Genomic DNA, 72,089 nt, shown 5'->3' on the forward strand with positions numbered 1-72,089 from the left:
GGAACTAAACTTCAGGGGAGATGCCCTCTTTAATTGCCATCAATGCTTGGTACACCACTGCCTTATACTGAATGTGCTCTCGTTTGCCAGACACAAAAGACACAACCCAGGAGGACCACTGCTCCCCAGGCCAAAATTCCCGCCCACTCCTTAAACTATGAGAAGGCATTGGTGATCCAGGAGGTGAAGTCCCCCAAGGTGACAGGGTCAAGTCGAGTGCTGTTGAGTTTGGCAATCTGGAGGAGCAGCTTTCTGGACAACTGCTCCGCTTTAGCCGACCAATTTCCTACTCAGATAAGAGGTGAATCTGTTCAAGAGACTGAGAGAAATTAGCTTATACAACTTTATACAAGGGGCACCTAATGGGCATAGGTGGCAAACATTTCAAAATCTACTATAGGCACAAAGGTGAGAAAATTCACAACCACAGCAGTATACCCTGCCAACATTCTGCTAACAAACATGTCCTTCCGGAACTATTACAATCTATATCTCTGTCGGGGGGAGTAATTTTCGCGTCAGCCTCTCTGGTACTCAAATCGGGTGTTCTTGACTTTGTGGAAAAACACAAACAGCTCCCCTGGATCTCGAAATAACGGGATCTGGGCCATACCATTTTCCAGTTAGGACATCTTTCCATTTGACATCCTGTTTAAGGATAGGTGAGGTTATGGCATGCCTATCTGCAGCCGAACGACCATGTTCGTCCAGAATTAAAATATTTAAAGTAAAGAGAGCTAAAGATAATTGTTCTTTGGGTGGCTGGCCATGGGCGATTCCCCCTTTTTGTTTTTGTAAGAGTTCTTTTAAGGTTTGATGTGCTCTTTCCACAATGCCTTGGCCCTGTGGATTGTAGGGAAGGCCAGTAGAGTGACTAACCTGCATTATTTTTCAAAAGGTTTGGAATTATTTTGATGTATATGCGGGGCCATTATCAGTTTTTAAACTATCTGGCCTTCCCCAAGCTGCCCAGGCTTCTAGGCAATGGCCAACCACATTGCGGGATTTCTCACCGGACATGGGGGCGGCGAAAATGACACCTGAACAGGTGTCAATTGAAACATGAACATATTTTAATCTTCCAAATGCTGAGACATGAGTAACATCCATTTGCCACAGTTTTAGAGGAAGCAATCCTCGAGGGTTAATACCAACATGAGGAGGGTGGTGAAATTGTACACACTGTGGACATTGTAACACCACATCTCGTGCTGAGGCTCGAGAGATATCAAATTTCTGCTTAAGTGTAGCAGCAGGAACATGATACAATCGATGAAAATCTTTTGCAAGCTCCAGTGGGGTGGCATGAAAAATAAATTCCATGTGAGTGCTAGCATCCACTAAGGCATTTCTTTCTGCCATAGGGCCTGGTAAGGTAGAGTGAGCTTGTATATGTTGAATAAAGAATTTATGTGTTCTTTTCCAAATCAATTTTTGTAACTCTAATAAGATGGTGCACACAGGGCTGGTAGGTCTAATGGGTCCTGCAATTTCTAATGCATGCACTGCATTTACTACATAAGCCGAATCAGAGACTAGATTAAAAGATTCCTTAAAAGCTTTGAATACTTCCAACACAATTTTACATTCAGTAAGTTGTGGGGTGCCAGGATTGTATTGAAAAAGAACGGGTTTTTGAGAATTAACTACATAGGCACCAACACCTGTTTTAGAACCATCTGTATAAATATCCAATGCACCTGATATGGGTTTAGATGCTGTGACTTTGGGGAAAAAAATCACTGGATGTTCACTAAAAAATTGTAGCAAAGGATCTTTGGGATAATGATTACCTAATTCCCCATCAAAACCTCAGCGTAATAGAGCCCAATCATCTATCAAAGAACTTAGAATCTGTATTTGATTGGCATTATAAGGTGTAATGATTTTCTGAGGGGGTGCTCCAAAATGTTGAATACATGATTTAATGCCCAAAATCGCTAATTGAGCTACAGCAATGGGATAATATTCAAGGGTTTTATTGGGAGATACATGAGGATAAATCCACAATAGAGGACCTGACTGCCACAACACTCCTGTTGGTTGACAGAATGTCTTCAAAATGCATAAGAGGATGTCCTCTCCCTCTTTCCATCTATACAGTTTGGCCTTTTCTAAACACCTTTCTACCTTTTCTAATGCTACTCGGGCCTCAGGGGTGAGAGCACGAGGTGACGAAAGCTGTGGATCGCCCTTCAATATATCAAAAAGAGGGATTAATTCAAAATTTGATAGCCTCATATATGGACGAATCCAATTTATATCACCTAGCAATTTCTGGAAATCATTTAATGTTTTTAAATGATCTTTACGTAATTCTATCTTTTGAGGTGTAATAAAATGTGGAGTAATTCGAGCACCCAAGAACTCTCCTAAATTTCCCTTTTGAACTTTATCAGGAGCTATAAATAATTGTTTCATTTCTAATTCTTTTACTAGCTTAATATAGGCTTCATCTAAACTTTCTTTATTCTTTGAGGCAAGAAGGACATCATCTACATAATGTACTATCCTTAACTTTGGGAATGCATCACGGACAGGTTGTAGGGCTTCTCCTACAAAAAGTTGACACATAGTAGGACTGTTTGCCATCCCTTGAGGTAAAACTATCCATTGATACCGTTTATCAGGCTCTTCATTATTTACAGAAGGAAGAGTAAAGGCAAAGCGCTCACTATCACACAATGCAAGGGGAATAGAGAAAAAACAATCTTTAATATCAATGATTATAATAGGCCACTCTTTGGGCAAACTAGAAAGTAGGGGCAGACCCCTCTGTATGGGGCCCATAATCTGCATTTGATTATTAATGGCTCGAAGATCCTGCAGGAGCCTCCATTTGCCTGATTTTTTTCTTAATCACGAATATGGGTGTATTCCAAGGTGACTGGGAAGGTTGAATATGTCCTAATTTCAATTGTTCCTCTACTAATTCTCTGGCAGCTACTAATTTTTCAGAGGAAAGAGGCCATTGAGGAACCCATACAGGCTCCTCTGTTTTCCAAATAATGGGTATACCACCCTCAACGGCCCCTAGGAAAAACCCAATCCCTTTCTATCTTGTTTGAACTTTGTGGGCACTAACCTAGTCCTGCCTTGTAATGACTTTCCTAACCCTTTTCCTGGGATGTAGCCCATATTAGACATAATTTCTCTGGCCTGTGGGGAATACTCATTAGTTAATATAAGATCCATTTGGGCTAAGACATCTCTACCCCATAGGGTCACAGGAATATCCACAATATAAGGAAAAAATTTCCCTGACTTACCTTCCTCATGTTTCCAAGTTAATTCCTTAGCACTTATAAGGGGAGCAGTCTTATAACCTAGACCGTGGAGGCTTTGAGATGATGTTTGCGAAGGCCATTTTGGCGGCCAATCATGAGCGGAGATAATATTGCGATCTGCACCTGTGTCTAGCAACCCCAGAAAGGATCGTTCTTCAACCTCCAAAGTTAACATGGGGCGATCTCCTAATTCCATTGATAAGAAAGTGAACCGAGAACCTGTAGAACCTAGTCCACTCTCTCCTCTTATTTTATTATTTGCTGGAAAATGTTTATGCAAACTTGGCAATAGTAATAATTGAGCAATTCTATCTCCTGGAGAGATAGCTGAAATACCACTGGGGGAGGCCACTAAGATTTTCACAACCCCCGTATAATCTGGATCAATCACTCCAGGGGTAATTTGTAATCCTTTTAAAGCAGAAGATGAACGGCCAAGCAATAGTCCTACAGTATCTTTGGGAAGGGGGCCTTTAAAATCTGTATCTATGGGTTGTACCCCCATCTGTGGGGTTAATACGAGTCTGGTGGTGGAATGGAGGTCCAATCCTGCGGAGCCAGTAGTGGCTCTCCGTGGTCTCTCAGATGACGGAGAGACGGCCAAAGTCTCGTCTGGTCTTTCTGAAGAGCCCCATATATTTGAGGGCCCTGGGGACGTGGGCCCCGCTGTCCGTTTTTTTGGCCTAGTGCCATTATATCTTGCTTGTAATGGTCGGCCTTCTATGTCCTTAGTATATCCTGCTTGTAATGGTCGGCCTTCTATGTCCTTTATTGATCTGCACTCATTAGCCCAATGTTTTCCTTTTCTACATTTATGGCATATTCCTGGCTGTCTAGGTTTATATAATGGAGTCCTTTTCTCATTTTCGGGGCATTGTCTTCTAAAATGTCCTCTCTGGCCACATTTATAACAAGTATCATTATTAGATCTACTCAATTGTACCACAGCTGCCGTCAGGCCTGCATTGGTTAACGGGCCCCCTAGTTCTCTGCAAACCTTCATCCAAACTTCTAAACCTTTATGTTTATAGGGTGTAATAGCTGCTCTACACTCCTTAGTGCATTGCTCATACACTAGCTGTTTTACTAAAGGCATAGCTATATCAGGATCTCCAAAAATTCTAGCGGCTGCTTCAATGAGGCGTGCTGCAAAGTCTGAAAATGATTCTGTGGGACCCTGCAAGATTTTCGTAAGATTGCCTGAGACTGCGCCTTTGTTCGGCAATGCCTTCCATGCTTTGGTAGCTACCTCATTTATTTGAGCATAGACTGCTTCAGGATAATTTGTTTGATCTAAAGCAAAACGTCCTAAACCTAGAAGCATGTCTGCATCCCAATGTCTCTGAGGATCTTGTCATGTGGCTAAATTTGCTGCTGCCTGACTGTTTGCATATTCATAGGACAAGGACTTCCAATCTAAACACTGTCTGGACGACAAACAAGCCGGAGCAATATTATTCCAGTCCCCCGGGGTGAGGCAATATCTAGCAAGCGCCTCGACCTGTGCAACTACAAAAGCTGCACTCACCCCATAGGTACGGACTGACTCAGCCAGCTGCTTAATAGTTTTAAAATCTATTGGCTCATGATATCGTTGTCCCTGGCCATCTAAGAATACAGGGAAAGTCAGTTCAGCTTTCTTCCAAACCTCTGGGCACAATGAGGTACCTTGTTTACCAGCTTTTGTGGATTCCTTTTTTACTGTATACTCAGGGTTAAGAGGTGGAGCGGTTGGCACTTTACTCCTTTGCCAGCCAACCCCCATTTTTTCGTACCTATCCCTCTCATACCGAGCTGCCTCTTCTTCTAGGTCAGCTTCCTCATCTTTATCAAGCTCTGAGTCACTGGAGTCAGAACTTGCTGAACTTATTGTTAAGTCTTTTAATGAGGGATATCCTTTTGCTATTTCCTTTCCTTTCTCATTATTTCCTTTTCCCTTTGAATTTTCCTTTCCTCCCTTTTCCTTTTCTCTCTCTTTTTTGCCCCTTTTCTTTCTTTTACTTATATGTTTCCTATCTTCCTCTGACATACTTTCTTGTTCCATAAAAATTTTCTGACCTGCCTTAACTGCTCCTATCACCCAAAAGCAGAGGCCAGAAATTACAAAAAACAAAACAAAAACACTAAGAGCTACCCACACTGGGTCTACGGGCAAGAGAATCATATCCCTCCTTTTAACCAGGGATCAATTTTGGGAGACTTACCGGTACTGCCATTCCTCAGCTGAAGAGTTCTGAATCCTGCAATCCTCTGTTCCCCGTATGGGCCACCACTTGTTGCGCTCACCTTGTACAGCAAGAAAAGACGCAACACGGTCGGATTCTTCTCAACAGCTCTCTTTATTTCTGGAACACCTCCATGCTACTCAGGAACTCCGGCAACCCCTGGGAGGACCGCCCATCTCCACCCCAGCACTGGGGAAAGCTACGTGTCCTCCTGGGATTTGTCAGTCTGTCGGCCCCTTTGATATGTAACACCCGCTTGGGAGGGGTTGGCGCCAGATTCGGGCTGGCGCCTGCGCAATGATGTTGTTTACGGCACCGGTGTACCGGAGGTCGGTGCCATCTTTTGGGCATGCGGCTGCCTACATCTGGGCAGCACCTGAGCTTGCCTGCCCATTGTGTGATATGCCAGGAACTATGCACCTCATCAGTAAGGATAACCCCAAGATATAACCATTGTGACAAGACTAATCACTGTTTTTAATCTTGAGATCTGCACAACTAAAAATCATGTGACCAATGATCATGGTCACATCTGCATACCTGGCCACTGACTTCACACATGGGAAGGCACCCACCCATCCTGTCTCCAGTCACCTGTTTCTAGAATATAATTGGCTTCCTGGAAGCTTTGATCTCTCATTGGCCATTTTGTGACCAGCTAGATATCAAGTAATACAATCCTTTGTCAGGCACCATCTTGTCCCTTGCCTGGTTGACTCTGTCTAGCTCTAGGCAGAATGTGTCACAGTGTGTTGTAGTGCACCTGTCATCAGAGAAAAACTTGAAGGAATCATTTCTCTTCTACTTCATGGGTCCTAGGGCTCAAAAATGCAAAATACCCACAAATGCACACAGAGCATCTGGCTTTATATTAAATGGCATCCTCAGTGGGACTTTTTTGCACAGTGTTAAGGCAGCTCAATAAATTTGATTGGCTTTTATTCACTTTTACAACTCTGCTTTTGACTCTGGGCCCAGCCAACAGAACTGTAGTGTAGTGGATATTCCTGGTTGTCAACTTGACTATATCTGGAATAAACTACAATCCAGAATTGGAAGGCTCACCAGTGATCCTAATCTGGAGGCTGGGAGATAGAAGTTTCTGACCTGGATCTTGGTATGGAGATCTTGAGGCTATGAATTCCAGAAGGTTAAGACAGGGAGATCTCCCAGTTCAAGGTCATCTGGGATTAAAGGTGTGGTGGCACACACCTTTAATCTGGGCTACACCTTCTGATGGAGACCTACATAAGGACATTGGAAGGAGGCCTCTCCTCCCTCTCCTTTTCCCTCTCCCCCTCCCCCTGCCCTCCCCCTCTCCCTCTCCGCCTCTCCTCCTCTCTGCCTCTCCCCTTTGCCTGCTTTCTGTGTGGAACTGAGCAACTGCTAGATCCTTGGACTTCCATTCATAGCTGCTGCTGACCATTGTTGGGAGTTGGACTGCAGCCTATAAGCCATCAACAAATTCCTTTACTATATAGAGACTACCCATAAGTTCTGTGACTCTAGAGAACCCTAATACAGAAGTTGGTACTGGGAGTGGTTCTAGTGGAGCAGAAGTATAAGGATGAATCTTTTAAACTGAAAGACCCCCGGAGGGAGACCCTCACTCAAGCCTTGGGACAGCCGCGAACCCAAGAAGACACTGAGACCGAGCTCAAAATATAGAAAGGAAGATTTAATAAAGCCACAACGAGTAAGCACATGAACCAGAGCTCTGGGGTCGAAACTCATACACCAAGCATAGTGTAGAGGAGGTTCGACCCCGGCTCAAAAATTTTTACAGGCTTATATAGGAAAAGACCAAGGGGGAAGCAGGGCAGGGAAAGTACAAGTTTGTGTAACTGAGGGTTTTTGCCAAGGGAGTTTTATGTAACCATGGGGTCGTGTCCTATATTTGGCAATGTACCCGATCTATTGGAACATTCTGAGATTTGTTCTGGGAAACCCTTATCTCAAAAATGTTCTTGGCATAGTCCTCAACTGGGAGGGGTTGGGCTCTGGGGTGAAAAGTTCTGCTCTGGGGTGAAAAGTTCAGGTGGCCAGTAATTTTCCACCTTCAAAACAATGAAAGTTGGCTTGTTGATTCACCAGCACCTTCAACTACTGAACCCTCTCCAGATTTTCTCCCTCCTGGGAGCTCAGAGAATTTTAAAGACCTGTAGTTGAAACTATATTTTGGTATTCTGCACAGGCCCCAGACATCCGGCCACTTTCCCGGCCAGAGGAAAGGGGTCTGCCCTGCACGGGAGCGCTTTGCCTGATCATCGGCAGCAGACATCTTGGTTCTGTGACCCTGCCGAGTGTATTCTGCACAGGTGAGAGTACGGAATACAGAAGCTAAAAGCTTCTAGGTCAGGCAGGAGCCACAGAGCTTCTAAGGCAGCCCCCTTTTGAGGCCCCAGACAACTGGCCACTTTCCCGGCCAGAGGATAGGGGTCTGCCTGGGCTGGGAGCGCTTGGCCTGAGCATCAGCTGCAGACATCTTGGTTCCAGGACTTCTCCGAGAGTATTCTGCACAGGTGAGAGTGTAGAATACAGAAGCTAACAGCTTCTGGGACAGACCAACACAACTCAGCTTCGGGACAGGTCCTGTTTTGGGCCTTCATCTTTGGCCAGGAGGGAGGTCCTAAGACCAGATATCTGTGCACCTCTTCTGTAAGAGGAGAGCTTGCCTGCAGAGAGTGCTCTGACCACTGAAACTCAGAGGAGAGAGCTAGTCTCCCAGGTCTGCTGATAGAGGCTAACAGAATCACCAGAAGAACAAGCTCTAACCAGAGACAACTATAACAACTAGCTCCAGAGATTACCAGATGGCGAAAGGCAAATGTAAGAATCCTACTAACAGAAATCAAGACCACTCACCATCATCAGAACGCAGCACTCCCACCCCACCTAGTCCTGGGCACCCCAACATAACCGAAAAGCTAGACCCGGATTTAAAAGCATATCTCATGATGAAGGTAGAGGACATCAAGAAGGACTTTAATAACTCACTTAAAGAAATACAGGAGAACACTGCTAAAGAGTTACAAGTCCTTAAAGAAAAACAGGAAAACACAACCAAACAGGTAGAAGTCCTTAAAGAAAAACAGGAAAACACATCCAAACAGGTGATGGAGATGAACAAAACCATACTAGACCTAAAAAGGGAAGTACACACAATAAAGAAAACACAAAGTGAGGCAACACTGGAGATAGAAACACTAGGAAAGAAATCTGGAACCATAGATGCAAGCATCAGCAACAGAATACAAGAGATGGAAGAGAAAATCTCAGGTGCAGAAGATTCCATAGAGAACATCGGCACAACAATCAAAGAAAATACAAAACGCAAAAGGATCCTAACTCAAAACATCCAGGAAATACAGGACACAATGAGAAGACCAAACCTACGGATAATAGGAGTTGATGAGAATGAAGATTTTCAACTTAAAGGGCCAGCAAATATCTTCAACAAAATTATAGAAGAAAACTTCCCAAACCTAAAGAAAGACATGCCCATGATCATACAAGAAGCCTACAGAACTCCAAATAGACTGGACCAGAAAAGAAATTCCTCCCCACACATAATAATCAGAACAACAAATTCACTAAATAAAGATAAAATATTAAAAGCAGTAAGGGAGAAAGGTCAAGTAACATATAAAGGCAGGCCTATTAGAATTACACTTTTCACCAGAGACTATGAAAGCCAGAAGAGCCTGGACAGATGTTATACAGACACTAAGAGAACACAAATGCCAGCCCAGGCTACTATACCCAGCCAAACTCTCAATTACCATGGATGGAGAAACCAAAGTATTCCACGACAAAAGCAAATTCACACATTATCTTTCCACGAATCCAGCCCTTCAAAGGATAATAACAGAAAAAAACCAATACAAGGACAGGAACCACACCCTAGAAAAAACAAGAAGGTAGTCCCTCAACAAACCTAAAAGAAGACACCCACAAGAACAGAATGCCAACTCTAACAACAAAAATAAAAGGAAGCAACAATTTCTTTTCCTTAATATCTCTTAATATCAATGGACTCAATTCTCCAATAAAAAGACATAGACTAACAGACTGGCTACACAAACAGGACCCAACATTCTGCTGCTTACAGGAAACCCATCTCAGGGAAAAAGACAGAGACTACCTCAGAGTGAAAGGCTGGAAAACAATTTTCCAAGCAAATGGTCTGAAGAAACAAGCTGGAGTAGCCATTCTAATATCACATAAAATCGACTTCCAACCCAAAGTTATCAAGAAGACAAGGAGGGACCCTTCATACTCATCAAAGGTAAAATCCTCCAAGAGGAACTCTCAATTCTGAATATCTATGCTCCAAATGCAAGGGCAGCCACATTCATTAAAGACACTTTAGTAAAGCTCAAAGCACACATTGCACCTCACACAATAATAGTGGGAGACTTCAACACACCACTTTCACCAATGGACAGATCATGGAAACAGAAACTAAACATGGACACAGTGTAACTAACAGAAGTTATGAAACAAATGGACTTAACAGATTTCTACAGAACATTTTATCCTAAAACAAAAGGCTATACCTTCTTCTCAGCACCTCACGGACCTTCTCCAAAATTGACCATATAATTGGTCACAAAACAGGCCTCAACAGATACAAAAATATTGAAATTGTCCCATGCATCCTATCAGACCACCATGGACTAAGGCTGATCTTCAATAACAACATAAATAATGGAAAGCCAACATTCACGTGGAAACTGAACAACACTCTTCTCAATGATACCTTGGTCAAGGAAGGAATAAAGAAAGAAATTAAAGAGTTTTTAGAGTTTAATGAAAATGAAGCCACAACATACCCAAACCTATGGGACACAATGAAAGCATTTCTAAGAGGGAAACTCATAGCTCTGAGTGCCTCCAAAAAGAAACTGGAGAGAGCACATACTAGCAGCTTGACAACATATCTAAAAGCTCTAGAAAAAAAGGAAGAAAATTCACCCAAGAGGAGTAGACGGCAGGAAATAATCAAACTCAGGGGCGAAATCAACCGAGTAGAAACAAGAAGAACTATTCAAAGAATTAACCAAACGCGGAGTTGGTTCTTTGAGAAAATCAACAAGATAGACAAACCCTTAGCTAGACTCACTAGAGGGCACAGGGACAACATCCTAATTAACAGAAATGAAAAGGGAGACATAACAACAGATCCTGAAGAAATCCAAAACACCATCAGATCCTTCTACAAAAGGCTATACTCAACAAAACTGGAAAACCTGGACGAAATGGACAAATTTCTAGACAGATACCAGGTACCAAAGTTAAATCAGGATCAAGTCAACGATATAAACAGTCCCATATCCCCTAAAAAAATAGAAGCAGTCATTAATAGTCTCCCAGCCAAAAAAGCCCAGGACCAGATGGGTTTAGTGCAGAGTTCTACCAGACCGTCAAAGAAGATCTAATTCCAGTTCTGCACAAACTATTCCACAAAATAGAAGTAGAAGGAACTCTACCCAACTCATTCTATGAAGCCACAATTACTCTGATACCTAAACCACAAAAAGATCCAACAAAGATAGAGAACTTCATACCAATTTCCCTTATGAACATAGATGCCAAAATCCTCAATAAAATTCTCGATAACCGAATCCAAGAACACATTAAAGCAATCATCCATCCTGACCAATTCGGTTGTATTCCAGGGATGCAGGGATGGTTTAATATACAGAAATCCATCAACGTAATCCATTATATAAACAAACTCAAAGACAAAAACCACATGATCATCTCGTTAGATGCGGAAAAAGCATTTGGCAAGGTCCAACACCCATTCATGATAAAAGACTTGGAAAGATCAGGAATTCAAGGCCCATACCTAAACATGATAAAAGCAATCTAGAGCAAACCAGTAGCCAACAGCAAAGTAAATGGTGAGAATCTTGAAGCAATCCCACTAAAATCAGGGACTCGACAAGGCTGTCCAGTCTCTCCATACCTATTCAACATTGTACTTGAAGTCCTAGCCAGAGCAATTCGACAATAAAAGGAGATCAAGGGGATACAAATTGGAAAAGATGAAGTCCAAATATCACTTTTTGCAGATGATATGATAGCATATATAAGTGACCCTAAAAATTCCACCAGAGAACTCCTAAACTGATAAACAGCTTCAGAGAAGTAGCTGGATATAAAATTAACTCAAACAAGTCAATGGCCTTTCTCTACACAAAGAATAAACAGGCTGAGAAAGAAATTAGGAAAACAACACCCTTTTTTTTTGGGTAGGTTATTGTCTTTATTTCTCCACTGGTGTTCCTGCTAGCTATAGAAGGCAGCCGCTTCAGCTTCCATATCCCCACTGCTATGAGTCTTAGCTATGGTCTCCACCATTGATTCCTGGGAGCCTCCCTCATCCCTCATCTCTAGTACATTCTAGAGATGCCCCCTAGCCCTTACTCTTATTAGCTTTCCATTCATGTTCCTGGCACTCTGGCCCGCTCTCCTCTGTCTTCCCACACCTGATCCTGAAACAACACCTATTCACCTCTGCATTCCCCTCCCAATCAGGTCTCTCTCTAAATCTGCCTCCTATGACTATTTTATTTTTTTATTTTATTTTTTTTAATTTTTAATATTTTTTTATTACATATTTTTCTCAATTACATTTCCAATGCAATCCCAAAAGTCCCCCATACCCCCCCTACTTCCCTACCCACCCATTCCCATTCTTTTGGCCCTGGCATTCCCCTATATTGGGGCATATAAAGTTTGTAAGTCCAATGGGCCTCTCTTTCCAGTGATGGCCGACTAGGTCATCTTTCGATACAAATGCATCTAGAGACAAGAGATCCGGGGTGCTGGTTAGTTCATCATGTTGTTCCAAGTATAGGGTTGCAGATCCCTTTAGCTCCTTGGGTACTTTCTCTAGCTTCTCCATTGGGAGCCCTGTGATCCATCCAATAGCTGACTGTGAACATCCACTTCTGTGTTTGCTAGGCCCTCGCATAGTCTCACAAGAGACAGCTATATCTGGGTCCTTTCAGCAAAATCTTGCTAGTGTATGCAATGGTGTCAGCGTTTGGAAGCTGATTATGGGATGGATCCCTGGATATGGCAGTCTCTAGATGGTCCATCCTTTCATCACATCTTCAAACTTTGTCTCTGTAACTCCTTCCATGGGTGTTTTGTTCCCAATTCTAAGAAGGGGCACAGTGTCCACACTTTGGTCTTGATTCTTCTTGAGTTTCATGCGTTTAGCAAATTGTATCTTGTATCTTGGGTATCCTAAGTTTTGGGCTAATATCCACTTATCAATGAATACATATTGTGTGAGTTCCTTTGTGATTGTGTTACCTCACTCAAGATGATGCCCTCCAGGTCCATCCATTTGGCTAGGAATTTCATAAATTCATTCTTTTTAATAGCTGAGTAGTACTCCATTGTGTAAATGTACCATAATTTCTGTATCCATTCCTCTGTTGAGGGGCATCTGGGTTCTTTCCAGCTTCTGGCTATTATAAATAAGGCTGCTATGAACATAGTGGAACATGTGTCCTTTTTACCGGTTGGGACATCTTCTGGATATATGCCCAGGAGAGGTATTGCTGGATCCTCCGGTAGTACTATGTCCAATTTTCTGAGGAACCGCCAGACTGATTTCCAGAGTGGATGTACAAGCTTGCAATCCCACCAACAATGGAGGAGTGTTCCTCTTTCTCCACATCCTCGCCAGCATCTGCTGTCACCTGAATTTTTGATCTTAGCCATTCTGACTGGTGTGAGGTGGAATCTCAGGGTTGTTTTGATTTGCATTTCCCTGATGATTAAGGATGTTGAACATTTTTTCAGGTGCTTCTCTGCCATTCGGTATTCCTCAGGTGAGAATTCTTTGTTCAGTTATGAGCCCCATTTTTTCATGGGGTTATTTGATTTGCTGGAGTCCACCTTCTTGAGTTCTTTATATATATTGGATATTATTCCCTTATCTGATTTAGGATGGGTAAAGATCCTTTCCCAATCTGTTGGTGGTCTTTTTGTCTTATTGACGGTGTCTTTTGCCTTGCAGAAGCTTTGCAGTTTCATGAGGTCCCATTTGTTAATTCTCCATCTTACAGCACAAGCCTATTCAGGAATTTTCCCCCTGTGCCCATATCTTCAAAGCTTTCCCCCACTTTCTCCTCTATAAGTTTCAGTGTCTCTGGTTTTATGTGAAGTTCCTTGATCCACTTAGATTTGACCTCAGTACAAGGAGATAGGAATGGATCAATTCGCATTCTTCTACATGATAACAACCAGTTGTGCCAGCACCATTTGTTGAAAATGCTGTCTTTCTTCCACTGGACGGTTTTAGCTCCCTTGTCGAAGATCAAGTGACCGTAGGTTTGTGGGTTTATTTCTGGGTCTTCAATTCTATTCCATTGGTCTACTTGTCTGTCACTATACCAGTACCATGCAGTTTTTATCACAATTGCTCTGTAGTAAAGCTTGAGGTCAGGAATGGTGATTCCACCAGAGGTTCTTTTATCCTTGAGAAGAGTTTTTGCTATCCTAGGTTTTTTGTTATTTCAGATGAATTTGTAGATTGCTCTTTCTAATTCGTTGAAGAATTGATTTGGAATTTTGATGGGGATTGCATTGAATCTGTAGATTGCTTTTGGCAAGATAGCCATTTTTACAATGTTGATCCTGCCAATCCATGAGCATGGGAGATTTTTCCATCTTCTGAGATCTTTAATTTCTTTCTTCAGAGACTTGAAGTTTTTATCATACAGATCTTTCACTTCCTTAGTTAGAGTCACGCCAAGATATTTTATATTATTTGTGACTATAGAAGGGTGTTGTTGAGGAGAAGGGAGCGCCATCTTGGTTCCGGGACTCCGCCGAACTTAGGAACTTAGTCTGCACAGGTGAGAGTGTACCACAGAAGCTGACAGCTTCTGTGACCTGCCAAAGCAACACAGCATCTGGGAAAGGTCCCGTTTTGGGCCTTCTTCTTCTGCCAGGAGGAGGTCCAAACACCAGATATCTGTGCACCTTCCCTGTAAGAGGAGAACTTGTCAGCAGAGAGTGCTCTAACCACTGAAACTCAGAGGAGAGAGCCTGTCTCCCAGGTCTGCTGATAGACGGTAATCAGAATCACCAGAAGAACAATCTCTAAACAGAGACAACTATAACAACTCCAGAGATTACCAGATGGCGAAAGGTAAACGTAAGAATCTTACTAACAGAAACCAAGACCACTCACCATCATCAGAACCCAGCACTCCCACTTCGCCCAGTCCAGGGCACCCCAACACACCTGAAAAGCTAGACCTGGATTTAAAAGCATATGTCAGGATAAGTGCTTAATATTATCCACAAGGAAGTAAAACTAAGTATTAGTGTGTACATTTCTGAATGAGAAACTAGTTGTTCCATTGATTTCAATTATGTAGTGGAAAAATCTATTACAGGGCCCTACAATGGCTAAGTACATTCTACTTAAATTCAAGGTACTATTTCACTTTACATACTAAAAGAACACATGCCTTTAAGTGTTACCACCTGAGTATAAATTAACTTCTCACTGTATTCTTTAGACATACTAAAACCAAAGCATTAGTTGAGCTATATTCCATTATACACTGCAGAATTCAAATATAAGCATTGTTAAAATAATTACCCATGCTGGTTGGTGAATATGGTGATAAAATTAGGCTGTATTTCACTTACTAGACAGGTTTAAAAACAAAATTAACACTTCAAAATGTGATATTACCAGCATTAAGCTAGTTATTGCATGAGTAATAAAAATATCACACAATCTAGGAAATGAGAGTGGTTAAGCTACTCTGGCTGCCGATCACCGCAACAGAGACACCTCAGACAGAAGTCCACGAGCCTACCAGGCAGCAGGGTAACTTTGACCACATAACCACACCCTATGCAAACCATAACAGTCCTTTGTGTTTATTAATTCTTTTCCAGGAAAAAAAAAAAAAGAATCCCCATCATGTTTGATGCTTACAAAAACTAAAGAAAAAAATTACAACATAGACCTATTAAGGCATTTTAGAAACTGACTTCCACAATGGAAAATCTTCAAGCTCTCAAACTGCTGTTATGTTCACAGGGCAATCCTTAGATCTGTCAAAGTATGTACTGTATTGAGAAGAGTGTCTTACAAGCTGCTCTGTGGCAAAACAATAGCTTATTTCTAAGGTTGTCTTAGATCTGATCAGGACCAATAGGTCTAAACTTCAAGTGACAGAGTTCTATTCTGTCCTACAGTGACAGGCTTCCATGATGAAGAGTAAACAATAACTGAGAACTTCAAACATTCAGTTTATTAAACTAAGGCTAGAGAAGCCATAGCATGAAAAAGAACTGCAGTCATTCAGGACAAAGTTGAGGATTTTATAAAGCCAAATCAAAAGACTTAAGACATGGGAAGATTCTTTTTTTTTTTTTTTTTTTTGATTTATTGTCATTTATTGGTCAGGAGGGATGCTTCCTTGAGAAAAGATACAGTCAGTTACTCAGGTGCAGCGACATGGGAAGATTCTTAAGTATAAGGAAGTAATAAAACACAGAAAGTGACCACAAGAATTACAAATGTATTTAAATCTCAGACTTGGGAAATGGACTATACACAGCCTTCTAGGGGAAGAGAGATGCCTTAGATGTTCTGACAGCACTGCATCTTTGGCTTGTTTTCATTGGTGGGTGGAACATGAATAGGAACCACATTGTTGCTTGGAGAGATGTCATTTTCACGTCTGTCTGACATTTGCTTCTGAGAAACAAGGCGGTATATCTCTGTTAGAATTGTCTGAAAAGCAGCTTCAACATTTGTAGAATCTAGAGCAGATGTCTCAATGAATGACAAACCATTCTCTGCAAAAGCTCTTGTTTCATCTGTAGGAACTGCCCTGAGATGACATAAATCACTCTTATAGCCCACAAGCATGATAACAATGTTACTATCAGCATGATCTCTCAGTTCTTTCAGCCATCGCTCTATATTTTCATATGTGAGATGCTTAGCAATGTCATAAACCAATAAGGCACCTACTGCTCCACGATAGTATGCAGACGTTATAGCCCTTTACCGCTCCTGCCCTGCTGTGCCTTTATTGTTTTCCCATCAACCTGGATGCTTCTTGTTGCAAACTCTACTCCAATGGTACTCTTGCTTTCCAGATTAAACTCATTTTGAGTAAATCGAGACAGGAGGTTACTCTTTCCAACACCAGAATCTCCAATAAGGACAACTTTAAAGAGGTAGTCGTACTCGTCGTCGCGGGTGCCCATGGTGCTGCTGAGGGGCGGGAGCGGTGGTGGCAACGGCGGCGGGACCAGGGGGCGTTGCTGCAGGGGTAACCCAAGCAAGCGAGGAGCTTCAGCTGCCGGACCCGGTGACGAGCTCCGCCCTCCAGCATTAATTTCTTACTAGTAATAAGTTGAATCAAGTACACATCAGAGGAACCAAAGCCACCTTGTCCTCTCTTACTCTTAACAAATTTAGGAGGGAGTGGATGCAAGGAAACTAAAGCAAGATGAGCAATTCTGTTAGCAGATCTGTTAAACACCTTCTAGGGGCTAGTCAGGATGACAAAGACAAAAGGAATGCCACATAAGCCTCCTCTAAGCCCACTATAAGCTTTGCCTTAACTCAAATATAAATGTTTTTTAATTTGGGCCTATTTTCTGAGGCCTGGCCCAATGATTACCCTTCCTGCTTGGAGGACAGATTCCAGGGGAGTGATTCTACTGCTGGTCTATGATTCTATTTTTTTTGGACTGTCTTTCCTGAAATGACCTTTAGTTCATTTCCTATAATGCCCCCATAGTTAAAACATTCCTTATCCCCTCAGCTCTGTGAAAGCATTGCTTGTACTGTAGTTCCCTGCAAGGCAGCACCCATAGTCAGACCCTGATTGTATCCAGATAAGTTTGTCTCTTCTTTGTATGGCCAGATGGCTGTGTGGCAGGCTGCATTGCCATTCTCATAAGCCAATCATGTAACAAAAGGAACTCCTGCCTGAGTGAGGGTCTCCAAAAATTCAGCAAGCTGCTTTTTGCAGTCTCTTCACAAATTCCTGGAATCGTTCGTTGGGACCTTATTTGGTCCCAGATAAACTCCCACTGAGATCTCCTATCATGAGGAATCAAATTTGCTTCTACCACTGTATCTGATAAAGCTTGTGTAAAAGGGGCGGCAGGCCGGTGCTGTGCTACAGCTCTTTAACTCTTTATTACTCTTGAAGGCATCTCCACTTGCTTGATTTTTTTCTTCCTTACAAACATGGGTGAGTTAAAAATCCTGAGAATGTGATCGAAGTGCAAAACGAAGCCAATGGAACACTGGCAGTTTAACTAGAATTTTTAAGTTCCTTTATTATTATTATTTTTATTTTTTAAAAAATTTAAGTTTCTTTTGCAACATTAGAACATAACTGTAGTTTTGGAAAACAAAACCCAATTTTTAACAGTATGAACAATCCATTCTCTTTAAAATCAGTACCAAGAGCATTACTTTCATGTTATAAAGTTTGGCTGCCAGTTCTTATGTATGAATGCATGACAGTGTAACTTTTAATACCTCATTAAAGAGACATTGTTTTAAATCCTATCCTTTATTAGTCTATTTTCTAGGATAGGAATTACATAAAATGTTATTCCAATTTAGAAGTGTATTTAGAGACCTGTTTTCCTGGGTTGGCTCATGCCACCTGTTGTTGTTTAAAATGACTGCAACCCTGAGTTACCAGGTTTAAGCTAAGTTACTGCTACCAATGTTACAAATTTCTAACCATACCCAATAACTTATAAGCTAATACTCTATAACCAAGGCAAGCAGAACATATTTATATCTTTAAAACCAGTCAGAAACAAAAAATGAAGTGGCTACACATATCTTATATATTTAGACCAAACAAAATTTTCTTATCCTTTCTAGCTGTAATTTCAAGAGAAAATGCACCCTGTCTCCAGCTGTGCTTGACTCCCAGCTACAGTGCAGTGTAACTTATCAGTTTCTGCTGTACAAATTGAGACTGTGTTCTAAAAAGTTGTACTAAGTTGAGGGGTGGAGAGCCAGCAGATAAAGTTTAATCGATTTTTCTTTTCAACATGAAACACAGAACAACAATCAGTTAAACAATGAAAGGGAAATAGACCTAAGTTGACACACATAGACAAATTGGTGTACCAAGGACAGACAATAGAGAGGGAAAAGAACTTCATGTCCCAAAGGGACCTAGATTTAACCTGGACTAAGGATGACTTCAGTAGGAGGCAGAGAGGAAGCAAGACATCTCCCAATTTCCAACTGTCCCTAGGAGAGCTCCGAAATAGCTTATGTCCATTTTTTGATAACGTGTCCTGGACAGGGGGCAACTGATTTTCTGAAACCTATTCTCTTTCTCTCTTTCTTCCTACTTCTGGGAACCACGTACAGCATAAATCTACTTGAGCTAAGATTTTCCCCTAACATCTATTTTTTAAACCCTGCTCCTCTTGCCCAATGCAGCTCTTGACTGCAGATATATCTCTATATAGAATTCCCCTGTCCAATGCGCTGTCTCCCCTGGATGAAATCAGCCTCTGGTCAACACCATTTCAGCCTAGTTGTATCCTGCTTAAATGCACCTCCTGCAACAGCAGCCTCCAAAATATAAACTTTACATCCAGCATTAGTATTAATTGTATTTGTTGCTTAGTGTGCAGAATATTGTTACTTTCCCTCTGTTTTCTGTGGAGCTCTACCCAAGACAGCATTTCTCAGTGGGTCACCCCATTTTCAGACCCCTCGTTTGGGTATCACCTGTAGCTGTCCAGCGCCCACAGAAAACTGGGTTTATCTGAAAGGGGAGCCGGAAATGAAAAATGATAGGGTATGAGAGAAGGATAGATCCAAGACAAGGTTCTGATCAAAGCTCAAAATTTAATTCTGCAGCTCCAGCTTATCAAGGGAAGACCACAAGTCCCATCCTTTGTTTTAGCTGGATTATGTTGCAAAGCAAGTTTAGCTGGGCAGTCTATTCCCTCCAAGTTCCTGTAGGAAAACGCAGATGTAGTGAGGCAGACAATTCCACCTATGTCATAAAACCCATGTGGCAAGCACCCACAGTATGTTTATCCTGCTCACAAAACACTGAATTTCATTATGAAATTCCTTAAAGTTCTCAGAAGACATTGTCTGTGTTTTGCCTCCCTTTTTCAGTTGGTAATATTTATAGTCCCCAACTCAGAAAATGCTCTTTTTATCCACATAGCCTTTTTTACTTACATGAGAAAGGGTTTTGTCACATAGTCTAAGCTACCTCAAACTCCCTGTGATCAGGCTCAGCCTCCTGAGTGCTGGGACTCCAGTCATACGCTTCCCTTATCTAGAGAGTCAGACAGTCAGGGAGCTTGATTTGCATGTATGTATGTATGTATGTATGTATGCATGTATGTATGTATGTATGTATGTAAGTGTTTTGGCTGAATCTGTTCCAGAAGCATGTAGTTTCCTCAGAGGCCAGTAGAGGGCGTTGTATCCCTGGAACTGGATTGTGAATCGTGACCTGCCCTGTATATACTGGGAATTGAACCTGGGTCCTCTAGAAGAGCAGCTGTGGTTTTAACTAGCAAGCCTTGTATCTAGTCCTTTGGTTTTCTTGTGAGATCTGGTGTCATGTAACCAAATTAGCCTTGAGCTCACCATGTGGTTCAGGATTCTTTTGCTTTTGCCTTTCATGTGACTTACCTATGGGGTTTCATTCTTTGTATGTTTCTGTGTGGTATGCATGTGTGTGCACTTTTGGTAATCTGAATGAGAATGTCTCTCATGAAATTGGTGTCTTAGTCAGGGTTTCTATTCCTGCACAAACATCATGACCAAGAAGCAGGGTGGGGAGGAAAGGGTTTATTCTGCTTACACTTCCACACTGCTGTTCATCACCAAAGGAAGTCAGGACTGGAACTCAAGCAGGCCAGGAAGCAGGAGCTGATGCAGAGGCCATGGAGGGATGTTACTTACTGGTTGGCTTCCCCTGGCTTACTCAGTCTGCTCTCTTATATAACCCAAGCCTACCAGCCCAGGGATGGCACCGCCCACAAGGGGCCCTCTCCACTAATTGAGAAAATGCCCCCACAGCTGGATTTCATGGAGGCACTTCCCCAACTGAAACTTTCTCTGTGCTAACTCTAGCCTGTGCCAAGTTGATACACAAAACCAGCCAGAACAGTTGGTTTCTATGTTGGAAGGATTAGGAGGTGTGGCTCTGCTGGAGTTGTGTCACTGTGGATAGGTTTTTAGATGTAAAAAGACTTGTCATTCCCATGGTGTCTCTTTGCTTCCTATGTGCAGATCAAGATGTGTACTCTCCACTGTTCTTGCCTCCCATGTCTTTGCTCCACCCTTTGATTCTAATCCTTTTAAACCATAGGTTCAATTAAACTTTAATTTTCAGTTTTAAGGGTTTTCAAGACAGTGTTTTTCTGTGTACATATATGTATATAGCTCTGACAGTCCTGGAACTCACTCTGTAAGCCAGGCTGGCTTGAATTCGGTCCTGGCTGACTCCCAAGTGGTAGGATTAAAAGGTGTGCTCTGCCACCACCTGGCTTTTAATAATTATTTTTGCTTTTCTTCTTTTCATTTTTTAAAAAAAGATTTTTATGTGTATTGCTGTTTTGCCTATATGTATATCTGTGTGATGGGTACCCGCCCCCCCTGGAATTGGAGTTACAGACAGTTGTTAGCTGCTGTCTGTGTGCTAGCAATTGAACCCAGGCTCTCTGGAACAGCAGCTAGTGGGCTGCACTGCTGAGCCATCTCTCCAGCCCATATGCCCTTGACTTCAAAACTTGTTTGAGAAAAAAAGAGATCAAGAATTCAAAAGAGAACAGTGAGGAGAGGTACATGGGAAAGTTTAAAGGAGGAAGGAGGACAGGGGAAAATTATAGTCTCAGAAAAGCTGCCCACATGGCCTGCTCATCTGAGTCAACCTTATAGCAATGAAACGACAGATGTCACAGCCAAGTGGCTTGTATGGCTAGACATGGGTTTTGTTTCAGAGATAGGTTCTCATGACATAGCCCTGGTTGGCCTGGAACTAGCTCTGTAGACCACACTGGCCTCAGAATTCAGATCTTCCACCTGCCTGTGCCTCCCCAGTGTCAGGATGAAAGGTGTGCACTGCCACATTTGGCCTCTTCACTTCTTAGCAACACTGAAATCACCAGCCTATCTTTGCAAAAAGATGTTTATTATCATTGAGGAAGAGGACACATAACTCACTCAGTTTTCAAGAGCAGATGTCAAGGAATATGCCATAAGAGAGCAGGGGGCGGGACTATTTTTCATCACTCCAATTATGCTCACATCGTCACATAGGATTTTGAAAATGAAGCTGCCAAAGGAAAGAAACCCAAGATGTCAGTACTCACATGGGAGGGAGGTTTATCAACTGGTAATTAAAGGGCTGTCTTTTCATCACAGTCCTGAATCTGTTTAAAAATTTTAAATACTTTTTTTGTTTGGGGCTAGAGAGATGGCTCAGTGGTTTATAGCACCGACTGCTCTTCCAGAGGTCCTGAGTTCAATTCTCAGCAACCACATGTTGCCTCTGAACCAGGTATAATGAGATCCGATGCCCTTTTCTGGTGCGTCTGAAGATATCTACAATGTACTCATATACATAATATAAACAAATAAAAATATACTTATTTGTCACATGTTTATGTGTATGTGTCCACTCCTGTGTGTGAGTTATGTGTGTCTGTGTGTGTCTGTGTGTTGTGCCTGTGCATACCTGAGTGGGTATGTGTCTGTGTGTGCATGCCTGTGTGTGTGTGTATGTGTGAATGCTTACATGTGTGCCTGTATACGTGGGTATGTATGGCTATGTGTGCTTGTACATGTGTGTATGTGTGTGTGTTCCTGCAAGAACCGGGACTCATTTTTTTCCTTTACTTTTTTTTTTTTTTGGAGACGGGATCAGGTTGTCTTGCTAACAGGCAATCAGCATTTGCTTCAGCAGCCTGGGGGCAGGGTTTGGGGCCTGTGCTACCATAGCAAGATCACTGAAAATATCTTGGATGAAGGCAAGTAAAACTCAAGGAAAATTAGTCAAATGGAGATAATGACAGCTCAATGATGAAGCAATCCTAGTGGGGGCTGCTCTCAGGAGAACCCATCCTGACATTAAAGACAAGATATGAGGATGCGTTCTCCCCACTTCTTCTGTGGGCCCGAGACTGTTGACATAACTGAATGTGCTGATATTCCAAGAACCAGCAATTCTTTTTTTCCCTTCCCTCACTTCATTCCTAATACACAATCTCTCTCTCTCTCTAGTCTTGGCTGTCCTGGGAGTCACTATGTAGACCAGGAACTGACAAAATAGCCACTTGTTTGCTTCCTGAGTGCTGAGATTAAAGGCTTGTGTTATACATAGCCAGTTCCTATTTTTGTTTGTTTGTGATGGTTTTGCAATAAACCCAATTTGGCTGCCAAACTTGCGAAATAACAGAAGGTGACCTAGAACTTCTGGATCCTCCTGCTTCTGCTTCTTAAATATTACACATACACAGCCAATGTCTGTTCTGTGTGATGCTGGAGATCATACACTTAATGATGTCTTTTATAGAAAGTTCTTTTTTCTTTTTAAAATGCATTTTTGCACAGACCTTTTCAATATGTTAAACTTTACTTTCAATGCATTGATGTGAAGGTGTCTGTCAGATGCCCTGGAACTGGAGTTACAGACAGGCGTGAGCTGCCATGTGGATGCTGGGGATTGAACCCAAGTCCTCTGGAAGAGCAGCCAGTGCTCTTAACAGCTGAGCCAACTCTCCAGCTCCAGAAATGTTTTAAAAATCAATGTCCAGTTTAAGTCAAGAAGCAGAGATTACTTTCTCCGTGACAGCTGTCTCCTGCTTTGCAGCCGATAACACTTCCTGAGCAGCAGGCTTCTCTCCTCCCATGCGTACACATCCATAGAGCCATTGTTACAGGTGATGATGACATGAAGGGGGTCCTTCAAAGAACACAAATGTGAGTTGGCTGGAGTCAATGATAGATCAAAAAGACAGGGAGAGAGCCTTAGAGAAGGCTGATCAGGTAAAGGCACTTGCTGAGCAAGCCTGGTGCTTTGAGCCCATGTAAAGGTGGAAAGAGAGAGGCTAACACCAGGAAGTCGGCCTCTGGCCTCTGCAAGTGCTCACACACAGACAAATGCACATGCGCACACCCCAACAGTATGAAGTTTATAAAATGTAAATATATATACATTTAAAGCTCCACTGGAGGGGAAACATTCTTAACTTACCACCCATAGTGTCAATATCTCTTCTGGGCAGTAGTGAAATGTCTGCAGACGGAGACCATGTATGTTGAAGAGCAAGAGCGAGGATCCAGTTGAACAAACAATCACGTCCTTATCACTGACTCCCATCCATTCTGGACTTGCCTCATAATCTTGCAAAGAGAAGCTTGCGACCAAATATTCTGTTCCAACCAAACAAAAAATACAGAGGCAACTCTTTCATTCATTTAAGTAGGAACAAAATCCTTAATGATCACTGAAAAGCATATCCCTCCTTCTATGGCATGCTTGTCTGAAAGAGACAATGAAAACAGTCCATTGGTCTGACAATTCCATGTCCTGACAAGTCCATGTCCTTGGCCAGGGAAAGGCAGGCTATGACACAGTGAAAGTGTGGACAGTCAGTAGCTCAAACACTGGAAAGACAAGTGTACTGGGAAAGGACAGTAGTACCCAGTCCATAGTGCATGACAGCAATGGAAACATCTGCCCTAGAAAACCACAGTTCAGTAGAGTAGTGGCCACCAAGCAGGCACAAGTTCACATCTGGCCAAGGAGCTTCCTGCTCCCTTTACAAAAACATCATATGGAGCATCATCATACGGTGATCCACAATCCAGCACAGTCCAGTGGTTCTCCAAGTTCATGGCCTGCCTGGTCTACAGAGCAAGGTCCAGGTTAGCCATGGCTACCCAAACAACCCCTGTCTTCAAAGTCTAAAAATACAAAACAACATCAAGCATTTATAGCTTACTATGAGCACGTGCAGGAAACACAGGAGAAATAGGGATTTCTTTTAAAAATTGATTTTACATTATTATCCTTGTGTATGTATTCATGCCACAAGCACACATGTGGGGGTCAGGGGACAACTTGAGGGATTTGGATCTCTCCTCCATCGTGTGGTACCCCAGGAAATGAACTAGGTTATCATGCTTGGTAGGTAAGTGTATCTATCCTCTAAGCCAGCGCTTTTCAACCTTACCAATGCTTCCTACTGAAGTTTCATACAGTTCTCATGTGGTGATGGGTTGTTACCCCTGCCATAAAGTTACTTTCTTTGCTACTTCATAATGGTAATATTGCTATAGTTATCAATTGTGATTTATGTATTTTTGAAGATAGAAGTTTTGCCATAGTGGTCATGACCCCATAGGTAGTGAACCACTGCCCTAAGAAATTTTCCTCCCCATAATATATATTTCTTTATTGTCATTTAGGATTTTTGTTTTTGTTTTTGAGACAAGGTCTCACTATGTGTCCATGGACAGACAATCTGGTACTCAGGCTGGCCTAGAAACCAGAGAGATCTGCTTGTCTCTCCTCCTGAATGCTGGGATTAAATGTGTGTACTACCATGCTTGGCCTTTTACTTTTATTTTTTTAACTTTATCAGTGTGTGTGTGTGTGTGTGTGTGTATGTACATGTCTGTGTGGGTTTACGTATGCATGTGTACAAGCTAAACCATCTTGACAGTTCCATATTTCTTATTTGGGAGTCCGAACCCTCTATGAACCTTTCCTGACTCAGTCGCCTGATTTAGGGCGTGTGCCATCATGTCAGGCTTGAGAACTTTCTAAGGTTTACCTTGAACAGTAACTTTGTTCCCGATCTCTTCCAGCTTCATATCAAATATGCCAAATTTTGTGGGGTTTGGGGGTACATTTCCGGACATCAAGGTTATCCTGTCTTCCCTTCTTGGGGTCCAGAAGGCTCTTTTGTATAAGGAAAATTCGAGAATGGTAGACACTGGGTCAGAGAATTCTGATGTCCTCAGTAGGCTGCTCATGTAAAACACCTGCAGAGAGTATTGCCCAGGGGAGTCAATGAAGAGAAAATCTCTGTAGCCTGGCACAGGCACACTCAAGACAAGGAGCTTTCAAAATAAACCCAGGAGTGGCTGTCTCGTCTTCACCCAGGACAGGGCAGAACAATCATTGCTTCCACTTAAGGTCAGAATAACTCACCATCTTCCTGCCCCTCCCATCACATTCAGAGATGGAATGGAGTCTCTGACCCAGGTCAAGAGACTTTTCGGTCATCCTACCACAATGGATGCACTAGGCAGAGCTTGGTTAAATACATTTTCCCTGTGCAGAGGAGTAGTCCAGGGATGTTCTGGACTTTTTTTTTTTTTTTAAATGAGGCATTGAGATTGTCATAGTGTAACCCAGGCTGCTTTAATAATATATCGATGTATAAAACCAAATAAATATGCTTGGGCCCTGAAGAGTACTTGGCCTCTGAGAAGACCATTGCTCTCATAGTACCTAGGAACCAGGCACCAGAGAGCTGGCAGTTAAGAGAGAAGGCAGTATATAAAGCATTGGGTATGGTAGCACTTATCTGAAATGCATCAGTCACTGGTGGGCATGCCAGCCAGTGATCTAAAATTGCTTTGAGTTCAGGGCCAACAAAGTTGTCTGGGGACTGTTACTTCACCTGCCTTCATCCTTTGGCTGAGCCACATTTCAAGGACATTTCACTAATAGACATTTGCCATTGTGACTGGTCACATGACTGCTTCCAAGCACATTATTCTTTCCTGACTGTAGGATGGCTTTTCTTATGATAGGGCTTAGGAGAGGGGGAGTGGTCTGCTGAGATATCCCTGAGGGCTCAACCTTCCCACTGTCTCCCACCTTCACCCTGGAGATGCTAGAACACACCTACCTTTGTCAAGACATGTGGGTATTTCCCTATCAGAAAGACCCATTTATTCTGAGGAGAGCAGTGGAGTTCATCAATACTGTATGGGGATACATTCACCTTGGAAATGAGGTGTAAGTCAGGAATCCTAAGGATGTAGAGGTTCCCCGAGATGTCACCTACCTGAAATCAGAGCAGCAGCACCTGGTCAGTGGGGAAAGGTTAAGCATGGAAGAAGCAGTGTCATCTGCTCTGAGATTCACCACTGTGTCTCCAAGTCCAGTAATGAGACCCAGAGCTGTGACCAGCCTGCCTCTCAGAGTGTCTGTGCTGATCCCATGGAATAAGGCTCTCTAGACCTGGGAGAGAGGACTCAGTAGTTAACTGTGGAGAGAGAGAGAGAGAGAGAGAGAGAGAGAGAGAGAGAGAGAGAGAGAATGCATAGACACACATACAGGGAAAATGTTCACACACAAAATATTTTTCCTTTTCTGTTTTTTGAAACCGGATTTCTCTGTGTAGCCCTGGCTATCCTGGAACTTACTCTGTAAACCAGGCTGTTTTCAAACTCAAGAGATTCTCCTGCCCTTGTGACATGCACCACCATGCCTTGCAAGATTTATTTTTAAAGAAACTTTTGTAGGGCATGGTAGTATATATCTTTAATTCCAACACTCAGCAGGCAGAGGCAGTCTGATCTCTCTGAGTTAGATAACCCTAGTCTACACAGTGAGTTCTAGGCCAGCCAGGACTACATCAGGAGTCTTGTCTCAAACACATAAGGTAAGGCATGTCTAAAGATTTTCTACCCTAAAACACTCTTCCCTAGGACTCACTGGGACATCCACATCACTGGGACATCCACATTATCCTTTTTTCTCTATATCTAATAAAATTCACATTTTTCTCTATTGTCCCTACCCAAACTCATGGATTCAGCAGTAATAAACATTTCAAAGACAAGAAGATATAAAATCACTTAGAACAATTATGTGTGTGTACTTGTGCATGCTGTATGTATACTTATATATGTGAATATAGATTGCATATCTGGACATACATGGAGACCAGAAAAGTAGGCCAGGTATCCTGTTAGATCACTCTTCTACTGACTTCCTGTCAGAGTGTCTTATTGAATCTTGGAGCTAGGCTGGCTTGGCTAGCAGCCTCTTAGTCCCAGTGACCCTCGTATTTCCCTTCCCAACAACGCTGGAGTTACAGGCACATTTAGTTACATCCCACTTTTTATGTGAGTGTCAGGGATTTGAACTCAAGTCTCCATGCTTGCACAGTAAACACTGCTACCCACCGAGCCATCTCTCTATATCTCAGGAAAGAATTTTAAAATGACATTTTTAAGAGCTTTAGGAAATGTGCATGAAGTAGGTCAAAGACTAAGGGTTGGCCAGGTTTATAGTATACTGTGATTGACTCTCAGGGTTTGCATAGTCTCTGAGAAATCAAGTTGATATTTGACATTAATGAGACCTAAATATGACAGGTGTTTTCTAATGTGTGACTATCCCAGATCCGGGGGTCACTTACCAAGACAATTGGGCCATCCTTTGAAAACACAGCTTTCAGTAATTGACAGGAGGAGGACAGGCTGTTAGTCGCCAGAGCATCACTGCTGTTACAGTCCCACAGTTTGATAGTTGAGTGTGCATCTACAGTGACCGCAATGTGCATCTCAGGGAGAGTAGTCAACAGCTGGATAGAGGCTGGCTGTTCTGTGCTTACCCAGGTCATAACTCCCTGGGGAACAAGAGCATCATCATGTCTGAGCACCTCTAGTTCAACTGCTTTCACTCACCAGCTTTATTTGGAAGCCTTGTCCAGTCTGGAACCCCTTCTTACTTACAAGAAAAGAATATGAAAGTTCTAAGCATCCCTCACTGGACATGGTAGCACAGGCCTAGAATCCCAGCCCAGGGAGGCAGAGGCAGAAAGGTTATTAGCAGCTTGAGGCCAGTCTGGTCTACAGTGTCAAGTTGCAGGCCAGTTGGGACTATAATACAAGACTATCTCAAAAAGAAAAAGAAACCCAGGGCTGGAGAGATGGCTCTGCAGTTAAGACGACCAGATATTCTTAACCAAAGGACCTGGGTTCAGTTCCCAGCACACACATGGTAGCTCACAGTTGCCTTAACTCCCACTCCAGGGGACCTGGGATCTGACTCCATCACTTGGACATACATGCAGACACAATACCTATGTACATAAAAATAAAAAGAAACACAAAGAAGAAAACAAACATCTAGATTATTTGGGACAGGAGTGGACAGGAAAACAGGACACCTGCATTATGCTCAGAGGCGAGCACACACTCACTGTACAGACCAGAGAGATGAACATTGCTGTCAAGATGGCTCAGCAGGGAAGGGTACCTGCCACTAAACCTGATGACAGGAGTTCAATCCCCAGGAACCACATGGAAGGGGAGAACCAATTCCAACAAACATGTGTGAAAAACAATCAGCAGCTCTGTGCTCAAAGCCATTTCACCTTTTACTAACAGTGCCATCGGAGTATGGGTCTATCGTCACTTTTAGTGGGGCTAGATTCTTTTTTTTTTTTTTTTTTTTTGGCGTTTGAGACAGGGACACTCTATACCCCTGGCTCTCCTAGAACTCTATGTAAACCAGGCTGACTTCAATCTCACTTGCCTCTGCCTCTTGAGTGCTGGAGTTAAAGGCCTAGGCCACCACTTATGGCAGTACTAGGTTTTATAACACATGAAAAGAACATATTCACAATGAATCAATTCCAAAACTGGTTATTTTCATTTTCAGTTTGCTGTAGGAGACAATGTTTATAAGCATTGAGACCCTAACAAAATAAAAACCCCTTTGCTGTGTGTTGGGCCACCATGTTAGTCCTAGCACTCAGGAGGGAAAGACAGGCTGATCTGTTGAGGTAGAGGCTAGCCTTGTCTACATAGTTTCAGGCCAGGTAAGACTAAAGGATAAGACCTTTGCCCAGACAAACCGAACCAAGCAATCTCAAGAATGGATTAATGTTCACTCCATTAGGCTCTGTTACCTTTTAAAATAAAAAATAGTTGAGTGAACGAAGGATAATCAAGAAACACACATTGAAGTTTCCAGCATTCACCTGGTTCCCTCCTACAATGGCTCAGCAGCTGGCCATCTCACGAGTCAGAGTACACAAGAGAAAAAAAAAAAAACTCTTGCATAAAACAGCAGGAACTGCACAGTGCGAAGCCAGGAGTAATGTCCTCAAGAACCACAGGCATGGCCAATCCTGTGTTCTTTCCCACTGGTATTAGGGTCCACACCATGCCTCTCCCAGGGTATCATATGGGCCCCTAGCACTCACAAAACCACAGAGAACAGAGATTCTACCTACACAGCTGTGCTGCAGTCAGGTCAAGCAATGCTGCCACAGCTGTAGCCATGATTCCTACACTAAGACACACAGCCCAGGAAGGTGCTAGGAGAAGTACACTCAGTGCAACTGCCTGGTATTGTAACAGTGTCAGGTAGGTAGATCAATGGAATAGAATTGAAGACCCAGAAATGAACCCACACACATATGGTCACTTGATCTTTGACAAAGGAGCTAAAACCATCCAGTGGAAAAAAGAAAGTATTTTCAACAAATGGTGCTGGTCGAACTGGTGGTCAACATGTAGAAGAGTACATATTGATCCATTCTTATCTCCCTGTACAAAACTCCAGTCTAAGTGGATCAAGGACCTCCATATAAAACCAGATACACTAAATCTAATAGAAGAGAAAGTGAGGAAAAGCCTGGCACACATGGGCACAGGGGAAAAGTTCCTGAACAGAACACCAATGGCTTATGCTCCAAGATCAAGAATCAACAAATGGGACCTGATAAAAATGCAAAGCAATTGTAAGGCAAACGACACTTTAATAGCACAAACCGGCAACCAACAGATTGGGAAAAGATTTTTACCAATCCTACATTCAATAGAGGGCTAATACATAATATATACAAAGAACTCAAGACGTTAGACTCCAGAGAACCAAATAACCCTGTTAAAAAATCAGAAGCTGAGATAAACCAAGAATTCTCAACTGAGGAAATTTGAAGTTCTCAGAAACACCTAAAGAACTGTTCCACATCCTTAGTCATCAAGGAAATGCAAATCAAAATGACCTTGAGATTCCACCCAACACCAGTCAGAATGGCTAAGATCAAAAACTCAGGTGACAGCAGATGCTGGTGAGGATGTGGAGAAAGAGGAACACTCCTCCATTGCTGGTAGGATTGCAAGCTTGTACAACCACTCTGGAAATTAGTCTGGTGGTTTCTCAGAAAATTGCACATAGTAGTACCTGAGGACCCAGCTATACTATTCCTGGGCATATACTCAAAAGATGCTCCAACATGTAATAAGGACACATGTTCCACTATGTTCATAGCAGCATTATTTATGCGAGTCAGGACCTGGAAACAACCCAGATTATCTCTCAACAGAGGAATGGATATAGAAAATGTGGTACATTTACACAGCGGAGTACTATTCTTTATCACTCTTAACTATAGATTTAAGGTGTTTCTCATACTAAACCACATAATCAACTATCATATTCACATGGTCAAATCTTCAAGTTTCCTTTAATTTTTCTTTCAAATATAAAGTTAAAATGTTTCTCACTATGCTAAATTTATATATATGGGGTCTCCCAGATAGAAGGAAAAAATCCCTTCTTGGTTCTTCTGTTGCATGAAAGGTTTCTGTCTTCCCTAAACTCATCTTAAAGACTGTTCATGCTGTTAACAGATTTATCTCTTTTGTAAACTTATAAGCTCCAGGAAACCCACTCAGTTCCACCTCTCATGGACAACACCTAGATAAGCACACCTGCCAATCAATAGCCTAAGTTCCTACCTGTTAACTATTCCAGAGGGTGGGATTCCGGTCTTGTTCTCTGGGTTGGGAACTTCTCTCGCCCCAACCACTAAGACCTAAGGGTTTCAAGTGTACGCCTGAGAGCAGTTTTTTTTCCTCCAAAAAGTATTTAACTTTATTCTCTTCTTCAAATATACATAAGTGTTCCAGCACCTTGCTATGTCCAGGTGTTTACTCAAAATCTACCTCCAGGACAGCTCCAGAGAAGCAACCCACAGATGCATCAGCGCCTGCTCTCACAGACACGGATGCTTCTACTGGACCTGCTCCTTCCTACCCACAGATGGTACCACAGATCCTGCACAGCAAGGAAACAAGAGACTCTCCTAAGACTAGTCCAAGACCCCATCCCCATTTTCTTAGGTTTCCCAGACATGTGGCCCCAAAGTCAGCAGGAAGCAACCTAAGCTCACAATGACACTATTCCTGATTCACCATTGCCTCTTTCTAGTTTCTCCTTTTTAAAATTAAACCAAAATGGAAGAACGTTAGCATTCTTTCTGGGCTCCACCCAACAGTTACCTGGCAATAGCAGGTAGGCCTGGCTTGCTATAAAAGGGGTTGTTTGTCTCCTCCTTGTTCTCTCTGACCTTTCTGTCTGACTTTTATCTCTCCCTAACCCCTTTCTCACTCTTTCCCCTCCCCCGCCCTGTCCACGTTTTCTGACCTGCCTCTCTTCTCCTCTCTCTTTCCTTTTATCACCCCTCCCACCTCACCATACTTTGCTCTACAAAACATATCCTGGTATTTTTAAAAACACAACACAGTCTACTTCTTTCTCTGTCTGCTTTTGACTCTTCTAGATGCCTCTGGCTGTTCTCTCATATCTACAATAAAAAACCTTTATCATGTCATTGAACAGTAATGTTGGCAGTTTCTTTAGTGTACCTCCTCTAATATCATAAATAGCCTAAAGCATTTCCAGCAAAATCAGGGACAAGACAAGTATATCCACACTTTCTACTCTCATTCCATATGATATTGTTTTAGCTAGAACAATAAAACGGGAGAAGGGGAAAAAAGGGAGGCCAATAGGAAAGAGAAGCCAGAATTTCTTCATTTGCAGACACTATGAGCCTATACTTTGAGACCCTATGACTCCTCTGGGAAACTTTGAGAACTGATAAACTCCCAGGAAATTGGCAGGCTATAGAAATAACATGGAAAAAAAGTCAGTGCCCTTCCCATGCAGCACTAAACAAAGTGAAGAAGGATCAGGGAAGCCTTCCCATTCACAGCAGCCTGGAACACCACCCTGAAGGGGCCTGCTGGACATGGTATGAACTTCTGATCCCAGCAGGCAGAAGTTGGCAGATCTCAGAGTTCAAGACCAGCCTGGTCTACAGAGCAAGTTTTCCCCAAGTCTCTTTCAAAGTGAAACCCTGTTTCAAATGATAAAAACAACAAACCAACCCTGGAGTGAGGGGCCAGAGTGATGGTTCGGAGGAACTAATGCTCTTCCAGAAGACCAGTTGGGATCCCAAAGCCTAGTCCACATCTCACAGTCTCTGGCCTCTGCCGGCTGGCACCAACAAACTAACAGAGGCACACACATATATATAATGTCAAAAACATATCTTAAAAAGGAATACTTAGGAGTAAACCTGACCTTGTATGAGAACAATCTCTATGATGAAAACTTTGAAACACTGACAGTCCCTGCAGAGATGGCTTAGAGATGGACCTGAGGTCAGTGCCTACACCCCCAGTCCCCACAGCTTACAATCATCTGCAACTACAGTTTTTAAGGGACCTGACACCGTCTTGTGACTTCCACAGACAGCAGATACAGATGGATTGCATATACACATATGCACAGAAAACATACATATACAATAACCCTAAAAAAATAAAGTAACATGAGGGACAATCAGGTGTGGTGCAAACCTTGGAAAGCATGTGGGAAGCCAAGGTAAGTGGGTCTGTATGGGGACCTACATGACTGCCAGGTCTGTATAGGGGGAATCCTGTCTCATCATCACCAAAAACATAAACATGAAATCAGAATTCACATCCAGAATTCACAACTTTTGCTACTCATCGGCCAGACTTACCTCACGAATATCCCAGGTGGACAACTTGGTCATGGAACTCACCATACAGATGACCGACCTGCCTTGTACGTTTCTTGTTAAGCCACACCCTGAGATATAATATGCATTTGCCCGAAATCCTGCAAGGAAATCCCAACACTATGTGGACAGCAGACAGTTGAGGGATGACTCTAACTGAAGGAGGTGGGTTTCCCTTCTCTCTACTATGAAGAAGGCTTGGATAAAAGCTGTGGAAAGGATGAAGACAGAGGCAGCCACGCACACTGAAGGTTGGGCACTGGTTCAGGTACATTTACTCTTTAATCTGTTTCTATAGATACAAAGTAAGTACCAGGGGCTGGGGCTGTAACCCCTCAGCAGAGTGCACTGTTCTGTTCCTAGAGGCCTATGAACTATAACCCAGTACTCATTTGGAGGCAGAAGGATCTGAAATTCAAGGTCATTGGTGTTTGCTACATGAAGGTTTTGAGGTCAGCCTGTAATACATGAGATCCTGTCTTTAGAAAGAAAGAAACAAAGTAATGAAGAAAGAATGAAAGGAAGGAAGGAAGGAAGGAAGGAAGAAAGAGCGAGAGAAAGAAAAAGAAAAAGAAACAAAGGGAAAGAAAAAGCCAGGTGTAAAGATGTACTAGTCCCAGTGAAGGCAAGCAGCAGACCTTGAGTTTGAGGCCAGCCTAGTCTACAGATCAAGTTCAAGGCTAAACAAAGCTATATATTGAGACCTTATCTAAAACCAACAGAAAAGGTAAGATTCTTCCCATCAGTAAATGGGATTAACACAAAGTTGTCTTCACACACACACACACACACACACACAAACTGTGTCATGTACACACATCATATACAGACATACTGAAAATAAAAAAAATATGTAAAAAAAGAAACTTAAAAGCACCTCTCCATCAGAAAACTGTTCTAAGGAAGTTCGTTGAAAAAGATAAACACTAAAGCCTATTTGGTGATTTCCCCAGCAAATTCTCTCTACACTCTGGGAAGGGTTCAAAGCCTTAGGGGAAAGGGAACGATAGGGCTGGTGTTAAGATGTTGAGCAACCACTCAGCAGATCACAGATTAGCTCCATGGCTAGGCTAGCACAGCAGGCCCATCCTGTTAAACTACAATTCCCTTCCTCTTATTAAATGAGTACGTAGGACCACACGGAATGGGAAGAGCCCAGTGTGCATCTCTTCTAGGTACCCAAGCCCATACCATAACCCGCAGGAATTTCCTTGTAAGTGAAATCTTCTGGCTTTGCCCGGGATTTGGCGTGTTCTTGCCATGTTCGGAAAACGAAGAACTGCTTCCATGTCTCTGTGCCCAGGAGCTGTAGGGTATCCGAGTCACAGTAGTGCCATCTCTTCTGACACAACTTCCTGCAATGCACAGTTGCATTCCCATCAGGCTGACCCCAGTCACCTCACCTTAGAGCCATGGTTACAGTGAGCAAACTTTTATTCACTAACCATCCTCATGCAGCAGAGGTCCAGGCCCAGAATCAGAAGGCCTCTTCTTCCCTCTCAGCCCCATCTTGTCCCCTCTTCCCACCCCACCCTGCCCCTCTCCTTACCTCCACAGGACATCACTGCTGGCAAGTTCATTCCAGTTCTATGGGAGAGAAAAGAATCCTTAAACCAACAACTGCCTCCCTCTCCTGCTCTCAATTTGTTCTGGGCTGGGCCTATATAGGTTAACCAAACACAGTCCTAGCTCTCCAGGCCCAGCCAGCCTGGAGCAAACACAAGTCACCTTATGAGGGCTCAGAGGAAAGAGGGCCAGGCTCAAAGGTCTGACATGGAGTCTCAAGGATGCTTTGTATCAGTAGCATGTCTTTGCATGGCAGCTTGATCTTTTCATTTAGCAGAATTTTGGTATCACTGTTAGTGTTCTGAGATAGGTTGTCTAGTAGCCTGGGCTGGTTTTAAATTCATGTGATTGAGTCTGAAACTAACTCCTGATCACCTTGCTTCCACCTCACAAGTGCTTCAAATACAGTCCCGCACCACCACTCCTGCCTCATTTAACTGGATTTGAGGTCTTCACAGTGGATAATGCTAACCCATGAGCCCTAGATGTATCTGTTTGCTATTCTGTAGGATGGAGCTCCTGTTGGTCAAAAGAAGCAGCTGAGTCTCCAAGACACTAATGTGTCAGAGCTGAGTAGACAGATCTGAATAAGGTAAGTTTAAGGAGGGAGGGAAGGAAGGAAGGATGCCAGGCTGTGTGAGTATGGTGCTGGGGTAGCCGAGACTCCACGACTGAGTGAGTGGGAAAGGCCAAACGGGTCTCATGTAGGGTGCACCGAATGGAGGAGTTCAGCCAAGGAGCTTTTACCTTGTTCACTTGGGCAACCTGTAGCAAACTGTAGGCATCCAGATAGGAGAGGATTTTCATCAACGGCAAACTAGGCAAATGGACCTCCATCTTCTGTGGCCTAAGTCCACACTGACTCTTCTTTCTCCTCCCAAGCTTGTTCCTTTTTACTGGCTTGGCCAAAGATTTAGCAGGATTGACAACCACAGGTCATGAGGCTTTGACTGGAGCAAGCTGCAGCTGTGTAGACTCTCAGCCTGTCCCCCTGCCCCCTCTCACTGGTTCCAGATGCACTCAGCTGAGAGTGCTCACACCTTAACTCACTCCACAGTGATTTTCACTGCATAGATGAGCTCAACAACCCCTTCCTGGCACTCTGGAGACCAAAAGCACATGATCTGGGGCAGCCCTGATTGATGATGTACTTGTCAGAACTTTCTAGAAAATCCGGAGTCATTCACTAATTTTCAACAGGTTCAATTGCTTATGTGAAGTCCATTAGGTTTTTCCAAATTCCTGGTGTAGGGAATCTGGTTTCCATGTTCATGTCTACCTTGAGACCTGAGTTAGATCAGCAGGACCCACCTCTCTGTGCCTGCACAGCCTCTGAGATCATGTGCTTGTGTACTTAGCTTTCTAGTAGAAAGTGGCAGTCAAAGAGGACACCTAATGTTTACTGCTGGTCTCTGTGTGGGGGGCAGTGGGCTGTGCACAGTCATCCTGGTCTCCAGTGGAACAAAGATCTGGAACCCAGGGGATCCAAGGGTGGTGATTTCCACATACATGGGACAGAAGATGTTAGATCATGTCTCCTGGACCCCTGACTCCTGTCAAAGTTACAGCCCCCACAGCCCCTGCAGGAGAGGTGTGTGACTATCAGTCATGCGGATAAAGCCCCAAGCTTCTGGCATTCAGGCTAGACTCCCCCTCCCCCCCCCCCCCCCCCAGTTACCTGACTATAGCCAGGTATGCTCCCCACAGCTACTCTGCAACTACAAGATAGCCCAGTCTACTATAAAAGGGGCTGCTTGGCCCTCTTTCTCTCTCTCCCTTCCCCCTCTCTCCATGTGGCCATGGCTGGCCTCTCCTTCTTTCTACCTTCTCTCTTTCTCCTTGCCTTTCTACAATAAAGTTCTAAAATCATAAACTGTCTCTGCTCATCAAGACCCACCATGCTTGAACGGTGGGATAGACTTTCCCCTAAAGAGCAGCATCTAACCTCCTGCCAGAAGGTCTTCCTGTGCTCCAGCCAAGGACTGGACCAAGGACTCTCATCCGCATGGGAATCACCCAGTGCCTCCTCTCTTCCTGCTCTCTCCTCCCTTTGGTCCCTGAGCTGACTGAGCTGTTCCTGGGGCCCCCATTTTGTTCTTATGTCTTCCTCGGTGTCCAGCTGTGTCTGGGATGTCCAAGACTGTGAACCTGTTATCTCTGGCCTCTTTGAGGCCCAGAGACTTAAGACTGCCCCTTGCCCACCCCCAGTCGGTAGCTTCCCACCCGGGGCCTCATGGAAAGCGTGCAGCAGTCTTCTGTGTCTGCCCACCCAGGGCACCCGAACTCTGGTGGGACTTGGGTTTTCTCCCACTCCCATTATTCCCCCACACCTACTGCCCCACATCTGTGCATATACACGCATGTGCACTGAAGCACATAGGCACTTTTACATGTAGTGCATGTTTTCCCGGCCAGCCTAGGCTAAAGAATGAGACTTTGTTTAAAAAAAAAAAAAAAAAAAAAAAGAGTGAAAGTGTCATGCTGATTTCACTCATGCTGTTTATATTCCTAAGTAGAAATCAGAATAAATTTTCATTCTAAAATTACCTTCTCCTGTGCATCCACAGGTAGAGCTTAGGTCCCGGACCTTTGGTAGCTGTGCTACTTTATACTTTAAGACAATAATTTAAGGAAACCAGCACTAGATATATGCATACAGGGATACACGTTTTAAACTCATTTCTCTACTGATTCCGATTGAAAATAGTTTTGAGGACTACAGACCCCACCATTGGCTTTGCTACTGCAGAGTTGTAGATTAGAGTGTGAAGCGGGCAGCAAAACCAAAGCAGCCTGAAGAGGCCACAGTAGAGGCCCTGAGAGGAGCCAGAAACTTGCTCAGTTTCTCTCTCTCTCTCTCCCTTTCCCTCTCCCTCTCCCTTTCCCTCTCCCTCTCCCTCTCCCTCCCCTTCCCCCTTCCCTCCCCCTCTCCCTCTCTCCTTCTCTCTCTCTCTCTCCCTCTCCCTCTCTCTCCCTCTCCCTCTCCCTCTCTCTCCCTCTCCTTCTCTCTCCCTCTCCCCCACTCTCCTTCTTTTTCTTTTTTCTTTCCTTTATTTTATTTTGAGACAGGGTCTGACTCTTTGGTCCTGACTGACTAGCCTGGATCTTGATATATAGTCTAGGCCTCAAACTTGGAGATCTGTCTGTCTCTGCCTCCCAAGTGCTGGGATGAAAGATGTGTGCCACAATACATGACATTGACCTCCTTTCTGTTTGCATATTTGCTGAGCCAGAGGATGGCCCTGTCTTCTTTCTCTGAGTGACTGATTTAGATGTTCCAATGCAGAGCTGTTGTAAGTCCTTATAACAGACATGAGGCTTTGCTACCCCAGATACCTAAAGAATGGATATTTTCCATTCATGGTGGATATCTGATTATTTTTACAATGCGTACATGTTTAAGATGTGTGTGTGTGTGTGTGTGACTGAATGAAAGAAGATATCATCCTATGATCCAGGCTCACCTAGAATTCACTGAGGAGTTTAGGCTGACCTCAAACATGAAATCTCTTGCCTGCAGAAGCCAGGAGAGGGCATTTGACCTCCTGGTACTGAGGTTGCAGACAGTTGTGTGCCCCCACGTGGGTACTGAAAATCAAACCCAGGTCCTCTGGAAAAGCAGCCAGTACTCTTAACCACTGATCCATCTCTCCAACCGCTAAACAGATACTTCTTCTTGTATTTAAGCTAGCATTTCAATAGTGGCCATCTGGCAAAGTGACCATCAGGTGACCAGTAGAGGGATGAGCTGAAGAACATTTTCTGAGGCTCTGATATTCACTGCACATTGTGAGCTGAAGATGGTTGTTGCAGTAGCTTCCTGAGATCCATCAACAAGTGAGTGTAAATGAGATGGGGTAGGTGGGAAAAAATTTCTCTGACCCAGGTTTAGACATTGCTTATCTAACATTGTCAGGGCCCTGTTCTATGCAGAGGCACTAGAAGACAATCCACCCCTTGTCTCTGCCAGTTCCCAGCAGCTGCCCTGGCATCCCTGGACTTGAGAAGCATCACTCCATTCTCTGTCCCTGCCACCAGTCATGATCTCATCCCAGGATTCACCCTTCTCTGCTTTGTTGTATCTCACTAAGTAGCTCTGGTGACCTAGCCTCACTATGTAGACAAGACTGTACTTGAACTCCCAGGGATCCACCTGCTTCTGCTTGCTGCTGAGTGCTGGGATTAAAGGTGCGTACCATCATGCAGAAATTACTTTCATTTTGTTTTGTTTTGTTTTGAGACATGGTTTCTCTGTGTAGCCCTGGCTGTCCTGGAACTCACTCTGTAGTCCAGGCTGACCTCGAACTCAGAGCTATTCTTGCTTCTGCCTCCCGATTGCTGGGATTAAAGGCGAACACTGCCAGTATCACCAAGGTGGGATTCCTTTCTTCTTTAGGTCACCTGTAAATGTAGTCGGAGCACATCTGGGTAAACTGAGATCCTCATTTGAGATTGATAACCCAGTTACATTTTTTTTTTTATGTGAATGAGAGTTTGTGAACTTGAGTACAGGTACCCACAAAGGTCAAGGTGTCAGATCTTCCTGGTGCTAGAGTTGCAGGCAGTTGTGAGCCGTCCCAGGAGGTTCTGGGAACAGAACCTGAGTCTTCTGTAGAAGCCATATGTGCTCTTAATTGTTGAGCCATTTCTGTAGTTCCACCTAGTCATTTATTTTATCATATTAAATGACATTCACACCTTTGTCAATTAAGGCAATACACTTTCCAGAGATTGGGACATAGATGTATCTTTTAGAACAGACCATCATGACTGGCCACTGCAGTTATTGAATAAAGACAGATTTGCATGTTCACAGTTGTTGGAAATGCTATACTACCATCTTAACATTAATGAAGGACAGAGCAATAGTACACCCAGGTTCTTAACCACTGTCTGCTGCAAACAGTGGAGACCTTGCTGGGTATGGCAAGATGTCTGTAGCTCTTAATAACAGTCTTCAGTGACTCACCAAGGTAGATTGAGAAACTTGCAATCACAATCCCATCACAATCTTCAACTTCCAGTAAGACATTTGGCTACTGTGAGGTTACATAAAGAGACAGCAAAGGCTCAAGACATCCTTACAGAGATGGAGGAAGAAGGATGAAGGAGAAGCTCAGATCCTGCAGCCCAGGGAGTGGACAGAATAGTGAAGTCTCTGAAGATGACTGCGACCGGGAACACCATCTGACTGCAACCACATTAGACCTTGTCCTGCCTAGTTTTATGTCAACTTCACACAAGCTAGAGTCATCTAAGAGAAGGGAATCTGGATGGAGAAAATGTCTCCAAGTGATCAGGTTGTAGGCAATCTTGTAGGGCACTTTTTTTTTTTTTTTTTTACATTGTTAGAATTTATTAGAAACTTTTCATCTCTGATACAGAGTGCTTTTGCACATTTGCATCCCACTGACAAACAAGATGGGACTGTGAGGTAGAGATTTTAATCTTTTTTTTTTGTTTTTTTTTGTTTTTTTTAGTTTTGTTTTTTTTTGATTTTTATTACATATTTTCCTCAATTACATTTCCAATGCTATCCCAAAAGTCCCCCATAGCGCCCCCCACTTCCCTACCCACCCATTCCCATTCTTTTGGCCCTGGCATTCCCCTATATTGGGGCATATAAAGTTTGCAAGTCCAATGGGCCTCTCTTTCCATTGATGGCCGACTAGGTCATCTTTCAATACATATGCAGCTAGAGACAAGAGCTCCGGGGTTCTGGTTAGTACATCATGTTGTTCCAACAATAGGGTTGCAGATCCCTTTAGCTCCTTGGGTACTTTCTCTAGCTTCTCCATTGGGAGCCCTGTGATACATCCAATAGCTGACTGTGAACATCCACTCCTGTGTTTGCTAGGCCCCGGCATCGTCTCACAAGAGACAGCTATATTTGGGTCCTTTCAGCAAAATCTTGCTAGTGTATGCAATGGTGTCAGCGTTTAGAAGCTGATTATGGGATGGATCCCTGGATACGGCAGTCTCTAAATGGTCCATCCTTTCATCACAGCTACGAACTTTGTCTCTGTAACTCCTTCCCTGGGTGTTTTGTTCCCAATTCTAAGAAGGGGCACAGTGTCCACACTTTGGTCTTCATTCTTCTTGAATTTCATGCGTTTATCAAATTGTATCTTATATCTTGGGTATCCTAAGTTTTGGGCTAATATCCACTTATCAGTGAATACATATTGTGTGAGTTCTTTTGTGATTGTGTTATTTCACTTAAGATGATGCCCTCCAGGTCCATCCATTTGGCTAGGAATTTCATAAATTCATTCTTTTTAATAGCTGAGTAGTACTCCATTGTGTAAATGTACCATAATTTCTGTATCCATTCCTCTGTTGAGGGACATCTGGGTTCTTTCCAGCTTCTGGCTATTATAAATAGGGCTGCTATGAACATAGTGGAGCATGTGTCCTTTTTACCGGTTGGGACATCTTCTGGATATATGCCCAGGAGAGGTATTGCTGGATCCTCCGGTAGTACTATGTCCAATTTTCTGAGGAACCGCCAGACTGATTTCCAGAGTGGTTGTACAAGCTTGCAATCCCACCAACAATGGAGGAGTGTTCCTCTTTCTCCACATCCTCGCCAGCATCTGCTGTCACCTGAATTTTTGATCTTAGCCATTCTGACTGGTGTGAGGTGGAATCTCAGGGTTGTTTTGATTTGCATTTCCCTGATGATTAAGGATGTTGAACTTTTTTTCAGGTGTTTCTCTGCCATTCGGTATTCCTCAGGTGAGAATTCTTTGTTCAGTTCTGAGCCCCATTTTCTAATGGGGTTATTTGACTTTCTGGAGTCCACCTTCTTGAGTTCTTTATATATATTGGATATTAGTCCCTTATCTGATTTAGGATAGGTGAAGATCCTTTCCCAATCTGTTGGTGGTTTTTTTGTCTTATTGATGGTGTCTTTAGCCTTGCAGAAGCTTTGTAGTTTCATGAGGTCCCACTTGTCAATTCTCGATCTTACAGCACAAGCCATTACTGTTCTATTCAGGAATTTTTCTCCTGTGCCCATATCTTCAAGGCTTTTCCCCACTTTCTCCTCTATAAGTTTCAGTGTCTCTGGTTTTATGTGAAGTTCCTTGATCCACTTAGACTTGACCTTAGTACAAGGAGATAGGAATGGATCGATTCGCATTCTTCTACATGTTAACAACCAGTTGTGCCAGCACCATTTGTTGAAAATGCTGTCTTTCTTCCACTGGATGTTTTTAGCTCTTGTAGGGCACTTTTTAAAGTAGTTATTGATGTGGGAGGGCCCAGCCCACTGTGGGTCATGACATAAGGCAAATGGAAATATTAGCACCGATGATTTAATTAAACCTAAGTGTTTATATAGTCAAAAATAGGCAGGGAGCCAGGCACACACCATTAAATTTTAGCACTCAGGAGGCAGAGGCAGGTGGATCTCTGAGTTTGAGGCCAGCCTGGTCTATAGCTAGTGCTCTTAACAGCCAATTCATCTCTCTAGCCCTGGCCAGACTTTCAAATTTTTTGTAAGCTCCAGGGTAGGAAAGTCTTCCTGTCATCGAGGTCAGCTCTGCAATACCGAGCAGGCTGGAAAGCACCAGGAAGGGTGAATGGTGCAACAACCTGAGCACCTACTATGCTCCCTCTCACACCAACCCATAAGAGTCTAGCAGGATTTCTGTGCCAGGCCATGGTTCCTGCCACAGCAAGTATTGGCTTCAATCATCCTGGCTTCTGCAACCTTGCCTTCTGACTGGCTCCCCATGCCCAGAGGCCAGGCCTGCTGGGTGATCCACTCCACACAGGGTTCTTGGAAGATGAGGAGAAGGGGAAAGGAAGAGAATAGAAGCTGTAAGTTCCACACTGGCTCCTCATGAGGTGGTGATGGAAGGGCAGAAATTGGGAGGCAGAGGACCTGGGTCCTTGCTAGGACTCAGTGTCCCCATAACAAGCTACATAGGGAACCCTTCTGCCATTAGGGCCTCTCTATTGTAAGCTGATTTTCTTTTTTTCTTTTTTCTTTTTTTTTAAATGTGCTGAAAGTCTTTCTAAAGACAATTCATGCCATTTGATCAAGAAAAAGATAGTCATTCAGGACTTATATTTTAACCAATAAATCTTTGAGTGCATAAGTTCCAGTCTTCACTATATCACACAATGAGACATGCTACATTGATAGTCTTGCTACATATCTAAATCTTCAATTTGACAACTTTCTTTTTTAAGATTTATTTTTTATTAGATATTTTCTTCATTTATATGTCAAATGCTATCCCCTTTCCTAGTTTCCTATCTGAATATCCCCTACACCCTCACCCCTCCCCCTGCTCCCCAACCCACCCACTCCCACTTCCTGGCCCTGGCATTCCCCTATACTGGGGCCTAGAATCTTTGCAACCCCAAGGGTCTCTCCTCCCAGAGATGGCTGACTAGGCCATCCTCTGCTACTTATGCAGCTAGAGACACGAGTTCTGGGGGGTTCTGGTTAGTACATCATGTTGTTCCAACAATAGGGTTGCAGACCCCTTCAGCTCCTTGGGTACTTTCTCTAGCTCCTTCATTGTGGACCCTGTGTTCCACCCAATAGATGACTGTGAGCATACACTTATGTATTTGCCAGGCACTGGCATAGCTTCACAGGAGACAGCTATATCAGGGTCTTGTCAGCAAAATCTTATTGGTATATGCAATAGTGTCTGGGTTTGATGGTTGTTTATAGGATGGATCGCCGGGTGGGACAGTCTCTGGATGGTCCTTCCTTCAGTCTCAGCTCCAAACTTTGTCTCTGTAACTCCTTCCGTGGGTATTTTGTTCCCAATTCTAAGAAGGGGTGAGGTGTCCACACTTTGGTCTTCCTTCTTCTTGAGTTTCATGAGTTTTGCAAATTGTATCTTGGGTATTCTAAGTTTCTGGGCTAATATTCACTTATCAGTGAGTGCATATCATGTGTGTTCCTTTTTTTTTTTAACTTTTTCCAATTATTTATTAGGTATTTTCTTCATTTACATTTCAAATGCTATCCTGAAAATTCCCCTATACCCTTCCCCCGCCCTGCTCCCCTACCCACCCCCTCCCACTTCTTGGCCCTGGTGTTCCCCTGTACTGGGCTATATAAAGTTTGCAAGACCAAGGGGCCTCTCTTCCCAATGATGGCCGACTAGGCCTTCTTCTGATATATATGCAGCTAGAGACACGAGCTCCGGGGGTGGGGGTGGGGTGGGTACTGGTTAGTTCATATTGTTGTTCCACCTATAGGGTTGCAGACCCCTTCAGCTTCTTGGGTACTTTGTTTAGCTCATCCATTAGGGGCCCTGTGTTCCATCCAATAGCTGACTGTGAGCATCCATTCTGTGTTTGCCAGGCACTGGCAAAGCCTCACAAGAGACAGCTATATCAGGGTCCTTTCAGCAAAATCTTGCTGGCATATGCAATAGTGTCTGCGTTTGGTGGCTGATTATGGGATGGATCCCTGGGTGGGGTAGTCTCTGGATGGTCCATCCTTTCGTCTCAGCTTCAAACTTTGTCATTGTAACTCCTTCCATGGTATTTTCTTCCCTATTCTAGGGAGGAATGAAGTATCCATGTGTTGGTCTTCCTTCTTCATTATTTTTTTTTGTGTTTTGAAAATTGTATCTTGGGTATTCTAAGTTTCTGGGCTAATATCCATTTATCAGTGAGTGCATATCATGTGAGTTCTTTTGTGATTGGGTTACCTCACTCAGGATGATACCCTCCAGATACATCCATTTGCCTAAGAATTTCATAAATACATTGCTTTTAATAGATGAGTAGTACTCCATTGTGTAAATGTACCACATTTTCTGTATCCATTCCTCTGTTGAGGGGCATCTGGGTTCTTTCCAGCTTCTGGCTATTATAAATAAGGCTGCTATGAACATAGTGGCACATGTGTTCTTATTACCAGTTGTAGCATCTTCTGGATATATGCCCAGGAGTGGTATTGCTGGATCTTCCGGACATACTATGTCCAATTTTCGAAACTGAACAGCCAAACTGATTTCCAGAGTGGTTGTACAAGCTTGCAATCCCACCAACAATGGAGGAGTGTTCCTCTTTCTCCACATCCTCGCCAGCATCTGCTATCACCTGAATTTTTGATCTTTGCCATTCTGACTGATGTGAGGTGTAATCTCAGGGTTGTTTTGATTTGCATTTCCCTGATGATTAAGGATGCTGAACAATTTTTCAGCTGCTTCTCAGCCATTCAGTATTCCTCAGTTGAGAATTCTTTGTTTAGCTCTGTACTCCATTTTTAAATAGGGTTATTTGGTTTTCTAGAATCCAATTTCTTGAGTTATGTGTGTTTATACACACACACATATGATATTAGTCTCCTATCAGATTTAGGATTGGTAAAGATCTTTTCCCAATCTGTTCGTGGCCTTTTTGTCTTATTGACAGTGTCCTTTGCCTTAGGGAAGCTTTGCTATTTTATGAGGTCCCATTTGTTGATTCTTGATCTTACAGCACAAGTCATTGGTGTTCTGTTCAGGAATTTTCCCCCTGTGTCCATATCTTTGATCTTCTTCCCCACTTTCTTCTCTATAAGTTTCAGTGTCTCTAGTTTTATGTGGAGTTCTTTGATCCACTTAGACTCGAGCCTTTGATAAGGAGGTAAGAATGGATCAATTTGCATTCTCCTACATGATAGACACCAGTTGAGCCAGCACCATTTGTTGAAAATATTGTCTTTTTTTCCACTGGATGGTTTTAGCTCCTTTGTCAGAGATCAATTAACCATAGGTGTGTGGGTTCATTTCTGGATCTTAAATTCTATTCCAGTGATCTATCTGTCTGTTGCTGTACCAGTACCATGTAGTTTTTTTTTTTTTTTTTTTTTCACAATTGCTCTGTAGTACAACTTGAGGTCAGGGATGGTGATTCCCCAAGAGGTTCTTTTATTATTGAGAATAACTTTTGATATCCTAGGTTTTTTTGTTATTTCAGATGAATTTTCAAATTGCCCTTTGTAACTCTGTGAAGAATTGAGTTGGAATTTCCATGGGGATTGCATTGAATCTGTAGATTGCTTTCATCAAGATAGCCATTTTTACTATATTAATCGTGCCAATCCATGAGCATGGGAGATCTTTCCATCTTCTGAGATCTTCTTCGATTTCTAACTTCAGAGACTTGAAGTTCTTATCATATAGATCTTTCACTTCCTTAAATAGAGTCACACCACAGTATTTTATATTATTTGTGACTATTGTGAAGGGTGTTGTTTCCCTAATTTCTTACTCAGCCCATTTATCCTTTGTGTAGAAAAAAAGCCACTGATTTGTTTGAGTTAATTTTATATCCACCTTGCTCACAGTCATCTATTGGATGGAACACACTGCCCCCAATGTAGGAGCTAAAGAAGCTGAAGGGGTCTGCAACCCTATAGTTGGAACTACAATATGAACTAACCAGTACCCCCCAGAGCTTGTATCTCTAGCTGCATATGTAGCAGATGGCCTAGTCAGCCATCATTGGGAAGAGAGGCCCCTTGGTCTTGCAAACTTTATATGGCCCAGTACAGGGGAACACCAAGACCAAGAAGTGGGAGTGGGTGGGTAGAGGAGCAGGGCGGGGGAAGTATATAGGGGACTTTTGGGATAGCATTTGAAATGTAAATGAAGAAAATAGCTAATAAAAACCGAATTATAAGGAAAAAATAAAATAAAATAATTTATATCCAGCTACTTCACTGAAGTTGTTTATCAGGTTTAGGAGTTCTCTGGTGGAATTTTAGGGATCACTTATATATACTATCATATCATCTGCAAATAGTGATATTTTGACTTCTTCCTTTCCAATTTTTATCCCCTTGATCTCCTTTTGTTGTCTAATTGCTCTAGTTAGGACTTCATGTACTATATTGAATAGGTAGGGGAAGTGGGCAGCCTTGTCTAGTCCTTGATTTTAATGTTATTCCTTCAACTTTCTTTCCATTTAGTTTGATGTTGGCTACTGGTTTGCTGTATATTGCTTTTATTATGTTTAAGTATGGGCCTTGAATTCATGAGTTTTCCAAGACTTTTATCATGAAGATGTGTTGGACTTGGTCAAATGATTTCTCAGCATCTAATAAGATGATCATGTGGTCTTTGTCTTTGAGTTTGTTTATATAGTGGATTGTGTTGATGGATTTCCATATATTAAACCATCCCTGCATCACTGGATTGAAGCCTACTTGATCATGATGGATGGTCATTTTGATGTGTTCTTGGATCCGGTTTTCCAGGACTTTCTTGAATATTTTTGCATCGATATGCATAAGGGAAATTGGTCTGAAGTTCTCTTTCTTTGTTGGGTCTTTGTATGGTTTAGGTATCAGAGTAATTGTATCTTCATAGAATGATATTGGTAGAGTGCTTTCTGATTCTATTTTGTGGAATAGTTTCAGGAGCATTGGAATTAGGTCTTTGAAGGTCTGATAGAACTCTGCACTAAACCCATCTGGTCCTGGGCTTTTTTTGGTTGGGAGACTATTAATGACTGCTTCTATTTCTTTAGGGGATATGGGACTGATTAGATCATTGATCCTGATCTAATTTTGGTACCTGGTTATCTGTCTAGATAATTGTCCATTTCATCCAGGTTTTCCAGGTTTGTTGTGTATAGCCTTTTGTAGTAGGATCTGATGATGTTTTGGATTTTCTCAGATTCTGTTGTTATGTCTCCCTTTTCATTTCTGATTTTGTTGATTTGGATACTGTCCCTGTGCCCTCTAGTTAGTCTGGCTAAGGGTTTAGTTATCTTCTTGATTTTCTCAAAGATCCAGCTCCTGGTTTGGTTGATTCTTTGTATAATTCTTTTTGTTTCCACTTGGCTGATTTCACCCCTGAGTTTGATTATTTCCTGCTGTCTACTCCTCTTGGGTGAATTTGCTTCCTTCTGTTCTAGAGCTTTCAGGTGTGCTCTCACACTGCTTGTATATGCTCTCTCCAGTTTCTGTTTGGCAGCACTCAGAGCTATGAGTTTTCCTCTTAGGACTGCTTTCAGTCACATAAGTTTGTTTATGCTGTGTCTTCATTTTCATTAAACTAAAAAGTCTTTAATTTCTTTCTGTATTTCTTCCTTGACCAAGGTATCACTAAGTAGAGTGTTGTTCAGCTTCCTTGTGTATATGGGCTTTCCATTATTTATGTTGTTATTGAAGATCAGCCTTAGTCTGTGGTGATCTGAGAAGATACATGGGACAATTTCAATATTTTTGTATCTGTTGAGGCCTGTTTTGTGACCAATTATATGGTCAGTTTTGGAGAAGGTACCAGGAGGTGCTGAGAAGAAGGTATATCCTTTTGTTTTAGGATAAAATGTTCTATAGATATCTGTTAAATCCATTTGGTTTATAACTTCTGTTAGTTTCACTGTGCCCCTGTTTAGTTTCTGTTTGTAGGATCTGTCAATAGATCAGAGTTGCATGTTGTAGCCTCCCACTATTATTGTGTGTAGTGCAATGTGTGCTTTGAGCTTTACTAAGGTTTTTTTAATGAATGTGGATGCCCTTGCATTTGGAGCATAGATGTTCAGAATTGAGGGTTCATCTTGGAAGATTTTACCTTTGATGAGTATGAAGTGCTCCTCCTTTTTTTTTTTTTTTAAAACTTTAGGTTGGAAATCAATTTTACTCAACATTAGAATGGCTACTCCAGCTTGTTTCTTGGGACCATTTGCTTGGAAGATTGTTTTCCAGCCTTTTGCTCAGACATAGTGTCTCTCTTTGTCCCTGAGGTGGGTTTCCTGTATGCAGCAAAATGTTGGGTCCTGTTTATGTAGCCAGTCTGTTAGTCTATATCTTTTTATTGGGGAATTGAGTCCATTTATATTAAGAGATATTAAGGAAAAGTAATTGTTGCTTCCTGTTATTTTTTGTTGTTAGAGTTGGGATTCTGTTCTTGTGGCTATCTTCTTTTAGGTTTGTTGAAAGATTACTTTCTTGCTTTTTCTAGGATGTAGTTTCCATCTTGTGTTGGAGTTTTCCCTAATTATCTTTTGAAGGGCTGGATTTGTAGAAAGATATTGTGTGAATTTGGTTTTGTCATGGAATACTTTGGTTTCTCCATCTATGGTCATTGATAGTTTTGCTGGGTATAGTAGCTTGGGCTGTCATTTATGTTTTTTTAAGGTCTGTATAACATCTGTTCAGGATCTTCTGGCTTTCATAGTCTCTGGTGAGAAGTCTGGTGTAATTCTGATAGGTCTGCCTTTATATGTTACTTGACTTTTTTCCCCTTACTGCTTTTAATATTCTATCTTTATTTAGTGCATTTTTTGTTCTTATTATTATGTGTTGGGAGGAATTTCTTTTCTGGTCCAGTCTATTTGGAGTTCTGTAGGCTTCTTGTATGTTCATGGTCATCTCTTTCTTTATGTTATGGAAGTTTTCTTCTATAATTGTGTTGAAGATATTTACTGGCCCTTTAAGTTGAAAATCTTCATTCTCATCACCTATTATCTTTAGGTTTTGTCTTCTCATTGTGTCCTGGATTTCCTGGATGTTTTGAGTTAGGATCTTTTTGCATATTGTCTTTTCTTTGATTGTCATGTCTATGTTTTTTATGGGATCTTCTGCACCTGAGATTCTCTCTTCCATGTCTTATATTCTGTTGGTGATGCCTGCATCTACGGCTCCTGATTTCTTTCTTAGGATATCTATCTCCAGAGTTGTCTTCCTTTGGGTTTTATGTATTGTTTCTACTTCCATTTTTAGATCTTGGATGGTTTTGTTCAATTCCTTCACCTGTTTGGTTGTGTTTTCCTGTAATTCTTTAAGGGATTTTTGTGTTTCCTCTTTAAGGAGTCTACCTGTTTAGATGCATTCTCCTGTATTTCTTAAGGGAGTTATTAATGTCCTTCTTAAAATCGTCTACCAGCATCATAAGATATGATTTTACATGTGAATCTTGCCTTTCCAGTGTGTTGGGTTGTAGAGGACTTCTGTGGGATTACTGGGTTCTGATAGTGCAGAGCAGTTTAGGTTTCTATTACTAAGGTTCTTAAGTTTGCCGTTCACCATCTGGCAATCTCTGTTGTTAGATGTTCTAGTTGTTTCTGACTGGAGCTTGTTCCTCCTGTGAGTCTGTTAGTCTCTGTCAGAACTCTTGAGAGACTAGCTCTCTCCTGAGTCCCTAGGGTCAGAGCACTCTCTGTAGGCAAGCTGTCCTCTGGCAGGGAAGGTGCACAGACCTCTGAGATTCAGCTATACCTCCTGGCTGAGGATGAAGGCCCGAAGGGACCCTGTCCAAGAATCTCTGTTGCTTCTGTGGCCTGTGCCTCTCCTGTATGGACAAGCCTCAGAGAGACCCCAGATAGAAAATGGAGATCTCACCTGAGTCCTGGTGTCAAAGCACTTCCTGGAGGCAAGCTCTCATCTGGCTGGGAAGGTGCACAAAGGTCTCATAAGCTGATTTTATAACTAAAAGAGAACATTAAAATCCAATCTGAGCTCTTCCGGTCAGAAAAGCACTGGGGTAGCTAGGGCGCAGGGTCGGCTGACACTCGCCAGCTACCCACAACACCCGCAACAGGATCTTAAGACGTCTGCAGAGTGGAACACAGCTTCTGCTCCAATCCAATTGCGCGCGGGACCTGAGACTGCATTAGTTAGGGAAGCAGAAAACCGGCCTGAGTAGGACCACAGGCCTCTTCCGGCTGGACCAGCACCCGGGTACGACCAGCTATCCACGACCCCCGCCACAGGATTTTGAGACTGCTGGTGAGTGGAACACAGCTTCTGCTCCAATCTTTAAACAGTGACAACGACAACAACTAACCCCAGAGATTACCAGATGGCGAAAGGTAAACGTAATAATCTTACTAACAGAAACCAAGACCACTCACCATCATCAGAACCCAGCACTCCCACTTCGCAGAGTCCAGGGCACCCCAACACACCGGAAAAGCTAGACACGGATCTAAAAGCACATCTCCTGATGATGGTAGAGGACTTCAAGAAGGACTTTAATAACACACTTAAAGAAATACAAAGGAACACTGGTAAACAGGTAGAAGACAGTAAAGAGGAAGCACAAAAATCCCTTAAAGAATTGCAGGAGAACACTGCTAAAGAGTTACAAATCCTTAAAGAAAAACAGGATAACCTAATCAAACAGGTAGAAGTCCTTAATGAAAAACAGGAAAACACACCCAAACAGATGATGGAAATGAACAAAACCATACTAGACCTAAAAAGGGAAGTAGACACAATAAAGAAAACCCAAAATGAGGCAACACTGGAGATAGAAACCCTAGGAAAGAAATCTGGAACCATAGATACGAGCATCAGCAACAGAATACAAGAGATGGAAGAGAGAATCTCAGGTGCAGAAGATTCCATAGAGAACATCGGCACAACAATCAAGGAAAATGTAAAATGCAAAAAGATCCTAACTCAAAACATCCAAGAAATACAGGACACAATGAGAAGACCAAACCTACGGATAATAGGAGTGGATGAGAATGAAGATTTTCAACTCAAAGGACCAGCAAACATCTTCAACAAAATTATAGAAGAAAACTTCCCAAATCTAAAGAAAGAGATGCCCATGAACATACAAGAAGCCTACAGAACTCCAAATAGACTGGACCAGAAAAGAAATACCTCCCCACACATAATAATCAGAACAACAAATGCTCTAAATAAAGATAGAATACTAAAAGCAGTAAGAGAAAAAGGCCAAGGAACATATAAAGGCAAGCCTATCAGAATTACACCAGATTTTTCACCAGAGACTATGAAAGCCAGAAGATCCTGGACAGATGTTATACAGACACTAAAAGAACACAAATTCCAGCCCAGGCTACTATACCCAGCCAAACTCTCAATTAACATAGATGGAGAAACCAAAGTATTCCACGACAAAACCAAATTCACACATTATCTCTCCACGAATCCAGCCCTTCAAAGGATAATAACAGAAAAAAAACAGTACAAGGACAGGAACCATGCTCTAGAAACAAAAAGAAGGTAATCCCTCAACAAACCTAAAAGAAGACAGCCACAAGAACAGAATGCCAACTTTAACAAAAAAATAACAGGAAACAACAATTACTTTTCCTTAATATCTCTTAATATCAATGGACTCAACTCCCCGATAAAAAGACATAGACTAACAAACTGGCTACACAAACAAGACCCAACATTTTGCTGCTTACAGGAAACTCATCTCAGAGAAAAAGATAGACACTACCTCAGAATGAAAGGCTGGAAAACAATTTTCCAAGCAAATGGTATGAAGAAACAAGCTGGAGTAGCCATTCTAATATCTGATAAGATTGACTTCCAACCCAAAGTCATTAAAAAAGACAGGGAGGGACACTTCATACTCATCAAAGGTAAAATCCTCCAAGAGGAACTATCAATCCTGAATATCTATGCTCCAAATACAAAGGCAGCCACATTCATTAAAGAAACTTTAGTAAATCTCAAAGCACACATTGCACCTCATACAATAATAGTGGGAGACTTCAACACACCACTTTCACCAATGGACAGATCATGGAAACAGAAACTAAACAGGGACACAGAGAAACTAACAGAAGTTATGAATCAAATGGATCTGGCAGATATCTACAGAACATTCTATCCTAAAACAAAAGGATATACCTTCTTCTCAGCACCTCATGGTACCTTCTCCAAAATTGACCACATAATTGGTCACAAAACAGGCCTCAACAGATACAAAAATATTGAAATTGTCCCATGCATCCTATCAGATCACCATGGACTAAGGCTGATCTTCAATAACAAAATAAATAATAGAAAGCCAACCTTCACGTGGAAACTGAACAACACTCTTCTCAATGATACCTTGGTCAAGGAAGGAATAAAGAAAGAAATTAAGGACTTTTTAGAGTTCAATGAAAATGAAGCCACAACATACCCAAACTTATGGGACGCAATGAAAGCATTTCTAAGAGGAAAACTCATAGCTCTGAGTGCCTCCAAAAGGAAACTAGAGAGAGCACACATTAGCAGCTTGACAACATACCTAAAAGCACTAGAACAAAAGGAAGCAAATTCACCCAAGAGGAGTAGATGGCAGGAAATAATCAAACTCAATGGCGAAATCAACCAAGTGGAAACAAGAGGAACTATTCAAAGAATCAACCAATCAAGGAGCTGGTTCTTTGAGAAAATCAACAAGATAGATAAACCCTTAGCCAGACTCACTAGAGGGCACAGGGAAAGCATCCTAATTAACAAAAAAAGAAATGAAAAAGGAGACATAACAACAGATCCTGAAGACATCCAAAACACCATCAGATCCTTCTACCAAAGGCTATACTCAACAAAACTGGAGAACCTGGATGAAACGGAGAAGTTCCTAGACAGATACCAGGTACCAAAGTTGAATCAAGATCAGGTTAATGATCTAAACAGCCCTATATCCTCCAAAGAAATAGAAGCAGTCATTAATAGTCTCCTAACTAAAAAAAGCCCAGGACCAGATGGGTTTAGTGCAGAGTTCTATCAGACCTTCAAAGAAGATCTAATCCCAGTTCTTCACAAACTATTCCACAAAATAGAAACAGAAGGTACTCTACCCAACTCATTCTATGAAGCCGCAATTACTCTGATACCTAAACCACAAAAAGACCCAACAAAGATAGAAAACTTCAGACCAATATCCCTTATGAATATTGATGCAAAAATCCTCAATAAAGTTCTTGCTAACCGAATCCAAGAACACATCAAAACAATCATCCATCCTGACCAAGTAGGTTTCATCCCAGGGATGCAGGGATGGTTCAATATACAGAAATCCATCAACGTAATCCAGTATATAAACAAACTCAAAGACAAAAACCACATGGTCATCTCGTTAGATGCGGAAAAAGCATTTGACAAGATCCAACACCCATTCATGATAAAAGTCTTGGAAAGATCAGGAATTCAAGGCCCATACCTAAACATGATAAAAGCAATCTACAGCAAACCAGTAGCCAACATCAAAGTAAATGGTCAGAAGCTTGAAGCAATCCCTCTAAAATCAGGGACTAGACAAGGCTGTCCACTTTCTCCATACCTATTCAACATTGTACTTGAAGTCCTAGCCAGAGCAATTTGACAACAAAAGGAGATCAAAGGGATACAAATTGGAAAGGATGAAGTCAAAATATCACTTTTTGCAGATGATATGATAGTATATATAAGTGACCCTAAAAATTCCACCAGAGAACTCCTAAGCCTGATAAACAGCTTCGGTGAAGTAGCTGGATATAAAATTAACTCAAACAAATCAATGGCCTTTCTCTACACAAAGAATAAACAGGCTGAGAAAGAAATTAGGGAAACAACACCCTTCTCAATAGTCACAAATAATATAAAATATCTTGGCGTGACTCTAACTAAGGAAGTGAAAGATCTGTATAATAAAAACTTCAAGTCTCTGAAGAAAGAAATTAAAGAAGATCTCAGAAGATGGAAAGATCTCCCATGCTCATGGATTGGCAGGATCAACCTTGTAAAAATGGCTATCTTGCCAAAAGCAATCTAAAGATTCAATGCAATCCCCATCAAAATTCCAAATCAATTCTTCAACGAATTAGAACGTGCAATCTGCAAATTCATCTGGAATAACAAAAAACCTAGGATAGCAACAACTCTTCTCAAGGATAAAAGAACCTCTGGTTGAATCACCATGCCGGACCTAAAGCTCTACTACAGAGCAATTGTGATAAAAACTGCATGGTACTGGTATAGTGACAGACAATTAGACCAATGGAATAGAATTGAAGACCCAGAAATGAACCCACACACCTACGGTCACTTGATCTTCGACAAGGGAGCTAAAAACATCCAGTGGAAGAAAGACAGCATTTTCAACAAATGGTGCTGGCACAACTGGTTGTTAACATGTAGAAGAATGTGAATCGATCCATTCCTATCTCCTTGTACTAAGGTCAAGTCTAAGTGGATCAAGGAACTTCACATAAAACCAGAGACACTGAAACTTATAGAGGAGAAAGTGGGGAAAAGCCTTGAAGATATGGGCACAGGGGAAAAATTCCTGAATAGAACAGTAATGGCTTGTGCTGTAAGATCGAGAATCGACAAGTGGGACCTCATGAAACTACAAAGCTTCTGCAAGGCTAAAGACACCATCAATAAGACAAAAAAACCACCAACAGATTGGGAAAGGATCTTCACCTATCCTAAATCAGATAAGGGACTAATATCCAATATATATAAAGAACTCAAGAAGGTGGACTCCAGAAAGTCAAATAACCCCATTAAAAAATGGGGCTCAGAACTGAACAAAGAATTCTCACCTGAGGAATACCGAATGGCAGAGAAACACCTGAAAAAATGTTCAACATCCTTAATCATCAGGGAAATGCAAATCAAAACAACCCTGAGATTCCACCTCACACCAGTCAGAATGGCTAAGATCAAAAATTCAGGTGACAGCAGATGCTGGCGAGGATGTGGAGAAAGAGGAACACTCCTCCATTGTTGGTGGGATTGCAAGCTTGTACAACCACTCTGGAAATCAGTCTGGCGGTTCCTCAGAAAATTGGACATAGTACTACCGGAGGATCCAGCAATACCTCTCCTGGGCATATATCCAGAAGATGTCCCAACCGGTAAAAAGGACACATGCTCCACTATGTTCATAGCAGCCCTATTTATAATAGCCAGAAGCTGGAAAGAACCCAGATGTCCCTCAACAGAGGAATGGATACAGAAATTATGGTACATTTACACAATGGAGTACTACTCAGCTATTAAAAAGAATGAATTTATGAAATTCCTAGCCAAATGGATGGACCTGGAGGGCATCATCTTGAGTGAAGTAACACAATCACAAAAGAACTCACACAATATGTATTCATTGATAAGTGGATATTAGCCCAAAACTTAGGATACCCAAGATATAAGATACAATTTGATAAACGCATGAAACTCAAGAAGAATGAAGACCAAAGTGTGGACACTGTGCACCTTCTTAGAATTGGGAACAAAACACCCAGGGAAGGAGTTACAGAGACAAAGTTCGTAGCTGTGATGAAAGGATGGACCATTTAGAGACTGCTGTATCCAGGGATCCGTCCCATAATCAGCTTCTAAACGCTGACACCATTGCATACACTAGCAAGATTTTGCTGAAAGGACCCAAAGATAGCTGTCTCTTGTGAGACGATGCCGGGGCCTAGCAAACACAGGAGTGGATGTTTACAGTCAGCTATTGGATGTATCACAGGGCTCCCAATGGAGAAGCTAGAGAAAGTACCCAAGGAGCTAAAGGGATCTGCAACCCTATTGTTGGAACAACATGATGTACTTACCACAACCCCGGAGCTCTTGTCTCTAGCTGCATATGTATCGAAGGATGGCCTAGTCGGCCATCACTGGAAAGAGAGGCCCATTGGACTTGCAAACTTTATATGCCCCAATATAGGGGAATGCCAGGGCCAAAAGAATGGGAATGGGTGGGTAGGGAAGTGGGGGGCGCTATGGGGGACTTTTGGGATAGCATTGGAAATGTAATTGAGGAAAATATGTAATAAAAATATTAAAAATCAAAAAAAAATAGTGACAGACAAATAGACCAATGGAATAGAATTGAAGACCCAGAAATGAACCCACACACCTATGGTCACTTGATCTTCGACAAGGGAGCTAAAAACATCCAGTGGAAGAAAGACAGCATTTTCAACAAATGGTGCTGGCACCCTTCTCAATAGTCACAAATAATATAAAATATCTTGGCGTGACTCTAACTAAGGAAGTGAAAGATCTGTATAATAAAAACTTCAAGTCTCTGAAGAAAGAAATTAAAGAAGATCTCAGAAGATGGAAAGATCTCCCATGCTCATGGATTGGCAGGATCAACATTGTAAAAATGGCTATCTTGCCAAAAGCAATCTACAGATTCAATGCAATCCCCATCAAAATTCCAAATCAATTCTTCAACGAATTAGAACGTGCAATCTGCAAATTCATCTGGAATAACAAAAAACCTAGGATAGCAACAACTCTTCTCAAGGATAAAAGAACCTCTGGTTGAATCACCATGCCGGACCTAAAGCTCTACTACAGAGCAATTGTGATAAAAACTGCATGGTACTGGTATAGTGACAGACAATTAGACCAATGGAATAGAATTGAAGACCCAGAAATGAACCCACACACCTACGGTCACTTGATCTTCGACAAGGGAGCTAAAAACATCCAGTGGAAGAAAGACAGCATTTTCAACAAATGGTGCTGGCACAACTGGTTGTTAACATGTAGAAGAATGCGAATCGATCCATTCCTATCTCCTTGTACTAAGGTCAAGTCTAAGTGGATCAAGGAACTTCACATAAAACCAGAGACACTGAAACTTATAGAGGAGAAAGTGGGGAAAAGCCTTGAAGATATGGGCACAGGGGAAAAATTCCTGAATAGAACAGTAATGGCTTGTGCTGTAAGATCGAGAATCGACAAGTGGGACCTCATGAAACTACAAAGCTTCTGCAAGGCTAAAGACACCATCAATAAGACAAAAAAACCACCAACAGATTGGGAAAGGATCTTCACCTATCCTAAATCAGATAAGGGACTAATATCCAATATATATAAAGAACTCAAGAAGGTGGACTCCAGAAAGTCAAATAACCCCATTAAAAATGGGGCTCAGAACTGAACAAAGAATTCTCACCTGAGGAATACCGAATGGCAGAGAAACACCTGAAAAAATGTTCAACATCCTTAATCATCAGGGAAATGCAAATCAAAACAACCCTGAGATTCCACCTCACACCAGTCAGAATGGCTAAGATCAAAAATTCAGGTGACAGCAGATGCTGGCGAGGATGTGGAGAAAGAGGAACACTCCTCCATTGTTGGTGGGATTGCAAGCTTGTACAACCACTCTGGAAATCAGTCTGGCGGTTCCTCAGAAAATTGGACATAGTACTACCGGAGGATCCAGCAATACCTCTCCTGGGCATATATCCAGAACATGTTCCAACCGGTAAGAAGGAAACATGCTCCACTATGTTCATAGCAGCCCTATTTATAATAGCCAGAAGTTGGAAAGAACCCAGATGTCCCTCAACAGAGGAATGGATACAGAAATTATGGTACATTTACACAATGGAGTACTACTCAGCTATTAAAAAGAATGAATTTATGAAATTCCTAGCCAAATGGATGGACCTGGAGGGCATCATCTTGAGTGAAGTAACACAATCACAAAAGAACTCACACAATATGTATTCACTGATAAGTGGATATTAACCCAAAACTTAGGATACCCAAGATATAAGATACAATTTGCTAAACGCATGAAACTCAAGAAGAATGAAGACCAAAGTGTGGACACTGTGCACCTTCTTAGAATTGGGAACAAAACACCCAGGGAAGGAGTTACAGAGACAAAGTTCGTAGCTGTGATGAAAGGATGGACCATTTAGAGACTGCCGTATCCAGAGATCCATCCCATAATCAGCTTCTAAACGCTGACACCATTGCATACACTAGCAAGATTTTGCTGAAAGGACCCAAATATAGCTGTCTCTTGTGAGACGATGCCGGGGCCTAGCAAACACAGGAGTGGATGCTCACAGTCAGCTATTGGATGTATCACAGGGCTCCCAATGGAGAAGCTAGAGAAAGTACCCAAGGAGCTAAAGGGATCTGCAACCCTATTGTTGGAACAACATGATGTACTAACCAGAACCCCGGAGCTCTCGTCTCTAGCTGCATATGTATCGAAAGATGACCTAGTCGGCCATCAATGGAAAGAGAGGCCCATTGGACTTGCAAACTTTATATGCCCCAATATAGGGGAATGCCAGGGCCAAAAGAATGGGAATGGGTGGGTAGGGAAGGGGGGGGCGCTATGTGGGACTTTTGGGATAGCATTGGAAATGTAATTGAGGAAAATATGTAATAAAAATATTAAAAATTAAAAAAAAATCCAATCTGAATCTCTCTCTGTCTCTCTCTCTGAATCTGTCTGTCTGTGTATATGTCCGGCTCTGTCCATATCTATCTCTCTGTTTCTCTCTCTGTGTCTGTCTCACCCCCCATATGCCTGACTTCATGTTTAACTCCACCTGACCTTTTTGTTCCATTGTAATGAGGTGAAGTATTAGTGTGGGTTGGGGTTGGTTGGTTGGTTGTTGACTTTTTTGAGGGGGGGCAGGGTTTCTGTGTGTATTCCTGGCTGTCCTGGAACTCACTTTGTACACCAGGCTTCCCTCAGACTCTGAGATCTGTCGACCTCTGCTGGGACCAAAGGTGAACACAGCACCATTTTTTTTTTAAATCTCTGTTTGCTGATCAAGAACAGCGCTCTGGGCAGCACCTGAGCCCACCTGCCCATTGTGTGATATGCCAGGGACTATGCCCACCTCATCAGTAAGGATAACCCCAAGGAGCAACCATTGTGACAAGAATAATCACTGTTTTTATCTTGAGATCTGCACAACTGAAAAACACGTGACCAGTGGTCAGGGTCACATCTGCATACCTGGCCACTGACTTCACACATGGGAAGGCACTGCCCACCCTGTCTCCAGTCACCTGTTTCTAGAAAATAATTGGCTTCCTGGAAGCATTGTCCTCTCACTGGCCTTTTTTCAACAAGCTAGCTCATCAATTAATACAATTCTTTGTCATGTAACACCTTGGCCCTTGTCTGTTTGTCTCTGTCAGGCTCTAGGCTGAATGTGTCAAAGTGTGTCACAGTGTACCTGTGGTCAGAGGAAAACTTGGGCGAATCAGTACTTTTCTACCACATGGGTTCTCAGGCTCAAAAGCACATAGAGCACCACTTTATGTTAAATGGCTTCCTCACTGGGACTTTTTTTTATCACAGTGTCATGTCAGCTAAATATAATGGTTGGCTTTTATTTACTTGTACAACTCTGCTATTGACTCTGGACCCAGCCAACAGAACTACAGGCTGTCCCAAGCAAACTCACATGGCCATTCTAGCACAAACAGCCCAAGGGCAGCTGTCTTAGACCACAGTTACCCAAGTCTCATCATTTACTGTGGGGAGAAATATTTGCTAAGTGTCAGCCACCCAGAGACCCCTGCCCTTACAGTCTTTCTCAGGGTTCAAAATGACCAAGGGATGTCCCAGGCAAGATAGTTGCTATGCTGTTCTAGTTGGATGTCATTTCCAATGTTCTTAATTCTTTGATTGACTACTCTGTTCCAAGGCTATCTATAGACTGAAATAGGACTCATTTCTGCTCCCCATGCTGTTGCCATCAGTACTGAATTGCTGCTGCACAGTCTTCCTGTGGGAAAAGCACATCACAAAATGTCTTTACAAAGAGTGGAGTGTGTGCTGTTCATTATTACAGCATTCTGCAGTGCAGACCCGGGAATGAGGTAGCCAAGCCCAGGATTTCATACTGCCATTTTTTTTGGGGGGGGGAATTTCATGCCAACTGATGCATGTTTCTGGGTGGCAACAAGACCAGTGGATCCCTAAAATGTATGTGAGTAGAAGAGAGCTTATGGCGTGTGGACAAAAGCAACTTAAGCAAATGCCTGCTCTTCTCAGGCTAATAGCAAAGAGGTTGGGAGCATCCCTGCACTTGTGTTGCCAGGTGTGAGTGACAGAACTTTGCTTATCATTCTGATGGGTTAGATTCATGATAGTGCAAAGGGAAACAGTGGGAGGGGACCTGACAGGATTATTCAGACATAATCATGGTTTCTATGGCTGTAGTCAGATCAAGTTGACTCCCTCCATTGTGATAATGTTATAGTATGTTTAGAAGAACACAAGATGTGTCTTCATTTCTAGTCAAAGTGTCTGTCCATATCCTAATTGACAGGAATTCATCAGTTAGAAAAATCATGAAATTTTGTTTTGTTTTGTGTTTTTATTTTATTTTTATTTAAAGATGTATTTATATTATATGTGAGTACACCATTGGTCTCTTCAGACACACCAGAAAAGGGTACCGGATCTCATTGCAGATGACTGTGAGCCACCATGTGGTTCCTGGGTATTGAACTCAGGACCTAAGGAAGAGCAGTCAATGATTTTAACTGCTGAGTCACCTCTCCAGCCCTTGCTTTCTTTGTTCAAGACATTTTTTCTGTGTAGTCCTGGCTGCCCTTTAACTTTCTCTGCAGACACTTTTCTCAAACTCGCAGAGATCCAGCTATCTCTGCTTCTTGAGTGTTGGGGTTAAAGGCAGCACCTTTCATGTCAGGAAATTTAAATTAACTATCACTGCAGAATTTGTCATCAATAAGAAGTATCAGGTGACATCTCAGCTGTTCACAGGGTAAAGGCAGTTGAAACTGACCCTCATGACTTGAGTTTGGTCACCAGGACCCCGGACATAGAAGGTGGAAACCAGCCCTCCAAAGCTGTCCTCTGGCTTCCAAGGGTGTGCCAAGGCAAATATTAATTTAAAATAATCTTTTAATGGGACTGGGGAGAAGAATCATGGATTAAGAGCACACACTATTGTTCTATGGGGTTTAGGTTCCTTTGCTTGTAAGGATTACATCCACCTGTAACTACAGTTCCAGGAGATTCTGTGTCTGATATGTATCAGCCTCTGGTCTCCAGGGTACCTCTAGTCACATTCATAAGCCACCCCCTCCATATATCAAACCACCCATATATGTCACCCCCCAGCATATGCCTCCCCCAACCTGTAACCCATAACATCTGCTACTCCATCCATTTGCCATCCCCAACATTGCCACCCACAGGATATGCCATCACATCATCTGCCATCCCTAGCATCTACTATTCAACAGCATATGCCACCAAGAGCACCTGCATCCCCCAGCATATATTGTCTTTCAATATACATAACTAAAATATTTAAAAATTTTTGTTTTTGTTGTTTAACAAAAGATAATCTTGGAGGCTGGCAAGATGGTCAGCAGGCAAGAACACTGACTGCTTTCCCAAAGGTTCTGAGTTCAAATCCCACCAAACACATGGTGGCTCAAAACCATCTGCAATGAGATCTGATGCCCTCTTCTGGTGTGTCTGAAGTAACCTACAGTGTACTTATGTATAATAATAAATAAGACTTTGGGCCACAGCAAGCAGGGACTGAGCGAGCTGAGTTGACTGGAGTGAGCATGGCTGACCAGAGTGAGCAGAGGTCCTAAAAATGAATTTTGAACAATTATATGAAGGCTCACATTTGTCTGTACTCTGTACAGCTACAGTGTACTCACACACATAAAATGAATAAATAAATCTTAAAAAAAAGAATCTGGTAATGGTGACTCTTGCTTTTAACTTCAGCATTCAGGGGACCAAAGTAGGAGATCTCTTGTGCTCATCAATGAATTGGGCTACATAATGAGCTCTATCTTAAATGAACACTCCTACCAAACCATCCTCAAAGTAAATCAAACCAACAAAACAAACAAAATCCAGGAAAACAATGCAAGTGAAATAAGGTTCTGGGCTTGTTAGTCATGCAATGGGAGCTGCCCACCAGTAACCCTGCTGTTAGCAACAAGGCAAGGCAGGCACCTTCAGGTGCCTTCAAATTTCCTTTTGTGATTCAGAAAAACTACAAAAAAAGTAAGCAGAAGTATTTTTTGTCTCACTTTATGCATTTTGAATGTGGGATCTCACCCAGAATTACAGTCCCAAGTCTGCAGTGCATGACTCCTGGTGTAGGACTTTAAATTGAGCATGCTCAAGAAGTGCCTGACCCTTAAGCACCTTCCAATATGAATGTGTACAGGATCCCAGTGTAAATCCTCCCAGTCCCTTTTTTTGATGAGGGCACTTCTCTTCCATGCCCTTTTGTTTTGGCTTTGCACTCACCAGGACATGACCCAGCTGTGTTCATTCACACTGACTGATACTAGGTGACAGTTTGTCCCAGAAGGCAGGCAGCCACTAAGACACTGATGAATGGGCAGTGTATAGAGTGGGCATATGTTGGACAAAGGGGTGATCCATGCCCTGGATGGGAAAAAGGAAGATTTCTTCACACTGTTCAGAGGCTAGTGTTCAAGGACAGCATGACTGAATTTGGGATCCCTAGGAGACAAACCTTGGGGACTCCATTGAGATGGACTGTCTCCTCTTACACCAGTGAGCCCAAACAAACTGTCCCTTAAGTTGCTTTTATCAGATACGTAACTTTCACAGCAATGAGAAAAGTAACCAGTGTAGTGTGTTTTATTTGTTCATTTTGGCATTTTTGGATAGGGTTTTGTCCTGGAACTCACCGTGCAGATCTGCCATGCTCCTACCTCTGCTTCCCATTTCGTTTTTGAGACAAGTCCTCTACATAACTCCGGCTGTTCTAGAAACATGCTATGTGAACCAGAATGGCCTTGAACTCAGATCCCCCTGCCACTACCTCCTGAATGCTGAAATGAAAAGTGTCACCACTATGCCCCCAGGTTAAAGATGTATTTTTCTTTTACATATGAGTGTTTTGCCGGCATGCACGTCTGTGCACTGCATGCTGTACCCACAGAGGCCAGAACAGGGCATTGGATTGGATCCTTTGAAACTGGAGGTTCCAGCATCAAAATTGTAAAACTTCTAAGTGACTAGTTGTGTATTCATGGACCAAACACAGCATTTTGGGAGTCCTAGGCAAGCCATATCTATCTACCTATCTATCTATCTACCTACCTATCTATCTATCTATCTATCTATCTATCTATCTATCTATCCTCAGCCTATATCCAGAATTATCTATTTAATATTTTCAGATGATTTGCCATGGGTATCTTAAATAACAGAAGGAAATTCTTGCCTAGATGTATGTTCTGTCTAGATGTATGTATGTGCACCATGTGCAAGCCTTGGACCAGAGGGACCAGAAGAGAGTGTTGGATCTCTTACAACCAGAGTAACAGATGATTGTGAATTGCCTTGTGGGTACTAGGAAGTAAGTTGGGTCCTCTGTAGATCTGCAAATGCTGTTAGCCACTGAGCCATCTCCCCAGTGCTTCCCTACGCTGCTTACAATGTTTTCAAAGCAATGGTATCTGGATGAAGAGTCCTAGTAAAGGGAATGACCTTGATTAGTTCTTTTTGATCAACAGTTTGCTCTATAAGTAACACTTTGAATCCCTAAGGATATTCTGGGAAACTGAGGAAATAGGAGGTCTCCTCATCCCACTTTTTATCACACAGGTACAACTTCCTGATACACATTAGTGTTGGTCATTTGTGTAATACTACCCACACTGGGGTGGGGAAAATTTGATTAATTGCTGTGTGGCATTGGGCTATGCAAAGTTAGGTTGGTCTCCAGTTGAGCTGAGATGCTGAACCCTGGGACCTGGTGGTCATATTTTACCTATATGGGACAGAAGGAGTTCTCTCATGTTCCTGGAACTCTGGCTCCTGCCCCTCCTTACTCTCACTTCTCTCACTCCTCTCTCCTCTCCTCTCCTCTCCTCTCCTCTCCTCTCCTCTCCTCTCCTCTCCTCTCCTCTCCTCTCCTCTCCTCTCCTCTCCTCTCCTCTCCTCTCCTCTCCTCTCCTCTCCTCTCCTCTCCTCTCCTCTCCTCTCCTCTCCTCTCCTCTCCTCTCCTCTCCTCTCCTCTCCTCTCCTCTCCTCTCCATTCTCCCTCTTACTCTTACTCTCTTTCTCTCTAGCCTTTCTTCTCTCTCTGTCTGTCTCTCTCTCCCCCTCTTTCTATCTTCTCTCATTCTCCCTGCCTTTCTACAATAAAGCTCTAAAACCATTGACAGTCTCTGCTCATCAAGGCTGTGCTCACTCTTGCATGCATGGGAACCTCTCTTCCCTCTTCTCTTTCTCCCATAACCCAGGAGCTACAGGGTCAACAGGGTCTACAGGTTGGGCTGTCCCTTGTTCACCCCCCCCCCCCCCGTCGAGTAGGTCAGAGGCTTGGATGCCCATCCGGGGCTGAGTGGAAAGTGTATGGCATCCCTCCAACATCTGCCTGTCCAGAGCATAGGTAGAAGTCTGGTGGGACGTGGGTCCTCCCTTCCCCCATTTTCCCCAGGCCCTTTTTAAAATTTCCACAAATTGCCACTGAAAGATGCCTAATGACAGGACTTCTGTGACTGAGGAAAAATGTGACTCATGTCTTGGCTAGTGAGGTCAGATCAGAAGTGGCCTGAATTGCTATGCTAGTCTACATAGATGGGAAGGTCACCATATGTTCGAGTATGTGGGTACACACACATGTGCACATGTAGTAAGAGTGTACAAGTGCTCACATTCATGCCATAACATGCATGTGGAGTTCAGAGACCAACTTGGGGAATTAAATCTCTTTCTGCTGCATGGGTTCCACAGAGTGAACAAGCCAGACATGGGGCTTGCCTAAAGCTCCTTCACCTACTGAACCGTATGATTTGGACAGCTTCTATTTTTATAATCTTGTTTCAAAATAATCTTGTCCATAAAACCATCCTGAAATTACTCTGTGACACCTCATATCATGCTAGGATCTAGCTGACAGGAAGCCCATTGCAAAGAGTGGGCTGTGCAACCACTTGGACCTTCTGGAAAGTCATTTCTGGTTTTGTTCTGTCTCAGAGTAAACCATCACCCTCATTCTTCTCAGTGGACACTGTCCCTTCCATTTATCTCCAGTAGAATAACTTTTCTGAGGGTCTGGGGTCTGATTTCTAGTAAGTTCTCCAAATTTGTAGAAACAATGTAGCCATCCAGTGGCCATGAAAAACTGGGAATACCTGAAAGGGGACCTGGAAATGAAAACAGATGGGGTCTGACAGAAGGATGAAGCAAAGACAAGGTTCTGATCAGGGCTCCAAGTTTAATTCTGCAACTCTACCTTATAAAGGGAAGACCACAATACCCATACTTTGTTTCAGCTGGATTATGTTGCAAATCAAGCTAAGCAGACAATCTATTCCTCTATGTTCCTTTAGGAAATTGTAGGTACAGTAAGGTAGAGGGTTCCACCTAGGTCATAAAACCCATTGTAGAAAGGTCTGTTTAGCCTCCTCAAGTCTGGGGGAAGAGCACAATTCACCCATTTTTGGATTGTTAAAGATGAGCTGAACTGGGGAACAAGATTTATTTGTTTTCCATAATCCTGTCTAGGGTAGAGAGTTGCCAGGTAACCCTGTTTGTATAATAAGGTTGGTGTCTATATTGCTCCTTTTTTACTGATCATGGGGGACAAACATAGATTTTCCATGTATGTCTGTCTTTGGTTGATAGGACCTAAAGAACACTCTTACCCATCACTGACTACTGGCCTTCTATAGCACACTCTTTCCCTTTTAGACCATAGCCATGAAGGATATATGAATTTGCACTCCATGAATATCTTCATTGCAATGCATAACTGCCATGGTGAATAGCTGAACTTGCTGAAAACAATCCTGTGTGAAGGCAATCAATCTGTTTGAGGTACAAGGTCCAAAAGTTAAAGGCAACAAGATTACAATTAATGGTCCAAGAAGTGTAGAAATCAAAGATGTAAGTCATGGGGAATAGGAGAATCATAATTCAAAGTATTCCTGATTCTGTCCTTTTTCTCTTTTTCCTTTTGGCTTGTCTTCTAGAACTTTAGCCATAGAATCCTTTACTATTCCTGAATGATTGATGTAAAAGTAACAATCTTCATGGAGGGCTGTATATAATCCTCCCTGTTGAAGGAATTAAAAGATCAAGCCCTCTCCCGTTTTGAAGCACTAACTCAGACAAGATTAGAGATTCTTGCAAATGGGAAATAGAAGTTTCTATCCTTTCTATATCTGTATCTATTACTGTTTTAAGAAGCTCATTTTTTCCCTTGCAAAACCCTGGCAGAAGCACCAGGAGCTGCTCCTCCCACACTCAGCGAGTTCTTTGGCATATACATTTTAAAATTTACAAATAAAAAGCATGATTTACATAATTTTGTAATGTCCAGGGATATAATTCCCCAACTTTTGTTTATTTTTATTTTTATGAAGATATTGCTTTAAAATTCCATGGGCCTGTTCCACACTATCTTGTCCTTTAGGATAGTAAGGAAATATGAGTAACATCCATTTGCCATAATTGATTAGGTACAAGTCATTGAGAATTAACACCGTTATGTAGTACATAAAGAAATTGAGGACACTGAGAACAAGTCTTTACAATTTGATTTGCATATTTTCTAGACATACCAAATTATTGTCTCAAGGTATCACTATTTTGATAATGTAAAGAATGAGTTTTTATGGCCAGTTGTTCCTGTGTAAGGCCTATAATCTGCCTGGTATACAAATCTGGTGTGGCATGGCCCTAAAAACTGTCCAGGCAATGCAGTATGAGCTCTTAAATGTCCTATAAAGTTAAGGAATAGTATGTTTTCTTAAATTGAGTTATATTTGCATAAATAATTGCAAAATTTGAGAATTAGCAGTATCTAGAAAATAATTTCATGCAATTGAAAACCATGGGTTGTATATTGGCTATCCGTCTAGAAATTGAAAGCTGAATTTTTCAACATTTCTTAAACAGTGGCTACAATTCATATTCAATTATTTGTGAAGCAGGGGGGTAAATTCAAAGAATAAACATGGGATCCAATTATGCATGCTGCTTTCTCATTAGATGAGCCATCTGTAAATATATTAAGCACTATCTCTATTGGCTATATATCCATAATTACAGAAAATACCAAAATTTGCATGCAGGCAAATTGCAACAACTTGTCAATTTTGCTTGAAAAAATTGCACATGCCATAGGCCAAATATCAGTATTCTCCAATAACCAACTTAGTTGCTGTTTGGAATATGGAACAAACATTTTATCAGGTTCTTAATATATTCTTTCCAAAATACTTTCATAATTCTATCCTACAAATCTCTATTAACACAGCAACAGCTTCATAATAGGGTATTCAAACTTTACTTGGAGATGAAAAAAGATGAATCCATGTTAATGGTTCCCTTGCCAAAGAATTGCTGTGGGCACATGAGTAGCAATAACCCAAAGAGCCAGCAATTGATCATAGTCTGTATAATGTATCTGTTGTTGACTAATAGCTTCCTCTCCTTTTTGCAAAGCTATTTGTTCCTCATCATTTAATTGTCCAGGGGAGTTGGAATTTTCATACCCCTGGAGAATATCAGAGGTTGAAGTTTTCTAATTAACATCTAGAAACTTTTTAAAGTAAATAAACTATTTTTCTTATTTGAATTTTCTGTGCCACAATTTGTTTAGGAAAGACATGATATCCCAAATATCAAAAAGAATATTGTCTTTGAATCTTTCCTCGAGTAACAACTTCTCCCCAAAATTTTAATGCTAATTGTATTAGAGAAAAGGCACATAGAAAAATGCCTTCACTGGTATCAGCTAATAAAACACGCTCCATATAATGAATAATATTCAGCAAAAGATTGAAAGTCCTAACTTCTTGTATTGAAGCAGAAACAATTTTTTTCTATAAAATATATAGGGCTATTAGCCATTTCTTGAGGAAAAACTTTCCAATGATGTATATTGCTTCATGGGTCATTAAAATGACAAGCTCTCTAAAAGCAAACCCTTTATAAAGATCAGTATGTAAATTAATTATATAAAAACCATCTTTTGAATCTATAATAATTTTATCCCTATATTTTGGAAAGGCATCTGGAGGAGTTAAGCCAGGTTGTAATGCCTTCAAAAGTCCCTAGCTTCATTAACCTTTCATAAACCTTATGTTTGGAACTAAGTTTAGGATTATTAGAATAACCAATTCCCAGATGTCCCTCAACAGAGGAATGGATACAGAAATTATGGTACATTTACACAATGGAGTACTACTCAGCTATTAAAAAGAATGAATTTATGAAATTCCTAGCCAAATGGATGGACCTGGAGGGCATCATCTTGAGTGAGGTAACACAATCACAAAGGAACTCACACAATATGTATTCACTGATAAGTGGATATTAGCCCAAAACTTAGGATACCCAAGATATAAGATACAATTTGCTAAACGCATGAAACTCAAGAAGAATGAAGACCAAAATGTGGACACTGTGCCCCTTCTTAGAATTGGGAACAAAACACCCAGGGAAGGAGTTACAGAGACAAAGTTCGTAGCTGTGATGAAAGGATGGACCATCTAGAGACTGCCGTATCCAGGGATCCATCCCATAATCAGCTTCTAAACGCTGACACCATTGCATACACTAGCAAGATTTTGCTGAAAGGACCCAAAGATAGCTGTCTCTTGTGAGACTATGCAGGGGCCTAGCAAACACAGGAGTGGATGCTCACAGTCAGCTATTGGATGTATCACAGGGCTCCCAATGGAGAAGCTAGAGAAAGTACCCAAGGAGCTAAAGGGATCTGCAACCCTATAGTTGGAACAACAAGATGAACTAACCAGTACCCCGGAGCTCTTGTCTCTAGCTGCATATGTATCGAAAGATGGCCTAGTCGGCCATCACTGGAAAGAGAGGCCCATTGGACTTGCAAACTTTATATGCCCCAATATAGGGGAATGCCAGGGCCAAAAGAATGGGAATGGGAGGGTAGGGAAGTGGGGGACGGTATGGGGGACTTTTGGGATAGCATTGGAAATGTAATTGAGGAAAATATGTAATAAAAAAAAATAGAAAAAAAAAAAAAGAATAACCAATTCCTTGAAAGTGAGTGAGCACATCAGCTCCAGTGTCTATTAATCCTTCAAAGATTTTTTTCTTCAATTATGAATTTAAGGTTAGGTCTCTTACTAGTAATAGATTGAACCAAATACACATCAGAGGAACCAAAGCCACCTTGTCCTCTCTTACTCTTAACAAATTTGGGAGGGAAGAGAATCAAGGGAACTAAAACAAGATGAGCAATTCTTCTGATAGCAGGTCTGGTAAATACCTTTCTAGGGGCTAGTCAGGATGACAAAGACAAAAGGAATGCCATATAAGGCTCCTCTGAGCCCACTATAAGGTTTTCCTTAACTCAAATGTAAATGTTTCTTAATCTGGGCCTATTTCCTGAGGTCTGGTCCAGTGATTACCCTTCCTGCACTGAGGACAAATTCCAGGGTAGTGATTCTGCTGCCTGTCTATGCTTCTACTTTTTTGGACAGTCTTTCCTAAAATGACCTATGCCCTGATACTTTAAACATTCCTTATCACCTCAGCCCTGTGAAAGCATTGCTTGTACCACAGTCTCCTGCTAGGCAGCAATATAGTGAGACCATGATTCTATGAGGGTCCAATTTCTATACAAAGACGAATGTATCCAGATAAGTTTGTCTCTTCTTTGTATGGCCAGATGGCTGTGTGGCAGGCTACATTGCCATTCTCATAAGCCAATCATGCAACAAAAGGAACTTCTGCCTGAGGGTCTCCAAAAATTTAGCAAGCTGCTCTTTGCAGTCTCTTCACAAATTCCTGGAATCGTTCGTTGGGACCTTATTTGGTCCCAGATAAACTCCCACTGAGATCTCCTATCTATCATGAGGAATCAAATTTGCTTCTACCACTGTATCTGATAAAGCTTGTGTAAAAGGGGCATCAGGCTGGTGCTGTGCTACAGCTCTTTAACTCTTTATTACTCTTGCAGTCATCTCCACTTGCTTGATTTTTTTTCTTTACTACAAATATGGGTGAATTAAAAATCTTGAGTCTGTGATCGAAGTACAAACTGAGCCAATGGAACTCTGGCAGTTTAATTAGAATTTTTGTTTGTTTTACAATATTAGAACATAACCATAGTTTTGGGAAACAAAACCCAATTTTTAATAGTGTAAACAATCCATTCTCATGGGACGCAATGAAAGCATTTCTAAGAGGAAAACTCATAGCTCTGAGTGCCTCCAAAAGGAAACTAGAAAGAGCACACATTAGCAGCTTGACAACACACCTAAAAGCACTAGAACAAAAGGAAGCAAATTCACCCAAGAGGAGTAGACGGCAGGAAATAATCAAACTCAGGGGTGAAATCAACCAAGTGGAAACAAGAAAAACTATTCAAAGAATCAACCAATCAAGGAGCTGGTTCTTTGAGAAAATCAACAAGATAGATAAACCCTTAGCCAGACTCACTAGAGGGCACAGGGAAAGCATCCTAATTAACAAAATCAGAAATGAAAAAGGAGACATAACAACAGATCATTAAGACATCCAAAACACCATCAGATCCTTCTACCAAAGGCTATACTCAACAAAACTGGAGAACCTGGATGAAATGGAGAAGTTCCTAGACAGATACCAGGTACCAAAGTTGAATCAAGATCAGGTTAATGATCTAAACAGCCCCATATCCCCCAAAGAAATAGAAGCAGTCATTAATAGTCTCCCAACCAAAAAAAGCCCAGGACCAGATGGGTTTAGTGCAGAGTTCTATCAGACCTTCAAAGAAGATCTAATCCCAGTTCTTCACAAACTATTCCACAAAATAGAAACAGAAGGTACTCTACCCAACTCATTCTATGAAGCCACAATTACTCTGATACCTAAACCACAAAAAGACCCAACAAAGATAGAAAACTTCAGACCAATATCCCTTATGAATATTGATGCAAAAATCCTCAATAAAATTCTTGCTAACCGAATCCAAGAACACATCAAAACAATCATCCATCCTGACCAAGTAGGTTTCATCCCAGGGATGCAGGGATGGTTCAATATACGGAAATCCATCAACGTAATCCAGTATATAAACAAACTCAAAGACAAAAACCACATGGTCATCTCGTTAGATGCGGAAAAAGCATTTGACAAGATCCAACACCCATTCATGATAAAAGTCTTGGAAAGATCAGGAATTCAAGGCCCATACCTAAACATGATAAAAGCAATCTACAGCAAACCAGTAGCCAACATCAAAGTAAATGGTCAGAAGCTTGAAGCAATCCCTCTAAAATCAGGGACTAGACAAGGCTGTCCACTTTCTCCATACCTATTCAACATTGTACTTGAAGTCCTAGCCAGAGCAATTCGACAACAAAAGGAGATCAAAGGGATACAAATTGGAAAAGATGAAGTCAAAATATCACTTTTTGCAGATGATATGATAGTATATATAAGTGACCCTAAAAATTCCACCAGAGAACTCCTAAACCTGATAAACAGCTTCAGTGAAGTAGCTGGATATAAAATTAACTCAAACAAATCAATGGCCTTTCTCTACACAAAGAATAAACAGGCTGAGAAAGAAATTAGGGAAACAACACCCTTCTCAATAGTCACAAATAATATAAAATATCTTGGCGTGACTCTAACTAAGGAAG

General features: G+C 42.1%; 1 protein-coding gene and 1 pseudogene across 1 annotated transcript; both read right to left on the bottom strand.

Moving 5' to 3' along the window:
• Nucleotides 1-16,062: 16,062 nt before the first annotated feature.
• LOC110288408 (ras-related protein Rab-11A pseudogene) lies at nt 16,063-16,793 on the bottom strand (annotated as a pseudogene).
• Nucleotides 16,794-21,761: 4,968 nt separating this feature from the next.
• Nucleotides 21,762-35,887, bottom strand: LOC110288406 (F-box/WD repeat-containing protein 15-like). Its single transcript, XM_021154768.2, has 10 exons — nt 35,729-35,887; nt 34,965-35,002; nt 34,607-34,770; nt 33,398-33,516; nt 27,986-28,195; nt 26,465-26,623; nt 25,379-25,589; nt 23,794-23,972; nt 23,378-23,502; nt 21,762-21,873 (listed from the first exon to the last, which is right to left on the bottom strand). The coding sequence occupies exons 1-10, from the start codon at nt 35,816-35,818 to the stop codon at nt 21,762-21,764; spliced, it is 1,407 nt and encodes a 468-aa protein (XP_021010427.1). The 5' UTR covers nt 35,819-35,887.
• Between the last annotated feature and the right edge of the window lie 36,202 nt (nt 35,888-72,089).

This window comes from Mus caroli, unplaced genomic scaffold (assembly GCF_978045245.1).
Source record: "Mus caroli unplaced genomic scaffold, Mus_caroli_1 scaffold_11, whole genome shotgun sequence".
NCBI lineage: Eukaryota > Metazoa > Chordata > Mammalia > Rodentia > Muridae > Mus > Mus caroli.

Coding starts and splice junctions, on each gene's coding strand:
- LOC110288406 (XM_021154768.2), bottom strand. CDS start 35,818: ATGGAGGTCCATTTGCCTAGTTTGCCGTTGATGAAAATCCTCTCCTAT. Junction 34,771..34,964: donor AGCAGTGATGTCCTGTGGAG/GTAAGGAGAGGG, acceptor TGTGCATTGCAG/GAAGTTGTGTCAGAAGAGAT. Junction 21,874..23,377: donor AGACAGCTGTCACGGAGAAA/GTAATCTCTGCT, acceptor TTCCTTTGGCAG/CTTCATTTTCAAAATCCTAT.